The following is a 72,089-nucleotide window of genomic DNA, read 5'->3' as shown; positions in this document are numbered from 1 at the left end:
TCCATTAACACCTTAGATGGTAGAACATTCAAAACTTCCACGCTTATTTGTCCCAAATGTATACTTACCTGTTTTTAATCAACAGACATTTTTGAAAGCATTATGTTAAATTGAAATCCTAGAGTGAAAATAATGATTTAGTGTAAAGCAATTTCTTTGTGTGAAATATAATTCCTATTTACACTGTATGTTGAGAAAAAGCAGTATTCTAAAGCAGGGCACATATGGAATGGTAGCACACAGTATGTTATCTGTGATCAGAGAGCACCTCCAGCCTGCTGTGTGCTTCATTGTGCAACTTTTCTCCATAATTATATTGAAGGTATGTTATTTGTAGTCTAGTGCCTAGATAATAGTTTCTAAACATGTAGACAAGTGACATTCAGCTGAAAGTATAATAGATATTTTAGTGAGAAGAATAGTATCCCTGAAAATGATACGCCTAGGTCCAAAATTAGTATGATCTTGTTCAGAGAAAGAATGTTTGCAGGTATTAGTAGCTTCAGGGTCTTAAAATAATTCTGACAGGGTTCTCTGTACAAGCAAAGGACAGATTTAGACTTGAAACAGTGGGTATGGAAAAAACATATGAATGATAATCGATTTTAATTATACCAGCATTACCCCTAGAAACACCGAATATACTTACATCAAGAGGGCACCTGAAGCATCTGCCAAGAGGGAGTGGTCCTGCTTCTACTTTGATCTAGTTCTGTCATCCTAACTTTTGAGAGGGTTTAGATAATATTTTTATGGTGACCATAGAGACTAATACTGACATTTGGAAGAAGAGATGCAGCCAATAATTTTTAAGTAAGCAGATTCTCTGCTTTTTATTCATTTGTATTCAGGAAAAATGACAAATTGACAAAAATGACAAAAATTAAACTAGAATCTACACAATGATTTTCCTGAAGATTGCTCTTGGGTTTTTATTTTCCAGCCATGGTCATCTAGAAATGAATAGATTTCATGAAAGTTGGAAAGGTGATTTTTCAATAATATAGTCTAACACTGCTGCAGAGTGATTTAATTTAAGCATTGCAAAGTTGTAATTTATCTATTTATATATAGATGCCCCTCATTAACTACTAGTACAACTCTAATTCCTACCACATATATTTTATTAGATATTGGCTACAAATGAAAAAAAACTAGTAAAATTTTAAAAGTGATGAGTGAGGAAAAGTGAAGGCCTCAGGTGAAGGTCATCATTGCCTGACAGAAAAGCTAAAATATTCATAGGCCATAAATTGCATATGTTTTACTCTGAAGTTATAAAACAGTTCATCAAGAACTATTCCTATAGATCTTAAGACATGGTAGCTACAATCTTTTCTAAGCTCTCCCCATGATTTATCACAGTTCATATGGTAAACCATGACATAAAAAGGCATCTCACTGGCTTCAAAGTCAAGACATTCCTCTGAACAAACCCTTCTGATGCTTAGAATGACTGAGAAATCATTCTCAAACTATTAAAGAATATCAAACAAAACAAAATGAAAATATGCAGCAATGCCAGTGGTACAAAGGAACAGCTCTTTTTAAGCAGTTCATGGAGGAGATGAAGAAATGGCAGACCTAAAGAGAAACAAAAAAAATATACTTTAATCTATGAGGAGGCACATACTCTACTGGAAAGATAGAATGACAACTCAGAAACAGCTAAGAAAAATAGGCAACTTTCATGGAATATTCCTTTACACTGTGTGTAGATTTATCACTGTGATTGATTTAATAAAGAGCTAAATGTTCAATAGCTAAACAGGAGAATGTTAGGTGGGACTTCTGGGCACATAGAGGTCTCGGGAAGAGGAAAGTGGGATCACCACCCAGAAGCAAAGGAAGAACAGCATATGAGAGGAGAAATAAAAGCCATGAGCCATGTGACAGCAAGTAGATAAATAGAAATGAGTGAATTAAATTACAGAAATTAGCTAGAAACAAGTCTAAGATAATGATGATCTTTTAAAATTAATAAGTCTCTGTGTCATGATTTGGAACTGGCAGTCCAAGGAAGCCTACTATACATGGCATTTAATGTGGTGTCATATATATTCACATAAGGCATGAGGAAGCTAAACAAAATAAAATTTCAAAACATGGAGTCAAACACACCTTCTGGCAAGAGAAGTTTCTGAGTAGGATAGCATACAGAGACTACCTGCAAGCTGGAGCCATTTGTCGGCACCATTCACTAAGCTGAGCTTTGCCACAGCTGTCATGGTAGTTTAAGATTTGTCTCAGGCAGTCAGAGAACACTGCAGGTACACAGTAAAGACAGGGGCAGATAGGAAAAACACTCTAAATGGGTTACACTGGGTACAAAAATTGTACATAGGTTTAAAAATGTGGCAATGTACCACTGGCAGTGATACCATGATTTATCCATAGTGCTTGAACTGACTTTTTGAAGCCCATTCTTATGGAGGGATGAATACCTTGCCTAGCCTAAATAAGGGGGGGGGGAGGTAGGTCCTTCCTCGAAGTGAAAAAAAAGAAGAATGGATATAGACAGACACAAAAATATAGTTAATAAATAATAGTAAGATGAAGTCTCTAACAAAAATCAATTAATATAAAAAAATCCATGTAAAGATTGAAAGTAGATATAGAGTCTGGATCGTATATGTCTTGTCGACTTTGAATTTTTGGATTGCTGATGAGTGAATGACAGATAGCTTAAAGTCATGGAATTGTAAAAGGCACTGCTTTATTTAAACCAACCTAGGTACCTTGGGAATTCCTTAACGTTAAAATGGAAGTCAGAAAATGTATTATTTTGAGAAAGAGCTTATGATTTTGTTTCCATAGAAAAGAAAAGGCTATGGATTCATTCAAGTATATTAGATTTTAAGTTTGATTAGGGGAGACCTCCCTGAGAATCTTGACTACAGATGTAATTAAATAAACCTAAATACACACACACACACACACACACACACACACACACACACACACACATATATATATTTTACCTGCTCAAACATAAAACAAAATCATCATTGACCTGGCTTATATACAACACACAGTCTATACTTGCATTAATACAAATGTATGTTACCTTTGAAAGCTTGTGTGTTCTCAGAACAAGAATGGGCTTAAATGAAAATGAGTGTCCCAGAAAATCCAGTCTCTCAGAGTACAGTTAGGAAAGTTAGAGTTTCCTAATAATTCTACATCCAAATCACCTTCAAAACTACTCACTGAGATGATTCAACTCACAGACTGTTCTAAGAATGCAGATATGTCTTGTGCTTTCCCATTTTATAGAGACTAGACAACAAATGTTAAAGCTAGTTCTCCTAGGACTTGACCATTATGATAATTTTCTTAGGGTCCTCCAAAGAGTCCATTATCCTCAGACAACAGGAAGCCATCTAGAGTATACAACACCCACATTTCAAGAGGTGGGTGGTTTTTGATGTTGGATGGATTATTAATCATTTAGAGATTTAGTTACAAGTTGTTATTAGCCATGGTCAGGGCAGGGAGAATGCTAAAAAAAGGAGATTAGATTTAGGGACCTCTTTCTAAAGGGGAAAAAGGAGGATCTAGTATAGAGATAATTGGATAAAAGGATGGATTGTTATGCTTACTTTTGAACAACTACTAGTCTCAAATATTTTATATTGGTATGAATTTTGTGCTTAGGTAAAATTTTAAGTTTGTTCTTATATTGTATATATTTCTCTACTTTTGTTTAAGGTGTTATAGCTATGATTCTCATTTATTTAAATGTAATGTAAAGTTTTAGTTCTTGAAAGCTATTCAGGATATTAATGAATATAGGTTAGGTATGTTTTCAAGATCATACAATGATATATTTATATAGATAGGTGATCTTCAAACACTTTTAAAATCTAAAAATTATGCTACTTAAAATGTTTTAGTAACATAAGATTTTTCATGACCACAAGAACATTTGTTTTTAGAAAATGATAATGGACATTGAAGAACATCCATATGGAGCTTGTTTCTTTGTGGCAAAAGTTAGTTATTAGAAAAAGAGACTGCCCTTGCCTCAACCGATGACAGTATGCTGTCCAAACTGGACAAACAAGACACACAAAAAAGTGATTGCTAATCTTTGCCAAGACAGGGTAGGACAGTCCATCAGCAATTCCAGCTTCACATAAAAGTCTGTTGAATATTATAGTTCTGTAGTCTGAAAATTGATGCCCCAATATTGCAGAAGAACATTTGGCTGACTTTATAGGTAACCAGAAGTTTCTGTTGTTTCTTAATTTTAGAAGTTATCTGCTCTTTATTTCCTGTTTACTCAAGTAAAAATCTATCCTTCCTACATCTCTGATGGAGTTGAAGACAAGATAGTTATAGTTGCAGTTTTCTTTGTTACCAAATTTAGTTAAAATAATTTACAAATGGGTTGTAGAATGAATAAGTTTGAAAAACATAAAAACTTAAATTGTCTATCTGAGAAAATATTTTCAGTTCTGAAAAGATATTTTTAGACTGATAATACAAGGTATGATAAAAATGGTTTAGATATAAAACTTTGGACTCCCTAAAATATGGTATGTAATACAGTACTTTCTGAAAGTTTGCCAAATACATATCTACCAGACATTGTGAATGCATTTTTCACTTGAAAATGCTCTTATTGTATATAGTTTTACTTTATTAAAGTTAAAATCTTTACTTTGTATTTAGACAAAAAGGGGAAAATGTTATAAAATATTCCTTTGTACTGTGTGAAGATATGTTACTGTGATTCATTTAGTAAATAGCAGAATGGCCGATACCTAAGCAGGAAGAGGTTAGGTGGGTCTTCTGAGGACAGAGAGATCTTGGGGAAGAAGAAAGGTAAGGTCACCAGCCAGATGTAGAGGAAGCAGGACATTCAAGAGGAGAAATAAGAGTCATGAGTCACATGGCATCATGTATATTAATAGAAATTGTTTAATTAACTTGTAAAAGTTAGTTAGAAAAAAGCCTAAGTTAAGGCTGTGCTTTCATAATTAATAACAAGATTCTGTGTTACAATTTACAGACTGGAAGATCAAAAACATATGCTATAGGCAATAATTCTACTCATGTACAACCAAAAATACAAATGCAAACTCAGTTATAAATAGTAGTGATGAATACAACCATGGCATATTAGCTTATTAAAAATGTAATTTTAAAAAAACCAAAAATGTGTGTGTCATTTGCCTGTGTATGTGTGTGTGTGTGTGTGTGTGTGTGTGTATGTGTGTGTGTATTATTGTTTGCCTTTTTGCTTCTATGATAAATCACTCTGACCAAAAGAAATAAAAAGGTTTTTTTTTCTTTATCATTTCCAGATCTCAACCATTGAGGAAAATTAAGGCAGGAACTGAAGTGGGAACTTAAACAGAAACCGTGAAGAAATGCTGCTATATCTGGACATATGTTCATTCAGTGTTCTGATACAGCCCAGGACATCCTGACTAAGGATAACATCACCCACAGTTGGAAGGGGCCTTCTATATCAACTAGCAGTTAAAACAATGGCCCCAAAGACATGATCACAGGCCAGTATGATCAAGTCAGTTTTTCAATTGAAGGTACCTCTTTACTAGTAACTCTAGGATGTGTCAAGTTGATAATAAAACCTAGTGCTTTACATAATAATAGAAAAGAACGTGTAGATATACTTGTATATATTAAAATCCAGACACTGAATATATGAGTATGGTTCATTTTAAACTCTTCTTTGGGTTTTGACTCCAGATAATGAAAGGGTGGTGGCACGCATTCTTATTATACAAGACCGAATTCCAGCATTCATATTCACACTCTAAACCTCAGAATAGAAATACAGAAGAAAATATGCCAATAATGTCTGGTACCTAACTCCAGAGAAAATTTCTAGAAATTGGGAGATGGCATGTTTACTTCTAATATAGTTAGAACTGTTCTTTTTGTAGGATGAATGCAGTATCAGTGTAAGAAGTCATGAGCCAGTGATGGAGTCACAGCTTATCAGTTAAGAATATTTGCTGCTCTTGTACAAGACACTGGTTTTGTCCCCAACACCCATAAAAGGCAGCTCACAACCATCTAAAATTCTAGTTTTATAGCTCTATATTGGCCTCCACAGACACCTACACATATGCCATGTGTATAAATAAACAGGATACATATAAATAATAAATAAATATTTTAAGGGACTATGATACATTCAAAAATTATATTCTAAAAATCTGAAAAGTGGGCAAAAAAGCATTTCTGATAAATAAATGCCTCTTGGTATAAAAGGAAATACTGTTTCCAGTATTTACAGAACATTTACTAACTGACCATCTATTTATCAAGAAATAAAATCTTAACAGAAATAGTAGTAAAACGATATTTTCTAACTCATATTCAATAAAATTAAAGCATCAAGAGATGGGAGGCAACAGCAAAATCACTACTAATTTTCTAAGTAAGTCAAAATTTTCTTGCACTGATAAATTGATAATATCTCTGAATAGCTAAAGTAGAGCTTGAAATACATCATTGAATAAATAATGAGGGGAAAAGTAAATTGTAAATTATAAAATAAGCAGATAGCTAGAATGGCTCCATTAACATCAGAATAAATTCAAAACAAGCTTGATTTAAGCATTATTGCTATAAACATAAGCTTTATTGCTGTAAATTCCTCCTCTGCACATTTTCAGCAATATTTCACAAAATTCTACATGCTGTGAATTCAATCAAGCTTTTAACTTGAGATGTTTTCTAACTTATTCTTGATACTTCTTTATTGACCCATATTTCTTAATTTCCATTGTTTCATGATTTTCCAGCTTTTAATATTGATGTCTATAATGATTCTATTGCCATCACATTTTGCATAATTTGAAAACTTCATTTTTTAATTCTTAAAGCTCATTGCGTGGCCTTGGTTTATGTTGGTTATTACATAAGAACTATTGATCACAAAACTTGGATTACTTGACTATCTTGGTTAATATTTTTTATGGTCTATGAAAGAATGTGTGTTTGACTTCTGGTTGACATGCTATAAAAATACCTATTCAATAAATTGGGTTCATGTTTCTAAGCACCTCCACATTCTTACTGATTATTTATTATAAATTATCTTAAATATTGGAGGGACACTCTGATCTCCAGCCGTGATTGTAAATTTATCTATTTCTCCCTTATATTTTTTCTATTTTTAAAATTTAGATAAATAATATCTTTTCATAATTCCATAACATACTATATTGAGCTAATTATTAATAAATTATACTTCATTGGAGTTCAAACACTCCCCTTTACATTAATTTGCATCAGATTAAATCTTTGGAAGGAGCGTACGTGGAAGCCGTGCTTACTGGAACATAATACTGTGGTATGTGTAAAGAAACAAAAGAATAAAAGGAAGACTGGGGTCTTCCATCCCTGTCTCAGTCACTCTGCTATTACCTCTCTTAGAGATCCACGTTCTTCCAGTAGTACTGATCTAGAGTCCAAGCCTTCAATACTTGTTGACTGGAGACTCATCAAAGTCATGACACTTTGTAAAGTAGACTCAATTGTGGGAAGGAGATGACAATTAACATCAATTATAAATAAATAAATAATAAGTTTACAGATCACTGAAAGCAATGAAGAAAGAAACCTAGTTAATCAACAAACAAAATATTTGTGTGATCACTAAATCTATTGCAAATAAACAGAAGAAAGAATATTCAATAGACATAGTCATTGGGGAATAAAATTTAAGCCACAGTGAGGTATAATTTTAGAGAGCTCTCATGCTTCTGACTGCCCAATGCCGTAGTAGTCTTAGATCCTCTGTTCCTAAGAGAGAAGAATGCAAGTCAGCAAGCTAATATAGCAAGCAGCTAAACTTTATTGTATCAGGTGATAAAGCAAATGTTCATTATTGTTAGCAAGAGTTGACAGGGTGTAGCAGAAAAAGACTTCTCTCCTATGGGACCCAAGTGCACGTATTTTCTTCCTCTGCTTTTCCTCCCTTTGTCCACCATAGGAGGAGCCTGGGGACTTCCTTCTCCTGGAATGGTGAACAGACTTCTTCATATTCCCCTTTACGGAAAATTCACTTTGTTATCATTAGGTGTTTGAGGTGCAAAAATATGCATACAGGTTTAAGTATCCAAGATTCTTTGGCCAAAGACAAAGATTAGTTAACATGCTTTGTGAATAAGGGGCATTTCTAAACCAATGAAAATGATTGGTTTCCCGCTTCTTTTGTCTGCTTAGAGCTACTAGGTAACCTTAATGACTGGAACTTCAGCGGAAAGATCCACTTCTCTTTACAATTATTTTTTGTTCTATGTTCTTGTAGCCCACAGACTCCATCTCTGCATGCTAACCATATAGCCACAAGTGTATTAGAATGGCCAGAAATTACAAAACCAAAAGCTTAAAGTGTCCAAAGCAAGTTGAATTGTCATGTATCGCTGTAGAAATCAGACCCTCAGGAGAACAGTTTTCTAGTTTAATTTTTATCTACTTAAACATTTGCCCTGAATCCCCTGTAGTCAAAATCCTAGGCAGTCAACTTTCATGACTGAAAATTCAACTTTGTACAAAGACCTCTAGATAAACATTAATAGTAGTCCTATTCAAAACAGGCACAAACTGTAAAATGGAAATAAACCAATATTACCTCAATGGATGAATGGATTGACAATAGTAAGATACCAAAATTACAAATACTTTTCAGTGGAGGGGAAGGAAAAGATTATTAATACATGCAGTAACTAGGATAAGTTACAAAGGTATTGTGCAAGGCTACACATTTTATATTGAATATAGATGACATTTTTTAAAGTCTGCAGTACCTTTTGGATCAGTAGTAGCTAGAAATTGGGATGAGGAATAGGCATGGCTGTAAAGAAACACAATGGGGGATTATATGTGATAAGAAAATTTGAAGATGCTTTCTTTTAATCAATAAAAGGAGTTTATTCTTCATCTTGATAGCAATGTTTTACATGCAAAATATGAGTACAGTATAATTCATGTTACTTTCCACCTATACAAACTAGGTTTTCTATAAAAAAAACAGTGTGTGTGAGTGTGTGTGTGTGTGTACATAGTAAAGCATAGAGGAGAAAGCTACACACAAAAAAATTAATTTTAATTTCTATTTGGGAGAAGAGATTAAATATATGTTTTCTTATATGTCCATTTTTATTATTCCTACTAATAGCATACTTGTGTATTTCTGTCCTCATTTCTAGCATATAGATAGATAAATAGGTAGATCTGCCTTTCTATTTTTGCTTTGTAAATGTATAGATAGAAAGGTTTTATCTATATAAAACCTTTATATATATATATATATAGATAGATAGATAGATAGAGAGAGAGAGAGAGAGAGAGAGAGAGAGAGATGACAGATAGATACATAGATGATAGAAAGATAGATAGATACATAGTTCATTAAAATCAAAAAAGATAAAATTATTTAAGACTATTGGGTTTATAAATACTACAAAACAATGCAGAAATCCACAGACAATTTCATCTAGCTATTGGAAACTCACTTGCTGAATCTCCTTTCAGGTTTTAGCACACATTTAAGTGCTAATAAAATGATGAGGAAAACATTCAGCCTGAGCAAAACACTTTGAAAATGCACATTATCATTGACAAGTGGAAGCAGTTGTCCTGCACTGCAGACGGTCAAGTTGAGAACTTAAGGAGTATTTGTGAAATAAGAAAATCAATATTGTGTACTTAACGTCTTTTTTGCAAGCAAAGCCATGAAGGAACAAGGACACCACTTCACGTGTGATATTCCACAGCCAGCTGATAAATCCTGCCGAATAAACTGACTTAAAGGCACATGTGTGTGAGCCTGTGAGGTGGCAATTTAATAGTAGGTAATAAATCATTCCATTTGACCGAAAACCTATAGGGTTGTAACAAAATGGTATAGAGGCTACACTCTCTTGGCATGCAAATTTTACATAGGTGACTGATGCTGTTTTCATTCCTTCTCTATAGAATGCATCAAACATAATCTTTCATATATGGAAATCTTATATGCAGTATTTACAGTCCAACTATGTAGAAAATTCTAAATGTCAACAAGCTTTTAATTTCTTCACACATCATGTTCTCATTTGTTAACAACAAAGAGACAGGTGTAGTGGTGCATGCCTTTAATCTAAGTCAACGATATGTAGATCTTTGAGTTCATGGCCAGTCTGTTCCATACAGTGAGTAACAAGTTGGTTAAGGATAGATGGTAAGACCTTGTCTCTAAACAAATAAACAAACAAAAAACCTAATAACAAAGTATTTAAAGTAAAATTATCTAGCATACTAGTGCAACATATATGTATATTCATCCAGAAATTATTTTCTTTCTTATTTCTTAGTATAAATATTAAGTATTTCTGCAAATAATAATAATTTACAAATTCTTATATGCTTTCACTTCAAAATATAGCTCGCAGGTCTGATGTTCTTCATATTCCAACCCTTACTATTCTATTCCAGACCTGGGTAATATGTTTTAGTCACTAAATGGACAGGTCACCATAAAGATAAATTCCTGCATTTAATGAACCTTTAATGTTTACTTTCTTTTCGATACTATTGAAGTTTTTTTGCAAAATCTTAATAAAGGACTAATCAAAGCAACTGATCCATTCTTATTTCAGACAATTAATTGAACTTGGCATGTTATAATGTTAAACAGTATGCTGAAAAATGTGCCCAACTAAGCCATTCTCATTTGAGACACCCAATTGAACTTGGCATGCTATAATGTTAAACAGCATGCCCCAAAGCAAGTGTGCCTATCTGCCATCTTCCATTATTTTTTTGATCATGAGATCAACAAAATTTGGGTAAAGATAAAATGTGCCTGCCTTATTTCATTCATGCAATGTTCCCCTCCTAACAGGGGTAGCCTATATGGCTCCATTCTCTTATCTTCTGGTCACCCTCAGTGTCTGTACATTCATTAAGGGGATAACATAGTGTATCCATTCACATATGTCCTTATTCTGGCCATAGCATTCCCAAGTGGATATTTACAGGTTATTCTGTCCAATCTGTTGTGAAACACACTAAGTGTCAAACACTGTCATGGTCAATTTACATTATTTGTTTTTCAATATTATAACATATTATTAATTATCACAGTGACCCACAGGCAGCAAAACGTATCTTGGAATCTTTGCTTAAACCTCTCCTAAAAACACTTTTACAATAAATCTGGCCCCACAGACTTACCATTACTTTAGCAGATTAATTTATGAGAGCATGATTTTGCTAGACTTCTCATCTCCATGTGTATAGATGATTCTGATTTCTAAGAAAATGCTTGGTATATCATCCTCCATGAAGTTACTGATGATTTCAGTGACATAGAAGACCTGCGAGACTTTTGAACTTTGTATTCATCATACAAGTTTTGTCAAATATGCCACAGAATGCAACTGTTGTCCTTTCTGTATCTTCCTTAGCAATGGAAAAGAGCAGAGCATAGCCACCTTTGCAGATGCTATAGAAGAATTGGTCCATATAAGATATATAGGAACTAATCAGTATGTGGTGAGGGGAGGGGGCTATGAGTGAGGAAATAAAACTCTGATTTATGGTGCATGTTGTTGTAGAATATTACTTTAACTAATCAAAGATATCTTACACTTGTTGATGCTGCAGAGTATTACTTAAATTGTTTAAAGTTGTGTTACTTTTGTTTATGTTGCTTTTGTTTAATTATGAAAAGTTGTGTTGCATCTATTTCATCTTACCTACCTAAGGTACATGGTTGGTCTAAAAAGTTGATTGGGCAATGGCTGGGCAGAGAAAAGGATAGGCAGGAATTCCAAGCAGGAAGAATAAATATTAGACGAAATCTAGGCTTGGTTAGAAAGAAGAGGAAGAATGAGAAAAGAAGGAGGCAAGAATGAGGAAGATGCCCAAAATAATAAGCCAGGCAAGTATCACCTGTCAGACAGGCTAAGCAGTAAAGTAATACAAGCCCCGAGACAAAAGATAGATGAAGAGAAACAGGTTAATTTAAGTTAAAAGAGCTAGCCAGAAAAGAGCTAAGCTAAAACTGAGCATTCAAAACTAATGATAAGTCTTCATGTCGTGACGTGAGAGGTGATTGGTGGCTTCAAAGGGAAAGCCTGGTACAGTGAGTACATTGCTGTTTCTCCAGCACTGAGAAGCCTTCCATGAGACACTGACAGCTTTAGACAGTTTTCTTCTTGTTTACACACAGACATTCAAAGTACAGATATAACAAGGAGGAATAAAGATAAGTAACTTCTCCATATTTTGTGCATGACAAAGTCTAGTCTTTTGAAATGAACTGAAGTTCTCCTAATGGTAGAAACAGTTTCTCCTCCTTGCCCAGCCTTAACACATGGGGAGGTGCTTAGTCTTCCTGTAACTTGATATGCTACCTTTTGTTGATACTCATGAGAGACCTGTCCTTTCCTAAACAAAAAAGGAAGAGGAGTGGATTGGGAGATGGAAAGAGTGTGGGGAGGGCCTGGGAGGAGAGGAAGGAGGGCCAACTGTTGCAGGGATGGTAAGTAAATGAATTAAAAATAAACAAATTAATAATCTTGATTTTTTTGTAATATAAGTAAGTATATTTTTATTAAAAATATCACTTTTATATGACAATATACATAAATAAAAACTTGAATTTCTTTTTAAATTTCATTTTACATTCCAACCATAGTTCTCCCTCCCTCCTTCCCCTACCCCAGACTCCTCCATAGTCCACTTCCAATCTACTCCTCCCAAAGGGTAAGACCTCCCGTGGAGAGTCAACAAAACCTGGCATATTAAATTGAAGCAGGACCAAACACCTTCCCCTGTATCAAAGCTGAGTATGGCATCCAATCATAGGGAATGGGCTCCAAAAGCTATCTCATACACCAGGAATAATTCCTGGTCCCACCTTCAGGGGCCTCTCAGACAAAGTTGCACAAATGTCTCCCCCATGCGGAGGGCCTGGATGGGTCCCATATAGGCTCCACAACTGTCAGTAAGTTAGTTCTCACAAGCTTGATTCAGCTGTGTCTGTAGATTTCCCAGTCATGATTTTGACATCCCTTGATCAAATAATCTCAGCTTCCTCTCTTTGACTGGGTTCCTGGGAATCAGACTGGTGCTTCACTGAGGATATCTGCATCTGGTTCCAACAGTTACTGTATGAAGGTTCTATGTTGATAGTTGATTTACGGCCAAACCACCCTGAATGTGCCCGATCTTGTACTATTTCAGAATAACCTTGTTTTATACAATGCTTCTGCTCAAAGCACTTTATGCAATCGAATTATTAACATGGAGCTCATGGCTAAGATCACTGTTTACTCATGCTTGACCAAAACTTATTTCATACATGTTTATGTTCTTTTTGAAACTTTACAGGCTTTTTGCACTTAGGAAATCTAGACCATACATTAGCATTATTCTCAGGAGCCTTTTCAAACAGCAAAGACTCAAATAAAGAGAACGAGGGGAAAAACACAACACTAAATAGAGTGTAAAAAGGGCCATTGTTTTTGGCATGAGAGCTGCAACTGGTAGCCATTAGCTTTTTCTCAAATCTCAGGCAGGGGTGGACATTTGAGGATATTTAGTTTATTATAGTTCTTCACACATATGCCATGGACCATGAAATGTGCTGCTTATGGATTTGGGGCTTATCGATAAATTTTAGCAGCTAGAAAACACACATAAAATCATTAAGTATTGAGAACCAGCTGTAATGACACATGATGATAAGTGTGAGAAATGCTGTGAAAAAAAATACTTCGAAGCAGAATGTGGAAGGAGTGGTCAGGGAAGCCCACTCTATAAAATAACCATTTAGAAAGCTAAATGAGAGCTATATAAAATCTGTGAGAAAGGGCACCTCTGGTAAAGTGAACACCAAATACCAAATCTTGGAAAGAAATTGTGCAGGGAGTGGGAGAAATTACACAGAAAGGAAATGATATGATAAAATTGGAGATGGGGAGGCAAACTATAAAGAGTCTTGGAATGCTTTCTTGAGGCAGGGAGTTTTGAGGGTCAGAATTGCTGGGGCATTTGAGCACAAGGCTAGCAGTACCTGCCATTTACACACAGAAGATTTAAACCAAAGTGAATGCAAAAGTCAGCAGCAGAGGTTAAGAGACTGATGGGAAAAGAGCGCAACATTCCAGAGCAGTAAGTGTGGTGATTTATTCAAGAGCAATGGTACACGTCAGGGAAATGTGGATATGTTTCACAATTACCATTAATAGAAATGTGTTGCAGATTGGATATAATGGGAGGAGAAGAGGAGAAGGACAGGGAGTGGGGATGAGGAGAGAGAGAGAGAGAGAGAGAGAGAGAGAGAGAGAGAGAGAGAGAGAGAGAGAGAGAGACAAGGAGAGATACACAGAGAAGGTAATTCTAAAAGGTTTAAAAAGTTTGATTAAAATGAAACTAGTATTTTATGCAATAAAGAAGAGAAACAACAAATTTTTAGGGAATGGGTGATGGAGAAAGAATGCAGAGCTGTTTGTGGTGGTGGTTGAGTTGACTGTCTCAGCGTTATGCCAAAACATATAGCATAGAAAACTTGAAGAAGTAAGGAAGCTTAGAATATAGTATTGTAGCATTCATTGCATCAGCTCTAAGCCTCATGTGCTGGAGCAGAACACCAGGGAAGCATAAGTGTACAGCCAGGGCTCTACTTACAATTCCCAAAGGAAAAGGGTAAAGAAAAATGTAGATAGAGTGAGGGTAATGGATTAGACTACCTGCCAGGAACAGAACTCTCGTGACATCTCTCTAACAGGACTGTTCCTTTTACCTTCCACTATCTCTCAATACTGCCATCATGCCTTGCATCCATCTAGGGATTAAATCCATTCCTTATCTCAGAATTTTCATGAGTTACTCTTCTCTGAGAATGAACTCACAGAAGTACACAGAGGGATGCTTTACGAACCTCCTAGGCATCTCATATCCTAATCAATCATAAACAAAACTCCTATGGCAGCAATCTGAATTGCCAAGAAATTACTCTGATGGCAATGGCATCAGAATTTGAACACGGAATCTGAAATCCAATAGAGGGGTCAAAATCAAAGTTACTTTAGGAGTTGCTGTATATATGTGATATTCCATCACAAGCTGGATATTATGTGCTAGTGAGTAAATAGAAGCAAGTCGTGGAGCCTGGAGAGGAATGACATATAAGGACCATATCTGTTTCACTGATCCTAATAAACCTGGCATCATCTTCAATGCATTCACAAGAGGATCTCAGTAAATCTTTCTGAATTCATTTGATAATAGAGTTAAATTTTATACTGATAAATGTCATGAGATACACAATTTCCCTGCTTCCTGAATGAAGCATTAACTATGTTTTTCTTGTATGTATCTAAGCAGCCAGGATGACTTTTTTTTCAGTAGCTAAGCATTTTTGGACTGGGTTTTATTTTTGACCTTTATTTAATTTTGGTTAAACAGAAATTTTCTTTCTGGGATATGTTTCCAACTTTGAAGTTCCTTCACATCTAAGCTGATGATTAGAGTGAAGAATTGTTCCCAAAATATCAGTCAAGCAGAGGAGCCTTATTCTTGGTCTTGACTTTGCACATGCACCCTGAGACCAACACTTTTCTGAAATATCATTGATAATTAGTGTTGTTGTTGTTGTCTGTGTTATGAGATGACACAGAGCCATTTTTTAATGTTAATTTCTATACTGGCTCATCAGCTTCGTCTCTCTTTCAAAGGTTCCTGTTTCCCCTAATTGAGCAGCCCTCTCAGGATAAGGAGCCCATTGGATTCTTCGTGCGACTGCAGTCTCAGAGACATCAAAAGGAAGAAGAAGCAAGGCAGCACAAAGACTCTGCTGTGGGCTTCTCCCTGTAGCCCTCATTGTATGTGCACATCAGAGACCTACGTTTTCAAAAATTAAAGTGTGTGTTGCCATCAAGATTTTGTGCCTAAATTGAAATTCTAAACCCTCTGTCTCAAACTCTGAAATTGTTAGGGCATCTGGGGACTCCAGAGAGCAACCTATTCTGACACTTCACTCAGTGTCACTATTGCACACTCAGATTTACCGAAGTCAATCAATTTTCTGAACTCACAATTGTTTTAAATTTTTACTTAGTGTGTGAGAGTGTGTGTGTGTGTATGTGTGTGTGTGTGCGTGCACATGCGTGCATGTCTGTGTGTATGAGAGAGAGACAGAGAGAGAGAGAAAGAGAGAGAGAGAATTAGAAGGAGTTACTTTTTCCATTCTTAGTGTGGGTCTTGGGGTTTGAATTCAGCTCATCAAGCTTGATGGCAGGCTCCTCTAATCACTGAGACATCTTGACAGTCCCAGTTCACTTCCTTTGAAGAAGAGAAGCCTGTGCTCCATGTTAGAAATTTAGTCAAAGGTTTAATAGTTTCTATGTGGCAGTAAAAAGGCATGCCCTCTTTACTTTTAGCTATGTGTTTATTCCTATAATGTATTAATTTTATCCAGTAATAATCCTTTAAAATGACACATTTTTTTAAATATATTTATTTATTGTACATTTTGACTGTATTTACTCTCCCTCCTCTCCTTCCAGGTTCTCCTCTCTACCTCTCCTCTGTCCCCTTCAATCCTTCCTCCTACATTTCTATTCATAGAAGGTCAAGCCAACGATGGACATCAACAAAGCATGGCTTATCAAGTTTCAGTAAGACTAAGCACCTCCTCTTTATTAAGTCTGGGCAACACAACCCAGGACGAAGAATAGGTCCCAAAAGCCAGCCATAGTGTCAGAGATAACCTCTGGAGCTAAAGCTACTAGTCCCACAGGAAAACCAACTATACAACTGTCACATTTATGCAGAGGGCCTAGCTCAGTCCTATGAAAGCTCCCTGGTTGCCAGGGAAAACCCCTGATTTTGTGGGTTTTCCTGTGATGTCCTTCCTTGACCTCTCTGGCTTCTACACTCCTTTCTCTCCCTCTCCAGCAGGGTTCTCCGAGCTCCACCTAATGTTTAGTTGTAGGCTCTGCACCTGTTTCCATAGGTTGCTGAATGAAGCCTCTCTGATGACAACTGAGGTAGACACCAATATTCAGTGTAGCTGAATATTGTTTGGTGTTATTGCATTGATATTTTTTTCTCCAGTCATGTTTAGTTTTATCCTAGGTCTCTGGATCATCTAGCCTCTGGGTCCTGGTCCTCCAGGAAGTGTCAGGCATGGGCACACTATTTTGGCATGGGTCTCAGGCTGGACCACTCATCGGTTGGATATACCAGCAAACTCTGTGTCATCCCTGTGTCAACAGATCTCATAGACCAGACAATCTGTAGGTCGAAGGTTATGTGACTGAGTTCACGCCCTAGTCCCTCTACTTAAAATCTTGCCTGGTCACAGGAGATGAACAGTTCAGGATACATAGCCCCTGTTGCTGGGAGTCTTAGCTGAGATCATCCTTGCAGATTCCTTGTAGATTTTCTTGTACCAGGATCCTCCCTGACTCTTTCATGCTTACACTTTATAAGTAAATTAATGGCAAAGCAAGTTCAAAATGCATGCATCTTCCAACCACACATAGGGTGAGTCTCTCTTACTAGAAATTCTTAGGACCTGAAAACTGTTAGATTTCAGAGGTTTTAGATTTTTGAGAGATTTGCATAGTCTTTACCATATGAGAATCCAGAGTAAGAAAATTGGAAATCCAGAAAGGAAGTTGGGCTTAGGGCAAGTGCCAGCAATCAAGAAGGGGGGATTCTTACCCCTACTTGGCTGGTAGTTACAAATTTGTTTTCCCTCCCCTAGACATGCTGATCAGAATACAAGAAGAGAGTGAATTATATCTAAAAAGAATGCTGGGAAATTTTTAAGATCATTAAAATTTTGAATACAGTTCAGCAATTGCATCTCTGCCAATTTCTCTTCCTGCTTAGACTTTCACCATAGATTTTCTTGGGTCAAGTTCTATAGATTCAAAGTTTTCTTTACAAAAGTAGATTTAATTTTCTCACACAAGTGTTTTCAATGGTTTTTGCTGCTGCTGGTTTCTATGATTCTAAGATTCCATTTTACCCCCCCCCCAGATAATTGTATTTATATAGCTCTTTACCAAGCCAATCTCCAGATATATTTTGACAGTCAATTGAGTATCAACTCCCTGGTACAATTTCTTATTCTCTGGCCCACTCTAATCTAAATTAGGTTTCCGTCCTCTATGTGTCTAGAACATTCTATTTTTGAACTGAGGCATCATGGTAGAATTTCTACTTATATCTGTTTTCTAAACCAAAAGTCTTACAAATCAGACTTTGCATTGTCATTCACATTTTTTGGCATACTGACTATGGCTTTGAATGTGATAAGTGTTCAATAAATGTTGCACTGAAGAAACATGTATACATAATTAGATGTATTAAAATATGGTTGCAGGGTCATTGAATATAGCAATTCTGATCATGCAATTTCGCTGACATGTAAGGACACAGATGGACTTATCAGGGAAGTAGTTTATGTCACCTGAACTACAGAACCTCATGGACAAGAAACTTTATAATTACCTTGCTACCACATCTAGTTTCCAAAATAACTAATGGGACAGGCAAACCTATTCATCTTGTTTTGATTCTTAGGTAACAAATGTCTTCAATGTTTTATCAAAAATGGTGGGTAACAAGCTTTTCCACTAATTGAGTCTTATGTTTCTCATGCAATGTATAATGTATAGACTTGGAAAAAATTAATAACTTAAAAATAGAAACATAAAAATAGAGAAAAAGGCTTGTAATTATTCCTATTTCTTTGGCCACTTGTGCTTTTGGGTTGTTGAGATGTCTTGACAAAAAAATTGTATACATTTCCCGCTAAGGTGAAATAGGTAACATGCTCATGTGTATAACTGGAGGGGTAGATTATATGTAAAATATTTTATATATAATAATACATTATGTGCTATAAAATTACATGTAATTATGTATTTAGTATAAACTCCAATAAAAATATACATGAAAAACAGAGCCTTTCTCCTAGATTGTTTTCCCATGGCCTAAGGTTAGATGTGCTACAATAGTTGGTTTGCAACAGACAGCAAGTGCTTCAGCTTCTTTCCAAAGAGTGGCCTTTGAGTCACCAGCTCAGACTCTAATGAGCCTCAGTCCAGTTGTTTTTCCACAAATCACCAATTATAGGTAGCCTCTCTTTGGTCCAGTGGTAACAACAACAACAACAAAATCAGACTTTCCAGCACTGTCATGTAGAAAGTGGGATATCTACCATCTCTCTGTCCCCTTGATCAAACCCATAAATAAAAGGGCTAATACAAGAATAGTGATGCAAATTTGACACCTAAGGACTGCCCTTTAAAGACTTCTAGTTTCCTATTCTCATTTAATGCTGTACCACGCATACACTCACACACACACACACACACACACACACACACACACACCTAGAACCTAATTTAAGAACTTTCCAAATGCACAAAGAGAAACTGATATTGCTACAATTTTGCTAAATAGCAAGAACCGAAGGCTTTAACGAATTTTTTGCTGAATGATCTAGTTTGATGAACTAGATTTAAAGCTCATAATATTAATTCTAAAACATACCACTCCCCTCTGGGATTCCTGCTGAAACTGCATCTTTTACTTAAGCATGAAATGAGATTACAGTATACCGTGAGAGGAAAGGTTCACATACGGGGTCAGGAAACCTCATGTGAGCTGAAACTTTCAGCAGTACACAGAAACCGTTGTCTAATCTCGATCCAGTGCAGTAAGATGAAAGAGGCTGCTTCTGCATAATTGTGGGATGTGAAAGGAGATAATATAGCATTCATTGTGTATATGATCACATCATGCAAAGTATGATTAACTATGTTTCTAAATGGGGCCAGCTAAGCAACACAGACAGCATGGCTCATATCCCAATGTCTTGTCCTTCCATCATCTCTCCTTATTTTGATTAATCCAAAGATTGCATGACAAGCCTTAGGATATTTGCTCTATCAACAATTTATGGTTTTTGAGAATCTCTCCGTCAGGCAAAAGATCATCTTTCATATATTATACCATTCAATCTTTTCAACTGGTGAGATAGCAATTATTTTCATACTTTCTTATTTTTTCATTTGATTGAATTTAATCTTAATAGAAAATCTATGTACACAAGGTGAAAATGTAAAGAATAAAGAATAAAATTGGATAATTTTACTCATTTTTATCCTCTCATATTGAACATTCTACTTTATTGACACATAAGTTTCCAATAGAGGATTTTAGTGAAATCATAGATTTTATCTACCACATTTCATTTAATCAGTTGCATCCTTATGGATGTCAAACAAAATGAAAAGAATAGAAACAAACTAAGTATCTTGCATATGCATTGGTTTAATCCTCAAGGTATTATGATGCAGATGATGTTAATTTCATTTAATGGAAATACAACAGTGTTACAAGGGTTTAGCGATTTCCAGACGCCTCAGACCTACTGCAGAACAACTGTGGAGTTCATCCATCTTTTATTTTTTGTTTGCTTTTCTCAAGCTATCCTTTCTATCATCTTAATTCTTACTTATTACACACAGTTCCTGTTATTTTCCTTCAGTATTCTCAATATGTCAAGTCACAGATAAAGCTATTTTTATCATTTGAGACTATGGTATCATGTTATTCAGAATGTATGTCCTGACCAGGCACACACCCAATGTCATGTTGGATGCTTTCTTCGGTATGTGATTAAAGAACTTCTCACTGTTTTCTGACCAGACTGGGTGGGTATCTGTTGAAGGAGAAGGCCGCTTGTTTGTCCCGGCCAACCAGAACCACAATAAACACATAGAAACTATATTAATTAAATCACTGCTTGGTCCATTAGCTCTAGCTTATTATTGGCTAACCCTTATATCTTAATTTAACCCATTTCTATTAATCTGTATATTACCATGAAGTCACAACGTACAAGCAAAGTTTCAGCACATTTATCCCCAGTGGCAGATCTAGGGCATCTAGCCTCTGCCTTCTTTCTCCCAGCATTCAGTTCAGTTTTCTCTAGCTACCTAAGTTCTGCCCTATTTATTATTTAATGAATAAAGCCAGTTTCTTTATTCATTAGCCAATAAAAGCAACACATAGACAAAAGGACCTCCCACACCAGGTGTCTATCATCTTGTCTACATTTTATATTCAAGCATAAGAATCGTGAGGGCTGAGATTATTTGAGTACCTGAGGACCAAGTATCCTATACCTAGAAGGAGGTTGATTATCAATAAATCTTATAAAGTGTAGTATGACACTTCTATATAGCTCCTATTGACCAAATCTGATGTGAGATTCCCCTCTATATGCTGTGAATACCATTGATTAAAAAACTGCTTTGACTTGTGATAGGACCAAAGAGTAGGGGTAGGTGGGGAAAACTAAACAATACTGGGAGAAAGAAGGCAGAGTGAGGGAGAAGCCATGTAGCCCCATCAGAGACAGATACTGGGAACTTTACCCAGTAAGCAACAGCCACGTGGCAATACACAGATTAATAGAAATGGGTTAAATTAATATGTAAAAGTTAGTAAATAAGAATCAAGACCCAAAAAGAGGAACACGGTATGTATTCACTCATAAGTGGATTCTAACCATAATTAAAGGTCTTTGAGCCTATTATTCGTGATCCTAGAGAAGCTAAATAAGAAGACGAACCTGATGAAGATTATTTACCTATCCGCCAGGAGGTAGGAAATAGTCAAGAGTCCCAGGTAACCTTGGGTGCATGGGGGGGGTGGGAGGGTTGATGGAAGGGGAGAGGGTTAGAGAGAAGGGAGTAGGGGAGGAATGGAGAAAGCTCGGTTGACCGGGATGGGGGGAAGGGAGGAAGGATGAATGTGGGATCAGGGAAGAATATATTTCAACTAAGGGAGTCATATTAGAGTTTACAGGAAACTTGATTATATATGGGATCCCAGGTCCAAGGAGAGATCCCCAGATTGTTCTCTGGACAGAGGAGGGGGTGCCTGAACCGGCCTTGGCCCGTGACCATACTGATGAATATTTTGCTTATCACCATAGATCCCTCATCTGGCGTTGGATGACGATACAGATGGAGGCCCGCGTTGGAGCACCGAACTGAGCCCCCCAAGATCCAAACGAGGAGCAAAAGGAGGAAGAAAATGACGAAGGACTGCGAGGGATACTATCACCCACTGATACAAGGGGTCGGATCTAATGAGAGTTTACCAAGGCCAGATGGACCGTGACTGAAGGAGCATGTGATCCAACCAGATTCTCTGAATGTGGCCGGATTTTCTGAATGTGGCTGGCCTGCAGTCTTTCCGAGAAGCCATTGACAATGACACTGGGACTGGTTTCCTCTGCATATACTGGATTTTTGGGATCCAGTCTGTTTGGATGCTCACCTTCCTGGACCTGGAGTGAGGGGGGAGGAACTTGGACTTCCCACAGGGCAGGAGACCCTGACTTCCCTAGGGGACAAAGAGGGAGGAGGAGAGGGAGGGGGGGAGTGGGAGGGCGTTGGGAGGAGGGGCATAAATGGAAACTTTTTATAATTTAATAAAATTACAAAAAAAAAAAAGAATCAAGAGCTAATGGGCCAAGCAGTATTTAAATAATAAAGTTTCTGTATGATTATTTCTTGTCTGAGCTGCCAGGTGGGTGGGAAACAAACAAGTAGCCTCCTTACAAAACAAATCCTCCCTTCTGTATCTTTTAATTGATTTGATGGACTGAGAATATAGCTTAGCGGTAGAGTACTTCTCTAATATAAAAGAGACTTTGGGTTAAATAACCTAACTTTGAAATGGTTACATGCATATATATGGCACACATACACAGTTACACACATATATCACATAGCATATATATGAAATTGTACATATATATATATATGGATCAAAAAGACAGGAAGATTATTAATACTGATAATAGCAAAGACATCTTTAACAACAGAAAAGCAATGGGAAGATGCTTATGTCAGTCATTGTCAAACATCCCTATGTACAAAATTCAGTCTTTAGCAGGTCTAAAGTAGACAAAGAAATAAGATATTTTAATAGACACAAAGAATGGTTCTTATGAACATTAAAATCTGAGAACAATTGTTCTAGGTCTTACAATAGAATCAATAACAGAGAAATGTAACAAAAATAAGAGTGATTTTTTTCTTCATTGTATTGCAAGATATAAAACTATAATTTAAAACAGTGACGACTCACTTCATACCCATGTTTCTGTCATTACATCTTTACTTCTCTTTGATCAGAGCCTAGTTAAGATGTTTCTCCAACCTGTAACAACACAGCCACCTCACAGAGTCTGAGTCTAATATTTAATTGTGAATTATGAGGATGTGACTGAGAAATGAATCCCAGGCCATTTTATTTTTATTTTTGAATTATGTGTGTTTGTGTGTATGTGTTAGTTTACTCACATATGTCCATATTCACACCTAACATCCAGAAGTTGTATCCCCTGGGGCTAGTGTTGCAGGAGGTTGTGAGTCTCTTACCATGGTGCTGATAGCCATACACTGGACTCTACAACAATAGGCACTCTTACCTGCTAAGCCATCTCTTCAGCCCCATGAGATTACTTTATCGAGACCATTTAGGAGACAGATTTATAGCTTGAGTCATGGAGTGTATTGAACCTCAGGTAATTTCCCATTCCTGCAGTGTTTCATCAAAGTACCTTCCTTGAACATGACACCAGTTACTATTTTTTAAGTGCGAGCTTTATTAATGAAAAAGTCCTGAGGTTCAAGCTGGCAGAACACTGTTTCAGATAACAACATAGACAGGAAACCTGACCTTGAGTTTGCCAAACAGCCTGTTTCCATCTTGTTACTTAAAGAGTGTGAAAATAATTTCATTAATCCCCTGAATGACAGCTATATCCCATAACATGGTGTGGTATGAGGAGTGTCTGCCACAAGGACTGCCACTTCACCATGATTAAGTCATCTCATGATATGAATGCAATGGTAAGTGTTCACTCCCAGTAACTGACATTAACTGAGAAGAATTTCACAACTGTAGAGTTTAGAGACATTAAGATCTGTGGCAACATAGTACATATCCAGAGTACATAATACTTTGAGAAGATGTTCATAATAAAATGAATAATATTTCAGAAAAGGATAATGTCTCTATAAAAGATCATGCCCTGTCCGATGCTCCAATGTGGGTCTCCGTCTGTATCGCCATCCATTGTCGGATGAAGGATCTATGCTTATAGGCAAAATCTTCATCAGTACGGTTATAGGCCAAGGCCGGTTCAGGCACCCTCTCCTCTGTCCAGAGAACAATCTGGGGATCTCTCCTTGGACCTGGGATCCCATTTATAGTCAAGTCTCTTGTAAACCCTAAAATGACTCCCTTAGTTGAAATATATTCTTCCCTGATCCCATATCCATCCTTCCTCCCTCCCCCATCTCAGTCCCCCGAGTTTTCCCCATTCCTCCTCTACTCCCTTCTCTCTAACCCTCTCCCCTTCCAACAACCCTCCCACCCACCCCGCCATGCACCCGAGGTTACCTGGGACTTTTGTCTATTTCCAGTCTCCAGAAGGATAAGTACATGATTTTCTTCAGGTTCACCTTCTTATTTAGCTTCTCTAGGATCACAAATAATAGGCTCAAAGACCTTTAGTTATGCCTAGAATCCACTTATGAGTGAATACATACCATATTCCTCTTTTTGGGTCTGGCTTACCTCTCTCAGTAAAGCGTTTCCTATGTCCATCCATTTGCATGCAAAATTCAAGATGTCATTGTTTTTTACCGCTGAGTAAAACTCTAGTGTACATTTGTTCCACACTTTCTTTAACCATTCTTCTATTGAGGGACACCTAGGTTGTTTCCAGGTTCTGGCTATTACAAATAGTGCTGCTATGAACATAGTTGAACAAATGCTTTTGTAGTATGATAGGGCATCTCTTGGGTATATTCCCAAGAGTGGAATTGCTGGGTCTTGAGGGAGGTTGAGCCCCCCATGGTCCAAATGAGGAGCAGAAGGAGGAAGAACATGAAAAAAAAACTCAGGAGTGCGAGGGGTGTGATCACCCACTGATATAAGGGGACTGATCTAATGAGAGTTCACCAAGGCCAGTTGGACTGGGACTGAACGAGCATGTGATCCAACCAGATTCTCTGAATGTGGCTGGCCCGGAGCCTTTCTGAAAAGCCATTGACAATGACACTGGGACTTGTTTCCTCTGCATATACTGGATTTTTGGGATCCAGTCTGTTTGGATACTCACCTTCCTGGACCTGGAGGGAGGGGGGAGGAACTTGAACTTCCCACAGGGCTGGAAGCCCTGACTGCTCTTAGGGATAGAGAGGGAGGAGGAGGGGTAGGGGATGAGTGGGAGGGTGTTGGGAGGAGGGGCGGAAATGGAAACTTTCATAATTTAATAAACTTTGAAAAAAAAAGAAAAAAAAAGAAAACTTTGCAATGACAACTTTGCAATGACTTGAATTGCAAACCTGACAGAATATATTAAAACAATGAATAGCATCTCCTCAAAAGTCACAGTATCTTTCGGGAAAAATAAAACCATATAATTTCTTTTTATTTTTGTATTAATTAAATTTATCCAGCTAATAAACAGAGGATTTTTTTGTCCTGAAAAAGAAAAAAAAAAGATTATGCCCTGATGAAAGATTCAAGTTTATTTAAAGAACATGTTGCATCTTTATTGTAAGCTTTCATGACTTTAAGAACTTCTCTAATCTCTAGCACAGGAAGTTGGTTCCTTTTCCTCTCTTGAGGTAGCTTATTTATCTCTTGATATAAAAAGCTGAAGAGCCCTCCAGAAAGGATTGCAGATTCCTGTGCACTAAGACTGAGCTGTCTTCAAGCTTGTGAAGACATGTGCCCACTTGATGGGAGAACTAAAACGGTAACACCTATTAGAAAAATAAAGAAAAGAAAGAAACTGTAAGCTGACTATAACAAACAAAGAGTGCTTGTAATAATAAACGGTCACCTAGTCACACAAAGCAAGTACTTTCTTTGGTATGCACGGACTCTCTTACCCTTAATAAAAAACCTCAGGCTATGAAAATTTCACCAGGCTTTGTGCCTGGAGACTCAAAGAATTCAGTTGCCTGCTGAATGCTATACTTCTAGCAGTAGTATAATAGGAACTGAGGCCAGGCTTTCCAGCACTAAAGACCAAATGGCCTCCACCCACCAACCCCACACACACTGCCTGTTACCTCTGATGCGGGCACCTCCTCTTTTTCTCCCTTATGGTGAAAGCATCAAAGGACAAAGTTGAGCTCCCTAGTGATGAGGATTACAGAGAAGTGCCACTGATTATGAAAACCTTGAAGAGGGTAGACTTAGGAACGGTAGGGAAGGCCTTCCCTTCTACCAGGGCTACTGAAGCAATTTTCAGCTTTGAACTTACTTTCACTTAGAATTCTCCCTTTACTTCCCAAGTTCCCGAGCACTCGATATAACTCAGAGTTTTGTCAAAAGCTGGTGAGCCAGACACTTTGGTAGCAGCTGTTCCTGAGACTGCCTGGAGCCATGAGGCTCTGCGCGTAACCCGTGACGGGTTTCTAAGAAACGCTGTTTGAAATCAGCAGGGACAGTTTGTATCCGTGACATACAGGTGCATTGCACAGGTTCAAAGTCTGTGTCTTAAAGCATTCAGTTCAGCCTCACCAAAGGTAAATAGCAATTAACAAAATTTAAAATACAGGAAAGAGTAGATATTTTTGCCATTGCCCAGAGATGCAAAGCTTACTTCTCCAGAGATTACTATATCCTGTTTGCGAGAAACCTTCTGTTTCAAGTACTCAGTAACTTGCTGAACAATGGAAGCCCAAATAGCAAAAAAAAAAAAACAAAACCAAAAAACCTGAATTTTAATGATCCCATAAAACTTGTGATAAAGCCACCTTATCTCTGTGTTTCTCTTCCATCTTGTGCTGTTTTTCCTGAAATCCAGTTAAAAACATTCTAGAACATTCTAGATGATATGGGCTATAAACCAAAACTGTTGAATAGAGGTAGCAGAATTCTGGATGATTGTCAGATGCAAAATGTATTAGACCAAATTGAAAACCTGCCTTAGCACAAATCAAATGCGCTCCACTTCTTCCTGAAATGCAGCAGCACCTTCACACACAGGCACAAACACACAGACATGTACAAATAAGCACATACATATATACATTCTATAACTCACAGATAGACATGTGCACATGAACACAAAGACATACCATATATATCATCTCTTTTTATCCCCATCCCTCTCTGTCACACACACACACACACACACACACATATAAACAACACACAATAAACAAACCTGTGAACACAGATATGAACATACATACATACACACAAATACATGGATACCATACACAAATGCACATACATACATACATACATGCAAATGTACATACCTTATCCCATATACATACCTTATGTATATGTAAACTGCACATCATACCACACATGCATATCCACTTATATACAAATACATACATATAAACAGTACACCCCATGCTACATGTATACCACATGCACATTTGCATATCATATACTTACACTACATGTATAAATACACACATGCTACACGTACACATTATACATACCACACACATCTTGCACAAACTATACACATACATACACATCTGTGTATGTATACTACATATACATCATACATACCCCACTCCCACAATACAAACATACCCGTACACAGCATACTACTGCACATACTCAAACACAGACACTGTACACAGACATATGCACACAGCATACAAACACACACATATTGCATATACACAGACACACCTAGATAAACCATACACAAACACATCTACACCACACATGTTTTACTTCTTTACTTTTCTTCCATACCAACAAATTAGCATACTTTAAAAGAAAAGAAATTAACATTTATGTTTGGAACCCCCAATATAAATTAATTTTAATCAGACTTTTTCATCAGAACCACCTCCTCAATAGAGACACAGAGACTTCTTATTGTGAAAGATTGACTGATAGAGCATGCTTTTTTCTAACAAGCTCTTATACTTAACTTAACCCATTTCTATTAATTTGCTTTATTACTAGAACGTAATAGTAATGGCGTTCTTACCTCACCTCTGTAGTGCCCATCTGCATGCTCTGCATTTCCTGGTGTCCCCACCTTCTTCCCAGCATCCTAAATCCTGCCTAACCCTTGACAATTCAGATTTTTATCAAACCAATCACAGTGACACAACTTCACTACCCGTCTCCAACAGCACAGAGACACAACTTAACTACTGATGTAGTGAGAACCATTCCCCAACAGCACAGAGACACACCTTCACTACTGCTGCAGTGAGGACCACCCTCCAACAGCACAGAGACACACCTTCACTACTGCTGCAGTGAGGACCACCCTCCAACAGCACAGAGCTCAAAGGGATCCATGGAGTGGGTATGCTAAGACTTTTTTTCTGAGGGGTAAGAAAAAAGACACAAGCACTCTCTTGGTTGTTTCCTTCTTCTTCTCAATTTATTTTTTCTCTACACCTTATATACCCCAACAAACTCTTTCAGGCACTGTAGAAATTACATTGTACTTACATTTCAAGTTTCAAGAGAATTATTATAACAAAGACAAGTAAAAACCATGGTTTTCATTTCCCTCACGTGATTAAAGCAAAGTCGTCCCAAGAACCCACATAAATTTACATTCAAGTAACTAGTTATAGATTAACAGAGTGTAAGCAAGCAGGGTATTCTCAGCCAGCTCATTTACTGGCAGGCTACATATTGTGGTTATAAAGAAATTATCAATTACTTTATTCCTCATTTGGAAAGTTAATCTTACAAGGAATCTTAAAAGTATCACAAATAAAAATTTTTATATATTTGAAACAATAAAAGTATCACAAATACATTTTTTTTATATATTGGAAACAATCAGTCAACTCTATTTTAAGTCTTTGGGGTACATACCCACTCATCAACAGTTTTTTGGGGTTTTTTTATTATTTTAACACCAGGACGTTGAGGGCAGAAATGGGTCAAAGGAATTAATCATCATCTTTTATCACCAACCAGTCTAGCAAGGAAGGTACATCAGCTAATAATAATTGGGCTGTTTTATTTTTGATCCCTAACCTTAATGAATCTATTACTCAGCTAGATGTCATTGTGAACTTTAGATTGTTTTCTAAGATATTTTTTAACTCAAAGCTATTATCAAAGTGTCTTAATATAACCCAGAGTCATTTTAAGCTTTGTTTCAGATAATGATGCATGCCCAAACCTGTAAATGCATCTTTCACCATCAAGGTTAAAAGAATTTGAACCAAGCTGGATACTGGGACTCAATTGTTTGCCCTAATCATTAACCTAAACTACAATCCCTGCGGCTCCTTAAGTGAAGCTCATAGGCCCTAACTGTGTGACATTTCCTTATATTAATTAGTCAATCATCAAACCTCTATTTAAACTAACATTATTATTATTAATTATAAGGTACAGCTTAGGAACAAATCATCTTTATAAAATCCACAGGTATAAATGCCCAGTAGAACGGGATATTTTCATGAAATACATGAAAACTACATTACAAACAGTGGGGATCTCACCATGCCAGATACCAGAGAAAGATGATCATAGCAACCATATGTAGGCACAGCAGAAGCAAACAACATCCTGGAGTCTGTTGTCTTGGGGCCTTGCCTGTCCAAGATTCACCCATCATGGTTTTGTCTCCTGGTGGGCTGCCATCCCAAACTTCAATTGTCACCCACTGTTCCTCTGAAACAGCCTCTGGCACTTACAATGCATTAAAAAGATTATTCCACAACAATGACCAGTATCATTTTTTTTAAGTTGTTGAAGGAAAACTGTTGCTCCAACTGTTCCTCAGACAACAACTAGGAATGGGTCCTTGTGATGGGCACCCTGAGGTCATCACCACAACATAGTGTGTTTGTTTGTTCTTTCTTTTCAAAAGATAATTATTACATGGTTCCTGTTTTAGAGTTTCCAGCATTAACTGATGGAAGATGGCAATGTCCACGTGGTTTTCCATTTATGTCATGGCCAAGGACACTGTCACTGTGGGGCCCTCAGGAAACCTAAAAAGTTTCTCAGGAATCTACTAGGTCTTCTGTCACTCAGCTTAACCAGTAATTATATCACAACTTCTTCAACTTGCATCAAAATTTTATATCATTTTGTATAAATTTCTAATTTGGGCTGCTTGTTTATACAGTTTAAAATAATCTTGAAAAAGATTAATCTTGTTTGTGTGAGCATGTTTTTGTCTCTGCTTTAAATTAAGTCTTTCTAAATATTTGAACAATTCATGTAAAGATCCCTTGTTTCCGGTTTTAAACAATGCAGCGAACCAGTTGAAAACACACAAGTCTATTGTTTTTCCCTAACAACTATGTATCTTGTGGATTTATCCTGCTTTGGTCTCTGTACTGAGATCTCTGTGCCTAGAATCTTCCATGTTTGAAAGTGCTCATATTCAAAGTTCTTCTTGGTTGAATTCCTGATTGTTTAAGAGGTGTCAGCAACTTATCATACTGCACTTTAGTCTGCAAGCAATTATTTTCTGTAAACTTCACTGTAGGAATTATGCTGAGAGACCAAATGTTATCATTTAGTAACAGGACTAATTTCCTATGCTTTTGAATTTGCTGAAATACAAAGTAATCCATAGCTACTGTTAACACATTCTTATATCCCGGACTCATGTTCTTTCTTAAGTCTTTTTGCTCACCTAAGGACTCATATTATTTTCTTTCAGAGACTACAAAGGCAGATAAATTCTCTGAACATTTTGACTGAGTAACATACAATATAACTCAAAATGTACAGGCAAATGGAGCTGGAGAGATCGGAGATTGCTCAAGTTAAGAGCACTGACTGCACTTCCAGAAATCCCATGTATAAATCTAAGCAGTTGTACTTCTGAATCTCCAACCCCAGTAGGGCCAAGGCATTCTGGATTGTTGAGGTACCAGTCATGCATGCCTGTCCTGCGCTACCTTCTCGCCAGCAAGAACGACGCGGGGCACTTAGGATACTTCTGCAGTAAAGCTTTAATGCGTCTTGAGAGGGAGAGCATCAGCTTCCAAAGCGGAGACCCAGAATGAGGGGAACCCAGCCCTTATAAAGGAAACAGTCCTCGCTTCTGACGTGTCATTCTTGGATTGGTCCGCTGCCCATTATCCCAAGTGATGTCTCGGAAGTAGGCAGGGACGCAGCGGTAGAGAATTACCAAGCATATACGCTGGGATTAAAGGCGTGTACTACATCACCTTAAACTCATAGAGATCTGCCTGTCTCTGCCTCCCAGGCATCAGGACTAAAGGCATGTACCGCCATATCTTGAGGTCACAGAGGTCATAGAGGTCAATCTGCCTCTGCCGCCCAGGCATCAAGACTAAAGGCATGTACCGCCACACCTTGAGGTCATAGAGGTCAATCTCTACCTTTGTCTCTTGAAGCAATGGAGAATATGGTTATGGCCCTCCACACATGCCAAGAATAGAGATATGCATGTGGGCAAAATACACAGATACATAAAAGTAAAATATAAGTTAAAATGTGGTGACACAGTCCTAAGAAATTTCAGAATAAGTCAAGGCTTAACCTGTTTGTTATCTCAGCATCATCAAGGGCAACAGCTTACACTGACAAAGTTCTCCAGGGACAAAGACCTCAAATGACCTGTGATCCAGTAACAGAATGATATACTTTAAGAGATTGGTTTATGTGATTTCACAGACTAGGAAATAAGATAGTCTACCAACTCCAAGCTGGATGCCTAGGAAAACCAGTAGTTTTAACTCCAGTTTTAGCTCAATAGAATTAGGAATTCCAAAGTTCAAAGCAACTGGAAAGATGAAGGATGCAGCTGGGCTCATAATGAAGTAGGTTTTCCCTTCTGACATTTCCTGGGTGTAGCCCCTGTAATGATTCGAATGATAATGGACCCCCGTAGGCTCATATATTTGAATGCTTATTTCTAGTTGGCAGGAAAGTTTGAGAAGAATTTGGAGGTGTGGCCTTGTTGGAAGAGGTGGGTGCTAGGACCCAAATGAACAAAATCACAACTGAAATTAATAAATCTGCCAATTTTTAGAAATTCATAGGATAAATTTCTCTGTTTGAACTGGTGGAAGATCAGGCAATCTAAGGAAGGTAAAGGATGTAATTAACTTTAGATCTGACTGGACTGTAGTCAATAGTGTTTTAATGCTGCAGCTAATAAAACCTGGACAAAAATGCCAACTGCCTAAAATGGTTAGATAATAGATAAATCAGAATGAGAGATTAATGTCAGTCACATTTCAAAGAACACTGAAAATATTTTTCGGAGAAAATGCTGACCATCATAGGCTCAATATTTCTAATAAAATGTAAATATGGTATTTATGAATGTAAGTGGTATCATGCTAAAAAAATTACTCATCCTTTCTTTTATATCTCCCTAAAATTTTCCTGTCTTCTGATTCTAAATTTTTAATAAATGTTCAATATAATATTAATTCTATACTGGAAGACATAGGGAAAATGTGGTATTTATAAATGTACTAGAAGTACATAAAAGCATTTACAGAGCAGACTCATGGTTTATCAGTTTATCAGAAGTGCAAGATTCATGAAGAAAAATTTAAAACAAACACAAATATGACTATCATTGTATGAAAATATTCACCAACTGCATTTTACACGTCACAAAAATGTCTTTTCCTCTTCCTACTTTTTCAGGATACAACAAAGGGAGTCTAGAAAAATAAAGTATTGCAAAAATACAGTCTGTTCTTAATCTAATCTTTAATTTATTAAAAAGAAAAGAAAATTATCTGATAGCCAGTTTTACTAAGGATGCATTTCACAGCCACCATTTCCTTCTGTTCTCTGACTTATCAAAAAGGAATTTATAAAGGCTTTGTGAGATAACTGAGCAACTAGGTGTGGGAATTCAAATTATGTTTAAGTTAGAGTATGAAAAGTAGGACACTTTTATAAACCAGATGATCTAGGTAGACCATATGTAAAAACAGGTTAAAGTGAATTGAGTTCATGTTTAAATCTGTCTAAGAAAATGAGCCAAGTATCTTTGGTAAGGCTCATAGGTGACCAGGCAAAAACCATGCTCAGTTTCTGGTATTCACCATTCCCAATGCTGGAGTCATCACGGCACTTTTTTACTTCTAATTTCATTAATATCATAAGTGTTATTGATATTCTCATTATTTGTTTAACTACATCTGTTACATCTTTCTGATTCTAGGCCAGGAGACAATTCTGGGTACTGACCCATATTCTAAAAGGATTCCCTAATCCTAACTCTTCTAAAGTGAAAATTTCAGTTCAGTTTCTACAGCATAGATGACCTAGTGATTCATATAATTTTTATTATTTTGGCAAAATAAGAGGCATTTACCTTATATGTGTGTATTACTTGTGTTTATGGACGGATTGATCTCACTATGTAGATGAGGTTTTGCTAAATTTTTGACCCCTATATGTTGACTGATGTTTCTGTCCCATCATGTCCCACAGCCATTTAGTCCCAAATAAACACACAGACATCTACATTAAATATAATCTGATTGGCCCAGTAGCTCAGGCTTCTTATTAACTCTTATAACTTATATTAGCACATAATTCTTGTCTGTGTTAGTCACGTGGCTTGGTACCTTTTTCGGCAAGGATGTAACATCTTGCTATCTTGCTTCCTCTGCAGCTGAGTCACAATTGACTACTGAAACTTTCCTCTTCCCAAAATTCTTGTTGCCACACCTCTACTTCCTGTCTGATCATTGTTACCCTACCTATACTTCCTGCATGACTATTGGTCAACCAGCATTTTATTAAAAATAATAGAAGTGACAGGATAAAAGACCATTGTCCCACAGCAATTGATAGTAAGAGATATTAATGACCAGTGATTGTTAATTCCTGCTAACTTTTGGTGGTAGTGTTTGTGTGTTTCTCTTCTTTGGGGTTTGCTGATGTGAGGTTATATGTTACATGTATTTTTATGGATGCAGTTAGCTTCCTTGGGTTGGAGTTTTTCTTCTAGTACTTTCTATAAGGCTGGATTTGTGAATAGGTATTGTTTAGATTTTGATTTGTAATCATGGAATATCTTGTTTTTTCCATCGGTGGTTACTGAAAGCTTTGCTGGGTATAGTTGTCTGGGCTTGCATTCATGGTCTCTTAGTGTTTGCAGCACATTTGCTCAGACCTTCTGTCTTTCATGGTTTCCACTGAGAAATCAGGTATAATTCTGATTTGTCTACCTTTATATGTTACTTGGTTTTTTTTCCTTGCAGCTCTTAATATTTTTTCTTAATTTTGATTGTTTTTTATTTTGATTATAATGTGGAGAGGGGACTTTTTTTGGTTCAATCTATTTGGTATTCTGTAAGCTTCTTGTGTTTTCATAGGCATGTCTTTCTTTAGGTTGGGAAAGTTTTCTTCTATGATTTTGTTGAATATATTTTCTGTGCCTTTGAGCTGGAGTTCCTCTCCTTTATTTCTATTATTCTTAGGCTTGGTCTTTTCATGATGTCCCAGATTTCCTGGATATTTTGTGTTAAGAATTTATTGGATGTAACACTTCTTTGATCACTGAATCAATTTCCTCTATAGTATTTTCAACATTTGGGATTCTCTCTTCCATCTCTTGTATTCTGTTTGTTATCCTTGCATTGGTAACTCCTGTTTGTTTGCCCAGATTTTCCACTTCCCAAATTCCCTAGGTATGTGCTTTCTTTTTTCCTCTATTTCAGTTTTCACGTCTTGAACTATTTCCCTCACCTGTTTGCTTGCTTTTTCTTAGTTTTCTTGACTTTCTTTAAGATTTTTTTTCCAATTGTTTCAGTTTTTTCTCCATTTCTTTAAGGAAATTTTTCATATCCTCTTTAAGGGTCTCTATCATCTTCATAAAGTTATATTTAAGATCATTTTTTTCTGCTTCTTCTGGTTAGGATGATCAGGTCTTTCTGTTTTATGAGCACTAGGTTCTGGCATTATCATGTTGCTTTTTAGGTTGTTGAATAAATTTTTGCATTGGTGCCTCCCCATCTCTTTCTTCAATGCTGGTTGTGTCATTGCCTCTTGGTCCAATCCTTGCAGTTGCTGTCTGTGTCTTAGTCTTCTCTGTAGTCACTCTCTGTGTCTTAGGGAAGCACCTAGGTCTCTCTTGGTCTACACTCTTGGTCCACTGTGTGCAGTTGCAGCCTGTAGTTCAGAGCTCCTATAGGTTCACAGGGGTTGGGTAGGTTTGGGGTGGATTGGGCCTTGTACCTTACAAGGTTCAATCAATGTGTGGGTAGGTGTTGGAGTAGCCTACCTGCAGGAAGCTTGCCTGCTGCCTGGCTAGTGAAGCTGAGACAGATTGCAGAGGGTCCTTTGGTTTTGCCCCATTACTAAGGTCCTAGAGAGAGGGGAGTCCAGTTGCCTGGCTTATCACTCACCCGTTTGTCCTCCATGTGCAACTGCAGCTGTGGTTAGGAGTTCCTCTGAGGGTGCAGGGAATGGGTGGGTTTGGGGACAGAGTGGGACACGTAGCTTACAGGGTAGGATTGATGGGGCTGTTGGAAGCTTGCCTGCTGGCTGGGTAGTGAAGCTGGGGCAGATAAGGGAGGGTCCTGGGGGTTTTCCCAGGTACTGAGGGCCTAGAGAGTGGGGTGCCCAGCTGACTGACTGATCACTCACCTCTTAGACCTCTGTGTGCAGTTTCAGTCTATGGTTCACAGCTCCTCTGAGGTCTCAGGGCATGGGTGGGCTTGGGGGCAGAATAGGTTTTGTATTTTACAGGCTCAGATCGATAGAGGGATCTTGGAGTAGACTAACTGCAGGGAGCTTGCCTACTGGCTGGCTAAAAAATGTTCAGGCAGGCAGGGTAGGAGCCCAGGGTTTTACCTGTACCCAGGGCCTAGAGAGTAGGATGTCTGGGTGGCTGGCTGATCACTTGCCACTTGGTCCACTGTGTGTCATTGAAGCCTGTGGTTCAGAGTTCCTCGGAGGTCTTATCCCTGATTTTAGTGGCTCAGTTTTCTCTCCATTTAATTTGATGTCAAAAGCTTTTTCAGATTCCAGTGAGAGGATCATGTGGTTTTCCTTTCAATTTGTTTATGTGGTGGACTACATTGACAGATTTTCATAAGTTGTACCTTCCCTGCATCTCTGGGATGAAGACTACATAATCATGGTAAATGATCTTTTGGATGTGTACTTGGATTTAGTTTGTGAGTATATTATTGGGAATATTCCTTCTGTTCCTATTTTGTAGAAAAATTTGTTAAGTACTGGTATTAGCTCTTCTTTAAAAGTCAGGTAGAATTCTGTGCTAAAATCATCTGGCCTTGGCTTTTTTTTCAGTTGGTAATGTGGGTGTCCCTCTGTATATGTCTTACTTTTATTGGTTGGGCTAATGGCTTTGCAGAATAAAGCCAGGTAGAAAATCTAAACTGACATATATAGAGAGAGTAGGCAGAGTCAAGGAAACACAATGTAGCTGCCAACGAAGAGAGATGCTGGAACCAGAACTTTACTCAGTAAGCCACAGCTTCATGGCAATACACAGATTAATAGAAGTTGGTTAATTTAAGGTGTAAAAGTTAATTAATAAGAAGTCTAAGCTAATAGGCCAAGAAGTGTTGTAATTGATATAGTTTCTGTGTGATTATTTGGGTGTAGGCAGCCAGGAAATGTACAAGCAGTCTTCAGTTACAGGTTTGGAGACTTTTAATGACTGTTTCTATTTTCTTAGGAGTTATAGGTCTATTTAGGTTGTTTATATGGTCTTTATTTAACTTTGGAAAATGGTTATTTATAGAGAAAATTTTCACTTGTTTTAGATTTTTTAATTTTGTGGAGTATAGGTTTTGAAGGATGACCTAATGATTCTTTGGATCTCCTCAATGTCTATTGTTATTGTTCCTTTCTTTTCTGATTTTGTTAATTTGAGTATTTTTTTCTCTGCCTTTTATTTAGCTTGAATATCATGTTTATTTTTCTCAAAGAACCCATTCTTTGTTTCATTGATTCTTTGTATTGTTCTTTGTTTCTATTTTGTTGATTTTACCTCTCAGTTTGATTATTTCCTGAAATCTACTACTTTCAGGTGTGTATGCATCTTTTCGTTCTAGAGCTTTCAGATGTGCTATTAGGTCTCTAGTATATGATCTATCTAGTTTCATTATGAAGACACTTAGTGCTATGAAATTGGGTATTCTGTGCATACATTTTCATTAAATTCTTGGAATTCTTGAATTTATTATTTATTTCAGTGTTGATTCAGAAGTAAGGTATTCAGTTTCCATGATTTTGTAGGGCTTTCTGGTGTTTCTGTTTTTGAAAATCCAGCTTAAATCCATAGTAATATGATAAAATACAGGGGGCTATTTCAGTTTTCTTGTATTGGTTGAGACCTGCTTTATGACTAAGTATATGGTCAGTTTGGGAGAATGTTTCATGAGGTATTGTGATGTGGGATTCCCTTCTGTATGCTGTGATTACCATTGGTTAATAAAGGAACTGCTTTGGGCCTATAGCAGAGCTAGAAGGGAACAGAGTTAGGCAGGGAAAACTAAGCTGAATGTTAAGCAAAAGAAGGGTGGAGTCAGAGAGAAGCCATGGAGCCACCACTGGAGACAAAAGTGCTAAAACGTTGCTGGTAAGCCACGACCTTGTGATGATGCATGGATTAATGGAGATGGGATAAATTAATATGTAAGAGTTAGCCAATAAGAAGCTACAGCTAGTGGGCCAAGCAGTGATTTAAATAATACAGTTTCCATGTGATTATTTTGGTTCTGGGCAGCAGAAACCAACAAGTGGCTTTCTTCTCCTACAGTACTTAGAATAAAGTATATTTTTTTATGATTGGATGAAATGTTCTGTAGATATCTGTTAGGTCCATTTGAGTTATAACTTATATTAGCTCCATTATTTCTCCATTTAGTCTTTGTCTGGATGGCCTGTCCATTGGTGTGAGTGGGATATTGATTTCTCCCGCAATTAATGTGTAAGCTTTGATATGTGATTTAAGCCTCAGTAATGTGTCTTTTTACATGTGGGTGTCCTTGCATTGGGGGCATAGATTTTAAAAATTTCAATGTACTTTTATGAATTTTCCCCTTGATGAGTATGAAATACCCTTCTCCCATCGCTTTTAAGTAATTTTTATTGAAAGTCTATTTTGTTAGTTATTAGGATAGCTACACCAGTTTGCTTCTTTGGTCTGTTTAATTGGAAAATTTTTCCAATCTTTTATTCTGAAGTAATGTCTACCTTTGTTTTTAGGTGTGTTTCTTGTTTGCTGGAGAAGGATGGAACATGTTTTGATATCCATTCTGTAAGCCTATATTTTTTAATCAGGGAATTGAGTCCATTGATGTTAAGATTATCAATGACCAATCATTGTTAATTTCTGTTATTTTGTTGTTGGTGGTGGTGGCAGTTGGTAGTCTCTCTCTCTCTCCCTCTCTCTCTCTCTCTCTCCCTCCCTCTCTCTCTCTCTCTCTCTCTCTCTCTCTCTCTCTCTCTCTCTCTGTGTGTGTGTGTGTGTGTGTGTGTGGTTTGTTTTTCTGTTTTGAGCTTATATATTGCCTATGCTTTGGGTTGGAGTTTTCCTTCTAGTGTCTTTCATAGAGCTGAATTTGTGGATAGGCATTGTTTAAATTTGACTTTGTCATGGAATTTCTTGTTTTCTCCACCTATGGTGATGGAAATTTTTACTGGATATAGTAGTCTGGGCTGGCATCCATGGTCTCTTAAGAGTTTACAAGACATCTACCTGTCAGGTCTTCTGGTTTTAGAGTCTCCATTGAGAAGTCTGGTGTAATTCTAGTAATTTTGCTTTTATATGTTACTTGACATTTGAAGCATGAGTTATAAAAATGTAGAGAAATAAATTGTGCAGTCAAATGCTCTACTATTGAGCTATACCCCCATAGAGATGGCTCAGCAGTTAAGAGCATTGCCTACTCTTCCAAAGGTCCTGAGTTCAATTCCCAACAACCACATGATGGCTCTCAACCATCTGTAATGAGGTTTGGTGCCCTCTTCTGGCCTTCAGGCAGCATACAGAGAGACTATTGTATACATAATAAATAAATGAAGAGATTTTTTTAAAAAAGAAAAAAATTGGAGTTCAACCTGAAGATCCAACAAACAAAATAGTCAGTCACTAACACTTACCTTGACCTCAGTTGGAAATGGTGATGCTATCTCCAGGAATCTCAGAATGAGATTATATTTGAGAGCTGTTTCATCCCAGTTTATAATCCTCTCTAGGGCTAGGATTAAAGGTGTGCACAAGTGGGATTAAAGACACACATTGCCCAGTTTCTATGGCAATAGTGTGGCCACTGGGATTGAAGATGCATATCATTGTGGATACTGGGATTAAAGGTGTGTATTACCATTGCCTAGTTTGTAGGGCTGACCAGTAAGGCTATTTCACTCTTCAGTCATCAGGCAAGCTTTATTTATTAAAATACAACTGAAATGCCACTACAGGCCTTTTTCCTTTGCAGGTTTTAAGAGTCTTCCTTTGTTCTGCATATTTAGTGTTTTGATTAATATGTGATGCAGGCAATATTTTTCCTGGTCTAATCTATTTTGATGTTCTGTAAGCTTGTAGTTCTTGTGCCTTTAAAGGCAGCTCCTTCTTTGGGTTAGTAAAATTTTCTTCTATGATTTTCTGGGACTTTGAGTTGGGAACCTTCTCCTTCTTCTATTCTTATTATTCTTGGATTTGATCTTTACATACTGTCCCAGATTTTCTGGACGTTTTATGTTGGGAGTTTTTTTATATTTAACATTTTATTTGACCCCTGAATGTATTTCTTCTTTTGTATATTCAGCACCTGAGATTTTTCTCGTCCATCTCTTGTATTCTGGTGGTCATAGTTACTTCTGTAACTTACCTGGATTTTCCATTTCCAGAATTTCCTCTGTGTTTTTTAAAAATATCTTATATTTGCATTTCAGGTTTTGAACAGTGTCCTTTACCTGTTTGCTTTTATGTTGGTTTGTTTGTTTTTTTTTTTCCTTAACTTTCTTGGCATTCTTTAAATTATTTATTTATTTCCTCAAGTATTTTGTTTTTCTTTTCCTCAGTTTCTTTAAAGGTTCTTTTTTTAAAAAAAAAAAAGGAAAGAAGAAACTATCATCTTCATAAAGTTGATTTTAAGATCATTTTGGGCTTTGTTTGCTTTGGGTTGTGCATATCTTGCTATTGTAGGGTAGCTGGGGTCTTGTGGTATCTTATTGCCCTTTCTGTTGTTGATTGTGCTGTTACACTGACATTTAGGCACCTGGGTTGGGGAGGATTATAGGTTGACATGTTTATTCTTGAATTTGTCTCTGATGGGTGATTATTTTGTTCTTTGGTTTTGTTTCCTCTCTGCTCTTCTGGCCTGAGTTGTTAGGGGTTCTGGTGACTATCAAGTCTTCAACTACAGTAAGATGTCTCCAGTGGGGTTTTGCTACCTGTAAGACTTCTGGAATTTTGGGTGATAATGCTGCCTGTATGGTTCCAGGTACCTGGGTATCCTCTGGGGTTCTGGGTACCTTCTTTGTCTTTGGGATTCCTAGTATGGTGTGGCCTTCAGTACAGCACAAGTTTTCTGCTGAAGCTATGGGCTAGGATATAAAACTCAGAGGAGAAGGTGCAATTGGAGGCTATGAGCCAGCTTTAGGGGATGTTAGCTGGCTGTGGGCCATGTTTTATCTTGGTCCATAGATCTGGCCTGGCTTCTAATAAAGCAGTTGAAGATGTGGGCTGGCATATAGACTCAGGGATCGAGTTGCTGTTGTGGGTGTTGGACTGGCTTTAAGCTGTGTTAGTAGGCTGTGGGTGGTGTCTTGTCTTGGGTCCCTAGATCCATCATGACCTCCAGTAAAGTAGAAGTCTTCTGCTAAACATGTTTGATGGAATATGGAGCCCTAAGGTGGAAGTCTGGAGCTGTGGCATGAACTTTAAGGGATATTAGTGAGTGGTTGGCTAAGTCTTACCTAGGGCCCTAATGACCAGTCATTCCCCCAAGAAAGAATTCAGAGATTTGTTGGGGATATGGAATCCAGAGAAAGGATGCTGCTGGGTGATGTTGGACAAAATTTAAGGAGACTTACTGGGGGTGGGCTGTGTCTTAGCTTAGGTTTCTAGATCCAGCCTGGCCTCCAGTGAAGCAGAAATATTTTACTGAAGATGTTTGCTGGGATATAGAGCCCAGAGAAGGGGATGCAGTCTGAAGCTCTTGGATGGGATTTAAGGGTGTTAACAGACAGTGGGTGACATCTTTCCTGGAGTCCCTATAAGCAGCCTTTCCTCCGGTAAAGAAGCCAGAGGTGTGGGTTATTTTAATTTTTTTATTTTCTGTACATGTAGCAGATTGTAAGTACGTTTAACAGTTCATGCAGCATCACCAGCAGTCAGAAAAACCCTTGGATTTCTTGTAAGTGGAAGTATAGTGTTGGAGGAAGGCGGCTTGTCCTTGTGGGCCATCCATATAGCTTAGACCTGAAATAATCACACAGAAACTATATTAATTAAAGCACTGCTTTGTCCATTAGCTCTACCTTCTTATTGACTAATTCTTACATATTAATTTAACCCATTTTTATTAATATGTATATCCCCACGAGATCATGACCTACCAACAAAATTCCAGCATGTCTATCTCTGGACGCGGCTCCATGGCGACTCTATTACTCCACCTTCCTTCTCCCAACATTCAGTCCAGTTTTCCCTGCCTACTTAAGTTCTGCCCTATCAACAGGCCAAGGCAATTTCTTTATTCATTAACCAATAAAAGCAACACATAGACAGAAGGACTTACCCCACCAGTATAGACAGTTGTGAACCACCTAATGCATAGTCCTTTGTAAGAACAACTAGTTCTCTTAGTCAGTGTCCTAGCCAGTGTTCTCTTGCTGGGAAGAGACACGATGACCACAGCAACTCTTAGGAAACATTCAGTTGTACCTTACTTACAGTTGTAGAGTTTTAGCTCATTTCCACCATAGTAGAGAGCATGCAAGCAGACACAGTGCTAGAGAATTACCAAGCATTCAAATATATGAACCTATGAGGACCATTGTTATTCAAACTATGACAGCCACTCCTCTTCCATTTCCCTTCAGAAAAGAGCAGGCCTCCAAGGGATATCAACTGAACATGGTATAAAAAGTTATGATAGAACTAGAGACAAGTTCTCATATCAGTATTGGGTGAGGCAATTCTATAGGAGGAAAAGGGGTCTCAAGAGCAGGCAAAAGAGGGAGAAAGATCCAGCTCCCTTTGTTAGGAGTTCCACAACAACACAAAGCTAACAACTATAACATACTCGCAGAGAACCTAGTGCAGACCCATGCAGGTTCTGCTTCTTCCTTCTCTGTGATCCCCTGTGAGGCTTAACTGGTTCTGCGGACTGTGTTATCCTGGTGTCCTCTACACCTCTGGCTCCTACAATTCTTCCTACCCTTCTTCCACTGCATTCTCAGAGCTCCTAGGAGAGTGACCAAATGGAGATCTCCAGTTTGAGCTCGTTCTCTGCCTAATATCTGACTGTGGATCTCAACAACAGCTGCCAGAGGATCCTCTCTGATGACGATTGGGTTAGGCACCAATCTATGAGTATAGCAAAATATAATTAGGAATCATTTCATTGATATTTTTATCCTAGGTCTCTGGGCTATCTAGCCTCCAGTTTCAGGTAATATTTTAAAAACTGTATCATAGTATGAATTTTATCATTATATTTTCTAATTTAAAAAATATGGGAAATTTGTAGTTATGAATATTCATTTTAAGTTGATAAGTTTAATGAAGTATCATTTTGTTTTATTTGGTCTACTTAATTATGACTCTTAAAATGCATTCAATTTATTCTACTGCATCTGAAAACATAATTAAATAATATGTCTTATTGCAAATAAATACCTGTTTTATATTTTTAAAATGCTGAAGTAAAATAAAATCAAAATTAATTTCTACTTTCCAGGAAGAGGTAAACATAAAATGTATTTTCATCATTAATTAAACTACTTATTTTATTATATGTATTTGAAGTATATTTATTTGGTTCCTTTTTCTTTAATGCCATTATGAAATTTTAGAATTGTAAAGCATTACAAAGATGCCTTCTTCTATTTAATTAGCATTTTAATTAGTCATTTTCCCATACTACTTAAGTATTATTTTAAGTGTTATTACAATGTGTAGATATACCACCATAATGGATATACAGTTGTTCGTCAACTTAAAACAAGGTTACATTTGTAAACCAGTGTTAAAAATATGGCAAAATTGAAATTTTCTTGTAATTGCTGTAAAAGTTCTTTTCCTTTTGCTGTAATAATATACACCAACAAAAATAATTTCCGGAAGGGTTCAGTCTGTCATGGCAACAATTCATCGTTGCAAGAGTTTGACCCTGACAGTGGCTCACATTGCATCTCAGTGAAAAAAGCAGGGGACAGAGAATTAGCCCTTTCTGCCAGGATTCTCCTTTCTATGCAGTCTAGGACACAACCCCAGGGTACAGTGCCACTTTGTTTTCAGGTGGGTCTTCCCACTTCAGTTGAGATGATCAGAATAATCCCTCACAGACACACACACACACACATACACACACACACACACACAGCCTTGCTGATTGTGTGATTCTAGCTAGATCCTGTTGATAAAGTTGATAAAAATATTAACTAGTAGATTAAAGTCCCTAGCCAAGAGAGAACAAGCCCCTTTGGGGAAATCAAAACTATATGTTCTGCATGTTCCAGGAATCCAACCCAAGACCATAGCATCCAATTACTACAGGATCCTCTTAGCTCCCACAGCATCCTGTTCTGACCAGAGGTACCCTCAGAAAAACCAAAATTCCTTGTAGGACTGTTTCTTTGCAGCAATCTCCTTCTTCCTCAGTGCTCTACTGATACTACTCCATCCTATGAAAACCATCCTACAAAACTTCCTTTCAGTGGGGTGCTCTCCTTTCTCTATCCACACATCAATAAAGCTTCATTCTTTGGCCTCACTGTGGCTCCAGTGGTCTCGTTCTCCCATAACTCTACATTAATCACTGCAAAAGAAAAGTGTCCTACCAAATAGCACAACTTGGCAACACAGCACAGTGGAGAGTACCAGGCACGTATTGGAGAGTGTTGGGCTCTCTTCCCATGTTCTCTTTCTTCAAAGAGCTGTGATCGCCTGTCACCACCCAGCCTCAAAGCAGAGTACACAGGCCATCATTTCTGAGAAATGGTCAAAACTTTGTATTTGACATGTACTTTCTGTTGGATAAGTACAGATGCCTTCCCAAAGTAAAAACTCACTTCAAAGTTGAACTGTTATGTTGGCTACTGAATAGAGTATATAGTAGTTCACCTCCAAAAAAATGGTTCACTGCCACATTATAAGACCATAACTCAATATTTAAACCCTGTGTGAATGCTACCTTATTTGGAAAAGACCTGTGCATGTGTAATTAATTTCGATAGTTTGTGAGAATGAGCCCATAGCAGACTCACCCTCTCAGTCAAAGGGTTTTGTCAGAGGCATCCACAGCAGATAAAGGACAGAGGCAGTGCCTCTGCTAAGAGAGATGGGGAGTCTCAATGATTCCCGGAAGCTGAAAGGCAATGATCAAAGTCTCTTCTACAACATACAGCGGGGTAGAGGCTTTATTCACACCTAGATTATAAAATGCCTATTGAGTGTGTTTCAAGACACTAAATTAATGACAATTTGTTATTAACACCCTTAGAAAGTAATGCAGCAGTCAATGTAATGTTGTTAACATCGGGAAAAAACTCTCACTTAAAAACAAAGTCTTTCACTATGTTGCCCTAATTGACCTGGAACTAATTTGTAGCCTAGGCTAGCCTCGAACTCATAGAGATCCGCCTGCCTCTGCCTCCTGAGTGCTGGGATTAAAGGAGCACCATCACAGGAGGTGTTTTTAAAACTTTTGCACATCTTATTTTGCTGGCATTTGTTTGACTTCCATTTACCACTTTGGTAAAGATAACTTCTGTATAGCCATGTCAAATATTATATTTTCCATTTTTATTCATATATATATCTATTTTTATCACTTTTTAAAACTAAGTGGATATTGCTATCATAGGTATCTAGGCATTAAAACTGAGAATGAAACATGACATCCAAGTAGTTTAATGGGCCGGAAAATATGCATTTAATCATAAGTATTGATGGACTGAAAATAAGGGAGGAAGCTTACAAAGATAAGAAAGATCAATTAAGAAAGTATGGTTTTGATTTTCATCCCCGCCAGATGGTCCAAATCTCTGAACTCTGTGAAAGAAGTAGCTGCAATTAACAGTTGAATACTCAAGTTTATTTATGCTTTTTCTTGAGAAACATAGACAAGGTAGATAACAGAGATTTTCTTTCTTTGTAACCTCTAGTACCATGAAAGGCAGCGAGCAGTCGAGTGTTGCTGTGGGACAGCTATGTAGACAGGTATATTAGTGCTCCGACAGAAGCCTGTGAGCAGGCAGTACAGCTGTGCTGTGCTTCATGGGCTTCTATGTGATCAGCCAACATTGTGGAAACGGAATAGTGACATAGAGAGAAAGGTAAGGTTGGAACAGAATCCTGGCTTGGGAATGCATGTGCACTCGAGTGTCACTCAAACCCAGAGAGATGAAGTTTGGAAGAGGATATAGCTCCTATACTGACAGAGATGGACAGAATCTGCTAAAGTTTGAATTACTATTTCTCCATTCAAAATCCTAGGCCAGTAACTCTTGAAATCTCAGCCACCATGAGCACCATCTGTGTATTGTGACCTCTTAAGCTCCACTGCGCTGGGCATTGCCCTCCAATCTTCACCAAATCAACTAAGTGAATTTCTGAAATCTAATTCCTCTAATCAAAAAACAAAATCTGTCACGAAAAATCTAAATATGTGAAGGTGAGATCCTGATACAAATGATTTCGCAGAGAAATTGGTGTTCTATTGATTACTACTCTAATTGATGGCATGAACCTGGGGGAGGGGATTTCTAAATGAGAAAAAGTAAAATCTCATGCAATAGCCAATTTCATCCAGAGCACCAGGCAATTTATACTCTGATGATTAAGGAGAATCACACAAGTAATGTGTTCAATCACAAGGACAAGCCATATATAGCAAAAATATGTTTTTTTCCATAGAGACATAGGAATAACAACAGCTGAAGTCAACTTACTTCTATTTGCTACATCTGAGAGAAGCACAAAAACATTTTCCAAGAAAAATTTGCATTTTGAAGAAACTGAGGGATCACAAAACTCTTGTCTTATTTCTTGGAGTTTTCCAACAGCACTCAGAATTCTCACAGGACTCCATCCTTGGAGTTCCAATATAAGAATCTATAGGATATGGAGACAGATAATACCAGATTTTTATCAAAATAATATCATCTAGGCATGCATATTTAGATATATGAAATAAACTTACAGGTATTGTGTGTGTGTGTGTGTGTGTGTTAAGAACACAAAGGTTCTTGTGTCCATAGATCACCATGGAAAACCTGTTTTTCCATCCAGACGGCTAGGAATTAGAGGTGATTAACAGCCTGATAATATGTGTTGTCTAAAGGGCCAGGTCATATAAAGCTCCCACAACCAGGACATGAGGTGGCTAGTAGTCTGAAGGACCATTACATTGTCAGTATAGCTAGAGACTTTCACAAGCATTCACAACCCGAACCAGATGGGGCTAATACCCAAAATGACATCTAAGCTATCCGTATGACTGACCATGTCAGATTTTTCCATAAACCCTTAAGATAAAAAATGTAGCCTATCTCCAGGACACATCTTCTTGAAAGAAATGACATGTACTCTGAGTTTTGATATAGTTATGCCTCTTTGTGCACTAGGGGTTATGTTATATCTGGAAACTTTTTCCCAAAATATACTGTGTTTAAATATGCTGACAATAAACTGCCTGACATCAGAATCTCTACAAGTTTGATTCAGCCTGATGAAGTCAACCTGAATCAAATTATCATTCTGACCTCTGTGCAGATCCTTTCACTGCCAGAATGATGTCTGCAGGGACAACCACACAATTGCATTCAAAGAGATACCAATTAGAGTCTGTGTGTGTTTCCCAAAGCACTCCAGCATCTTGTTTAGCCTGTCTTAATCTTTTAAGAGTTAATAAACTAAAATATGTGCCTGCCTCATAGCAATGAAAGTATTCAGCTTTATATAACTTGAAAAAAGAATTGTGTACTTTCTCTTAAAAACATATCTTTCATGTAATGGAAAAAGAATGTAAGAATTTCTCCTTTTGGATGATTAATACTGCAAACAGGTTCTAGACTCATCTGGGAGATATACCATTGAGCATACCTGTAAGAGATTTTCTAGTTTTTGTTATTTCATATGGGAAGACATATACTAAGTATGGATGGTACCATTCCATTGGCTGTGCTTTCTGCAAATAAAAAAGAATGAAAGGGTTGGACATGGTGATGCTTATCTTTAATATCAGCACTAAAGAGAAAGAGCCAGGTAGATTTCTATTAATTTGACATTAGCCTTGTCCAGATAGATAGATAGATAGATAGATAGATAGATAGATAGATAGATAGATGATAGATGAAGAGAGAGGGAGAGAGAGAGAGAGAGAGAGAGAGAGAGAGAGAGAGAGAGAGAAATGAGCCAGGCGGTGGTGGCATACACCTTTAATCCCAGCACTCGGGAGGCAGAGGCAGGATGATCTCTGTGAGTTCGAGGCCAGCCTGGTCTACAAGAGCTAGTTCCAGGACAGGCTCCAAAGCTACAGAGAAACATTGTCTACAAAATCCATAAAAAAAGAGAAAAAGATAGATGATAGATTGATAGATATGGAAGATATATAGGTAGATAATTGATAGAGAGATGATAAACATAGATGAATAGATATATAGATAGATGATTGATATATATATATATAGATGATAGATAGATAGATGATAGATAGATAGATAGATTATAGATAGATAGATAGATAGATAGATAGATAGATAGATAGATAGATGATTGATATATATAGATAGATGATAGATAGATAGATATAGATTATAGATAGATAGATAGATAGATAGATAGATAGATAGATAGATAGATAGATAGATGACAAAAGACAGACTGAGCATGGATATTAATCACCCTTTACTTACTGATGTTGGATACAGTGTGGTCAGCATCCTCAAACTCCAACAACCATGTACTCCCACATAGTGGTCTGTACCTTTACATTTTAGACCACAATAACTTCTTTCTTGCTTAAGTTACTTTTGTCAGACGCTCTGTCACAGCAACAGAAAGCACAGGTAGTACATGTCTTTCTTTTCTACATCAGTTGTATTTGACATTCTCCAACCTGTGGTGTCTCAGGCAATACACTGCCCTTGGAAGACTGTTCTGCCAGGGAAAAGACCATTGCCTCCTTCTTTCTTTAAGGCATCTGAAGAAATGCTGTTCAGAGTAATCTTCACCTTGAAGTAACTAAAAACCCAAGAAAGTAAATGAATTTTTTTGTCCTGAAAAAAATGTAAGTGTAGATATTTGTGTCTCCGTGTTTTTGGTCCACTTCTAATGCTTGTCACAGACATAACATAACGGTCAGTAGAATTCCCCACTTCAGATTATTTTATTCTCACTTACGTTATTGCAGTGTCTACTTTTTCAGTTGCTTTCATTCTGTATTTTCTTCATGAGGTCCTGCTGTATTTGTGTTTACAAGATGCATACACCTCTTAGTTGGGCTCTCAATGTCCCATCTTCCCTTTCCATATCCCATGTCTGGTCTCTGATTACACTTCCTTCCATTTCTCAGACTTTGACATTTATCTCGGTGCAGAGAGCGGCCATACATGCATCAGTAGCTCAGATAACCCACTTCCACGTGCTTGATGGACAATTCCATTCTGAAACTATGTGAATGAGTTTTGACCTCTACTCACTCATTTTATTTTCTATTTCAGTTAATAAGACTGCATTTTAATCACTGACACTTGAGATCACAGTGTGACCTGATTTCCTCCCTTAATTTCCATTCTAATTACTCAGGAGTCATGGGCTTTTCAATTTGACCATAGGAGTCTTTCTTGGATGTCTCCTATTCCTCCCCCCAAGAATATTAAACTGTTTGTAATCATCACAGGCTATGACAATACCTATCTCTTCTTCCTAAACCTTTCCCACAAACTAAACAGAATGGTGGTGCTTGGTTATCCCTTAACCCTATAACATTGGTTTCATGACTGGTTATACCGTGTAGTTCTTTATAGTTTTTTTTTTCTTTTTTAAACCCAAATACACGTGACAAGGCCTACTTTTGTTTGTTTTTCAAGACAGGGTTTCTCTGTGTGTCTTTGAAGCCTGTCCTGGAACTCACTGTGTAGATTAGGATAGCATCAAACTCACGGAGATCTGCCTGCCTCTGCCTTCTGAGTGCTGGAATTAAATGTGTGCACCACCGCCGACCTACTGCCTAGGCTTGTTTCATTCAAACACGACAAATCTCTGTATGTTCTACTATCCATCCAAGATGAGGTGAGAACTCTTTAGGAAATTGGAGGGAGGTAGAAGTGGATGCAGGATTAATGTACATTACATAAATGTATATGACTTTCAAAGAATAAAAATTATTTAAAAAAATAAAAAAGAGGTCTCTTCTCTCCTACTTTATTTTTCAAGTCTAACCAAGGTCCTGATGAGAAAATCCTTTGTGATGGAATTAAAAGTTGCCATCACATGCTTAAGCTAGGTGTGTTGTCTTGAGTTATCTGCAGGGTAGAGGCCTTAAGAGCAGAATGGGGAGTGGAAGAATTTATCACAGAGACAGGGAAGAAAAAAGAAGGAAGGAAAGACTTGCATAAAACAGCCTCAACCCGCTAACCCAACCATCATGACAGAGCAGCAATGTGCAACACCCAAGACAAAAACAACAGCCAAACAGCAGGCAGTGCTGAGGGAATCCAGCAGAGAAAGAGGGATTGTGGTCTTCAGCTAGAAGGAACTAAATCTGGCCCATACTCAGTCAGAGTGAATCTGGTCATAGACAGACCTGGATGAGCCCGAAGATCAGGTTGTTTTTTTTTTTTTTTTTCAAGCATCTGTAATGTCCTTGTTGGACTCCACCTGAATTGCCTAAAAGACTCATGCTGCACCCGGTTTCCAATGTACACAGTCCTGGAGCGAAGGTGTTGACTCACAACATTTCTGGCTAATCCTTGGGGCAGTAATGGCTATTGAATGTGCCAGACCCACCAATTTCTAAGATGGGAGCTCTCTTTCTCCTCCTTGCTCCTTCAGAGTCTGGCGGGGCTCAATCTAACTGTTAGTGTTCCATCTTGGGTCTAGGCAGAAGACGATACCATAGGCTCCCTGCTAAATGTACAGAAACTGAAGAGGTTAACCCAACTTTCCCAGGTAGTCCTCATGACAGAATGTTTAAAATGTCTCCATCCAGTATGAACAGGTGTTTATTACATTTTCTTCCCTATGTGTGTGCTCAGAGTAGAACTGACTACTGTTCCCATCTCACATCAGATTGAAGTCTGTTCTTCCTTTTAGTAATCCAAACATTTATTCCCTTTCCATCCACACACATGCATCTGCCTCATGTGCTCAACATAGGCCTTGATTCATTTGTGATTAAAAAAGAAAATCAAATTGTGGATGTTTTGCCTCTTTAGCCACAGATTCCTAAAGGACAATCTTCATTTAATTCTGCTCCCACACAATATCTACCTAAGAACTGAATGAAGGAAATGCATGACAAAAAACGGGTGACTGCAATTTCCCATTAAAAAATGAGAGGTTCTCCTCTGTAGGAATTTCAAAAGTCTGTCGCCTGTCTCAATGTATAGAAAATATCAATGGTGCTCATCTCCTAGTAAGCCTGCGTACCAACGTAAGCTGTACTTTATTTAAAGGTGAGTAATGACACATAAAAGCACCCAGAGCGCTTTGAGAGGCTGTTGTGTGACACTTGCTGTCAATCTGGGTTTGTTCTGTCACGGTAACTGACAGGACTCCTTAAATTCCTGCTGATAGAGCACACACCTGTGCTGCTGAGGGAATTAAAATAATCCTTCACAATGGCACTGAGTTGTGGCTGCTAAAAGCTAATGCTGCTGTTTGTTTGCTTCCTGGACACTGATGTCAAGTTTTTAAGAGACTAGGAGGCAGGAAGGATGCTCGAAAGTCTAAGGGAGCTCCTGCTCCATTTCATTACATTGTGAAGATAAAATTGAGGGCAAGGAAAGTCTCCCATGACATCGTTCTGGCTGCAAGGCTATGTTGTCCCTTTGACTTCATTACTATGCATAGATATGCCTGTGACAGGTTAATAAACCTTTGCAAAAGGCTTTGGCATTATAGGTCATGCTATTAAGAGAAACCATGACACTAGAAATTAGATGGAAGAGGTTTCTTAAGGATCTCCTGCCGGTTTTATCCCACACCAGTAGCAATAACAGGTGCCTCCTAGGCATGCTTTGGCTTTATTACAAAATCACTTGATACCAGAGTCACTGGCAAAATAATCACTTTGGAACACTTTCAAAAAAACAAATGGCTGTCCATAAACAAGAGAGGCAGAATCATAGGAGTCAAATTCTCTCAGGATTACATCAAATGAACTTGACTTGATTCAAATATGTAATATTATATGATTATAGCATTGAACAACTACTATGAAGACATTGGCATTGATGAGAATAGAATTACGTTTAGCAAGATGCTAGGAAAAGCATGGATGAGCACATGGTAAGCTATCATTATATACCAGTCACTTTATTTAACTCATAAAGATGTGAAGGCTATTTCATTCATAGTAGTAACTAATTCTACCTGTACTCTTGGCCTCTCTGGGAAGAATCATCTTGTCAAGTATTCCTGTAATTTGGGAAAAAATGAATATAGATATTGTAGGTTAAATTTTTAACAGGATAGGCAGCCTGCATGAATTTACAAGAGGAATTACTTAATTTTTGTTATCTTTGAGTAATTATGTGACAATGATAAAAATAATGGCACCCAGCAGGATGTATTATCTGACATTGGAAGTATTCTATGGTGTACCATTATGTGTAATCCTCTTAAAAACAATCTGTTCTGTGTGCTTTTCCCAAGGGAACAGTCTCAGATAAAGATTTTATTTTGGAGACTATAAAACACACAAATAACAGAGCCAGTGTTCCAAGCAGAAAGTCTATATTCAGGGATCTCTGTTAGTATTCAGGCATCTATACTGGCCTGACCTTGGGGTATACATCCCCAGCTGTAGCCACTAAGAGCACCACCTGTGCATAGTTACTACATTCCTTCTTAAAAGTGCCCTCCCCATCTCCCATCTCTCCCTCCTCTCTGTCTCTGTCTGTCTGTCTCCCTGTCTTGCTCTTCTCTCTTCTCTTCTTCCATGCCTGTCCCCAGAGGCCAGTTTCCCCTCTCCCATCACTTCCCCCCCCCCCCCCCCCCGAATAAAAACTCCTCTGCCTGAACTCTGCTGCATGGCATCTTTCTCTCTTGTGCCTCTGACTTCTAATTTACAACAATGGTTCCCTGACTGGGAAAGGCTTTCCTTGCACTTCCACCAGCCCTCAGGCAGTTTAAGGCACGCCTGGATCCTAGAACATGGTACACGTATGACAGCCTTGCTTTCTTCAGATTGCTGGGTCCCTCCATCCAAAACCAGCACAATTGGTGAGTCCCTCCCTTTTCACACGTCTGGCTATTTCCAGAGTGAGGACTCATTTCTTCTCCTAAGCATGGTTTCTTGTCCTGTTGCTTTGTTAAGTCCTGGTATCAAGCAACCATGGTTCTCTCGGGCTCAGAGTCCTCAGCCGCGGAGCCCTCAGTCCCCACCCTTTGTGTGATGACTCACTGGTGGCTTGTGCTTTCCTTGGATCCTTGGTTCCTTTGGGCTTTGCTCTATGGTCCCCACTCCTTGAATAATGACTCACTGGATGGCTTGTGACTTTCTCATTTGGTTATCACTTGATAAAACACTGTTGGATATTGTTCTGCCTCACTCATGGGGAATAAGCTTACCAAAAATCTGCTTGATGGTACTCTGTAACCTGACATTTTTCAGGACCTTTGCAACATCTGCCAGCAATCCTGATAGATGGAAAGAGGTATCATCCTTTCACTTTTCTGCTTTCTCCTTTCCCCAACAAACCTCTTGTATTAACTCTATTGCATGCAGCATGTTTGCTTAGTGGTAGACTTCACTGGAAGGTTTAACATCACTCTGGAACCCTACCCACCTGCTCTACCCTCAACAAATCTGTTGTCTTTCACCTCCAACAAATCTGTTTTCTTGTTCACTGGTGGACTCTCCTTCAATTAAGTATTGGTAACTGGGTCTCTGGTGGGGCTACCCACATCTGACCATTCCCCTGGATGTGATTCATTTCTTGAGCACAATCCTTTCCTTGTCATCTGGCTTTTCTAGAAGTCCTGGTACGAGGTGACTATGTCTCTCTTGGGATCAGAGCCCTTGTCCCCCACCCTTTCCATGACAACCCACTGGACAGCCTGTGCCTTCTCAAAATTGATCCTCTCTGAATTCCTGGGACACTAGGAATTGCAGACACTTAGGTTTCACTTCTCTGACTCGCTCATGGGAATTGTGCCATTGGTTATACCTCCTTGTTGCCATTGGGATGTTTTTTGGAGATGTTTTTGATTATTCCTAATCATCTGTTGTTGCAGGACTACCAGCTGTTGGCCACAATGCTGGAGGCACAAGACTACCAGACATGTCCAGGTGGTACTGTGGTGATGGGAAAGGATCAGGGCTTTAAGTCCTAAAAAGTCGACTTGAATCCACCTCGAATACTTGATCCTCCTGCCTCATCCCCCTGAGTGCTGGGATTAGAGGTAAGCATTGCTATATAGGGCTCTCATGTCTCTTTAGGAGCTTAGCATGATTTTTGCCAGATACAAAGTTACAATGACACATAACAATAAAAAACTTTTTACTGTATAAAAGAACTTTTACACTGGGCAAAGAGAAGTGAGAGGCTACTGCAACTAATGAAGCACCATCCATTGCACTGGAGACCAAGGTCTTGCTTCAAGATCTGGCGGTGTTTTCTAGGCTAAGCAAACAGTAACGCTTTCTTTCAGACAGGAGTTAGCAAGGTTAGAAAAACCCAGGTGTGCGAAAGTACAGAGAAAGGGTGGCTTAGTGGACAGTGGAACAGAGAATGCTCTGCCCTGAGGCTGTTACATTCTGCAAGGACTATAAGGAGGAAGTTTTCATTGCCTAGGGCTAAGGATTGGTCAATTCAGAAGCCTGAGGGAAGGAGAAAATTTAAGTAAAATTTGTTTAACAAGTATTTGCTTCAAATTGATCTGTAGAGACTGCCAGCAACCCAACTAATCACTGAATTAGAAACAAAAGGCATTTGGATAATCTATATCTTTTCTGTCATGGGTAACAAAGAGAGCTTGGTCGTGAATCATGTCTAATCCTATGATGAAGGGTGGTTCTTTGTAGTGAAATGCTTGCTTCCAGAATGGAAGTGAGTTGGATAATTTCTTTAATTTCAGAAGTGTGATGAATGAAAGGAGAGGGTGAGGAAGGAAGGAAGAGAAACCTGCTAAAATTCTGCCCAGATAATGAAAGCTGAAAAGAACAAACTCACACTGAGGTCATACAAACAAAACAAAATAAAACAATAACAATAACAACAACATACACGCCAAGTCGAGTGGCTTTCCACATGGCTGCTCTGCATGTGTTTTACTGGTTGCTTGTGAAATCTTCAGGAATATTTGACCATCTCTCTAAGACATTACAGAAGAAAAAGAACATGCTAACATCTGCCTTGCATGTTCCCACAGTACCAAAGCTGCACCCACATGGTATATCTTACAGGTTCAGGAGCCTTAGCTCCCAGAACAAGAAAGCAAGAGGATTTGAAGTGTGAGATGCATTGGCAATACAATATTTCTCTCATGATTTCGTTTCCCGGTCTCTGCTGCCAGTCCTGGTACAAGAGTTACTGTAAATCTCTCGGGAACGATTCAGAAGATGAGAGTGCCAGGTCATCCCTGAGTATCTGATGGGCACACTTTGCTCTAGAAACAAAGTTACTTAACACGCTCCTTCCCTTGAAATAGAAAGTACTATGGCTGTAGCAATTTCCTTTAAAGGAATAAGAGTACATTATTCTCATCTCTACTCAGTTGATGACCACTGTGGATTTTCTTATACAATTCTGTCTCCAGAGAGACAACCATGTAGAGGAATCAGAAGCCAAACACTGTAAAAATGAGGAAAATAACCACATTCAATTTGAAATTTCGATAAACTCCTCATTAAGATAGCCAAAACACCTTACAATTTCCCATCAGTCTCTAGGACAGGACTCGATGCTTTCTGGACTGTAATTGGTCATCACCTCTTTATGTGTTTTCTGGAGCCCCGCTGTGAAGAGCAATCCACTTTCCTTAACAGTGTGCCCTTTATCAAGAGCTCCATTTCCATACACCTGATCTGCGACTGCGTGTTAAATCCAACTAAATCAATTTTAACAAGTGTCGTCTTCAATCGTGAAGAAGCAATTAGCACCCAGTGATGTCACCCAAATTCCCATAATTGCAAAGAAACCGGGGTCTACCGTCTTTGCATACAGGTTTTAAAATTCTGACAGTTTGGTATTGTTACTGATTCGTGTGCAAATGGAGTTTGATTTGTCTTTTAAAAGGTATTGTTTTCTCCAGGTTGTCTGTGTTTTGTAAGAACGAAAAATACCCTGACCTGCAGGAGTGTCTGTGAAAAGCCTGAAGCTCTGCCCTTACCATTGATAGTCTCTGTGATGCTGTGGCTGATTGCCTGAGAACACTGCACCTACTGTATCCACCTCTCTTTCATGTTCTACCCGGATTCATGCTAGTGGTTGTACAGTCTGTTAACCAGCTTCTTTCTGGGTTTTTGGTTATTTAATTCTGGTCTTACTACATTAAGCTAATGGTTGACTTTCTGAACACATTGCCTCCTAAACCACACACTGAAACAATCAAAATCCCTCTGTTTCACAGCTGTGGATCTTTTATCTCTTTTGAAGCTTGGTTCTTCCTGGATCATTTGAGGAGGCAGATCTTCCAAAGGACTGACAATCTACCTTCTCATCTCAGATTTTCTCTCCTATCCCAAACAAAAGAAGAATGTCAGGCACTTGCTTGATAATTTGATGTCTTTGGTTGTTTAAGAAGACAAATTCACAAGGTTTTCTTTATTTTGAAAAAGACACAAAGTTGGTTCTGAGTTTTAAATAGATTTGAAGTTGTCGGGAAAGGGAGCTTATAATATAGTAGGCTCCTATTTGTATATAATTTTCTTGGACACTTCCTTTTTATGAAAGGTTAAAGGTCACTATACAATGACTTTGGCTTTATATTTTCAGAAGGAAGAAAATGAATGTCCTGTTTCTTATGACAAAAATAATAAAAATTGTTTTGACTATTTAAAGAAACAAAGACAAGAAGATGTACTGCACATTTAAGGATTGTTGGATGCTTACCACACTTCAGATAGAAACTGTAAGATTAGGGGAAGTGGAAAGGAAAACAGTGTCCGACATTTAGTGGCACAAATAATCTATTTAGTAGAAAAGAAAAAGTATCATAGTATTATTCTTTTGAAAACCTTGGAACTTGGAGAATCTTGCCAGAGAAAGGCTAGTCTATTTGTTTATGAGTAAATTAAACCTTATAAAATCTTTTGATTTTACTTCCTGTATTTGTTTGCTTAGTATCAAAACATTTGAAATTATTTTCTGTAATATGCTATAACTTAAATAAAAATATTTTAATAGAAGAACTTATATAACTCTTTTCATTCTATCATTAGTTCTTTTTTATTTCAAACCTTTTCTCTTTATAAACCCATTGTGTTGAATATTTGCTGCAGTAACAAACAGCTAACACAAGCATTTACTACAGTAACAGACAACTAGCCCAAGTATTTGCTACAGTAACAGACAACAGCTAACACAGCATTTGCTACAGTAACAGATAAGAGAAAACACATGCAGTCATGTTCCTCTGTCTCTCTGAATTGAAAGTGTAACTCAGAAGTAGCCAAACAGTCTTCAGTTTAAGGACAAAATGGCTCATGGCAGACTTCACTCCATATTGCCTTAGAATAAGGGAAGATGATAAAATAGAGGGTGTGTAGTACTAAACTTGGAGACTTTGAAAAACTTCAAAGTAAACATAAATGTCCCCCCCTTTTTTGAGAGCTGCTGGCAGAGTAACTGAGTCCTCAGTAACTGCCCTGCTCTCCCCCTCTTTTTTTAAGTGTTTTTTTTAAATTTATTTATTTATTAAAAATTTCCATCTCCTCCCCACCTCCCTTTTTCCTCCCCCTCCATCATACCATCATTAGTTCTGAGTTTCAAATATATCACTCTGTTTACATTTCTTTAACAAATAGGTAAGACCAGAAGAGTCAAGGGTGTGGATAAAGAAAGAGAGACCTATTGTGAGGCGTAGAGAAACTAAACTAGGCAGAAGTTAAGAAAGTTGATGGCGAGGCATCATGGAAGAAGAACTTAAGGCAGATATGAGATGCATTTGCTCATATGTGGAATCTAGATTTGACTATATAAGCACATGTGCATGATCAATAAGTAGCACGGGAATAAAAAAAGAAGAGCTATTTAAGGAGAAGTTGACCAGTAAGGCGTAGAGAAGGGGAAGCAACAAGGAATGACAATGAGGGGCCATGTACAGGCCTTGAAATATCACAAGGAAGCATACTCTGCCGCACAATGAATATATTATAAAAATATGGGGGGCGCTCCCGCCTGCCATCCCGGCTTCCATCCAGAGGGCCATCGAAGGGGTGAGTTTGCTTCTGGCCCACGGCAAGGGCCTGGTGAGGAGGAGCTCTGACTTTCCCCGACCCCATAGACTCCCAGGTCACCCTGCAGTGCTGGCTCCACCCTGCTAAGCTCTCCCACCGGCCATCCCAGCTTCCATCCAGGTACAAATTCCTATATTTCTCCCTTCCCCCTGGGGCCATAAAATTTCCCCAGCTCAGCTGCCTTGCATGCTGGGACTGGGCTGTAGGCGCATCCCGGAAAGAGGGGGTACCTGTGCTTCAATAGCCTGCCTGAGGAAAGGTGGGCATTCTGTCGGTGAAGTCCCTGCCCACCAAGGGAACCTGAACTGGTACCAGAAGTTCCAATAGAGAGCATTTGAAGGAAGAGATGGGCAGACACCAAGGCAAGACCTCATCCAATAATCAGAAAAACAACATGAAAACACCAGATCCCAACGACCCTACAATAGAAGGACTTGAACACCTTAACCCAGAAGAAGTGGAAAAAAAGTGCCATTATGAAAGCAATAGAGTCCCTTAAACAGGATATGAATAACTCCCTTAAAGAATTGGATGAGAAGTATAACAAAAAGTTTGAAGAAATGAGTATAGAAATGGATGAGAAATATAGCAAGAAGTTTGAAGAAATAAGTAAATCCGTGAATGATACCCTGAGAAACCAAGAAAAAACAATCAAACAGGTAAAGGAAACAGTTCAAGAATTGAAAACTGAAATGGAGGCAATGAAGAAAACACAAACCGAGAACCGGCTGGATATGGAAAACCTAGGTAAACGAACGGAGACTACAGAATCAAGCATAACCAATAGAATACAAGAGATAGAAGAACGAATCTCTGATTCTGAAGATACCATAGAGAAAATAAATGCTCTGGTCAAAGAAAACGGCAAATTCAACAAATTCTCTTCACAAAACATTCAGGAAATCTGGGACAAAATAATAAAATCAAATCTAAGAATAATAGGGATTGAAGAAGGAGAAGAACTGCAAATCAAAGGCCCAGAAAATATATTCAACAAAATTATAGAAGAAAACTTTCCCAATCTAAAGAACAATATTCCTATGAAGGTTCAAGAAGCATACAGAACACCGAATAGACTGGATCAAAAAAAAAAAAAACAACCCCTCGCCATATAATAATCAAAACACAAAACATACAGACTAAAGAAAGAATAATAAGAGCTGCAAAGGAAAAAGGTCAAGTGACTTATAAAGATAAACCTATCAGGCTTACACCAGACTTCTCTATGGAAACCATGAAAGCCACAAGATCCTAGATAGAGGTACTGCAGAAACTAAGAGACCATGGATGCAAGCCCAGACTACTATACCCAGCCAAGCTATCATTCACTATCAACAGAGAAAACAAAATATTCCAGGATAAAAATAAATTTAAACAATTCGTAGCCACAAATCCAGCTTTACAGAAAGTAATAGAAGGAAAATTGCAACCCAAAGAATCCAACATTGCCATCACTACCTACAATAACCCAGACATTTAGCGACCCTTCACAACCACAACTCAAAGAAGAGAAACACACAAAGTCTACTACACACACACACACATACACACACACACACACAAATAATAACCGGAGTCAACAACCACTGGTCATTAATATCACTTAATACTAATGGACTCAACTCACCTATAAAAAGGCACAGACTAAGAGATTGGATATGAAAACAGGATCCAACATTCCGCTGTTTACAAGAAACACACCTCAACCACAAAGATAGACATCTACTCAGAGTAAAGGGTTGGGAAAAGGTTTTCCAAGCAAACGGACCTAAGAAACAAGCGGGTGTGGCCATTCTAATATCTAACAAAATTGACTTCAAACTAAAATCAATCAGAAGAGATGGAGATGGACATTTTATACTCATAACAGGAACAATTAATCAGGAGGAAGTCTCAATCCTGAATATCTATGCCCCTAATATAAAAGCACCCACTTATGTAAAAGAAAAACTTTTAGAACTCAAGGCAGTCATCAAACCACACACACTAATAGTAGGAGACTTCAACACACCTCTCTCACCATTGGACAGGTCAATCAAACAGAAACTCAACAGAGAAATAAGAGAATTACTAGAGATAATGAATCAAATGGACTTATCAGATATCTATAGAATATTCCACCCAAAAAGGAAAGAATATACCTTCTTCTCTGCAGCTCATGGAACCTTCTCGAAAATTGACCACATACTCGGTAACAAAGCAAACTTCTACAGATACAAAAAAATATTAGTAACCACCTGTGTCTTGTCCGATCACCACGGAATAAAGTTAGAATTCAATAACAATTCGAATACCAGAAAGCCTACAAACACGTGGAAGTTGAACAGTCAACTACTGAATCATCCCTGGGTCATGGAAGAAATAAAGAAAGAAATTAAAGTCTTCCTTGAATTTAATGAAAATAAAGACACAACATACTCAAACCTATGGGACACAATGAAAGCAGTGCTAAGAGGAAAGTTCATAGCACTAAGTGCCCAATTAAAGAAAACGGAGAAAGCACATATTGGAGACTTAACAGCATACCTGAAAGCTCTGGAAAAAAAAGAAGCAGACTCTCCCAGGAGGAGTAGAAGATTGGAAATAATCAAACTGAGGGCTGAAATCAACAAAATAGAAACAGAGAAAACAATTCAAAAAATCAATGAAACAAAAAGTTGTGTCTTGGAGAAAATCAACAAGATTGGCAAACCCCTCTCCAAACTAATCAAACGGCAGAGAGAGAACACTCAAATTAATAAGATCAGAAATGAAAAGGGGAACATAACAACAGACACAGAGGAAATTCAGAGAATCATTAGATCTTACTACGAAAGTTTATATGCCACAAAGTTGTAAAATGTAAGAGAAACGGACATTTTTATAGATAAATACCATATACCAAAGTTGAACCAAGATCAGGTGAGCAATCTAATAGACCTGTTAGTCATGAAGAATTAGAAGCTGTTATCAAAAACCTCCCGACCAAAAAAAGCCCAGGGCCAGAATGTTTTAATGCAGAATTCTACCAGAACTTCCAAGAAGAGCTGATACCTATACTCCTTAAGGTATTTCACGATATAGAAACAGAAGAGTCATTGCCAAACTCTTTTTATGAAGCTACAGTTACCCTGATACCAAAACTACATAAAGACACAACCAAGAAAGAGAATTACAGGCCAATCTCACTCATGAACATCGACGCAAAAATTCTCAACAAAATTCTGGCAAACCGATTCCAAGAACACATTAGAAAAATTATCCACTATGATCAAGTAGGCTTCATTCCAGAGATGCAGGGCTGGTTCAACATACGCAAATCCATCAATGTAATCCATCATATAAATAAACTGAAAGAAAAAAAACCATATGATCATCTCATTAGATGCAGAAAAAGCATTTGACAAAATCCAACATCCCTTTATGATAAAGGTGTTGAAGAGATTGGGGATACAAGGATCATACCTAAATATAATAAAAGCTATTTACAGCAAGCCGACAGCTAACATCAAACTGGACGGAGAGAAACTCAAAACCATTCCATTGAAATCAGGAACAAGACAAGGCTGTCCACTCTCCCTATAGCTCTTCAACATAGTGCTTGAAGTTCTAGCAATAGCAATAAGACAACATAAGGGGATCAAGGGGATTCAAATTGGAAAGAAAGAAGTTAAACTCTCGTTATTTGCAGACGATATGATAGTATACATGAGCGACCCCAAAAACTCTACCAAGGAACTCCTACAGCTGATAAACACCTTTAGTAATGTGGCAGGATACAAGATCAACTGCAAAAAATCAGTTGCCCTCCTATACACAAAGGATAAAGAAGCAGGGAGGGAAATCAGAGAAACTTCACCTTTCACGATAGCCACAAATAGCATAAAATATCTTGGGATAACTCTGACCAAGGAAGTGAAAGACCTATTTGACAAGAACTTTAAGTCTTTGAAGAAAGAAATTGAGGAGGATACCAGAAAATGGAAAGATCTCCCTTGCTCTTGGATTGGGAGGATCAACATAGTAAAAATGGCAATTCTACCAAGAACAATCTATAGATTCAATGCAATCCCCATCAAAATCCCATCAAACTTCTTCACAGACCTTGAGAAAATAATAATTAATTTTATATGGAGAAACAAAAAACCCAGGATAGCCAAAACAATCTTATATAATAAAGGAAAGTCTGGAGGTATAACCATCCCTGACTTCAAACTCTATTACACAGCTACAGTATTGAAAACAGCTTGGTACTGGCATAAGAACAGAGAAGTCGACCTATGGAATCGAATAGAAGACCCAGATATTAACCCACAAACCTATGAACACTTGATTTTCGACAAGGGGGCTAAAGGTATGCAATGGAAGAAGGAAAGCATCTTTAACAAATGGTGCTGGCATAACTGGATGTCAACCTGTTGAAGAATGAGAGTAGATCCATATCTATCACCATGCACAAAAATCAAGTCCAAATGGATTAAAGACCTCAACATTAATCTGACCACTTTGAACCAGATAGAAAAAAAATTGGGAAGTAGTCTACAAGACATAGGCACAGGAGACCACTTTCTAGTTAGAACCCCAGAAGCACAGACAATAAGAGAATCAATGAATAAATGGGACCTCCTGAAACTGAGAAGCTTCTGTAAAGCAAAGGACACCGTCAGTAAGAGAAAAAGGCTACCTTCTGACTGGGAGAAGATCTTCACCAACCCCTCATCAGACAAAGGTCTGATCTCCAAAATATACAAAGAACTCAAGAAACTAGACACTAAAACTCTAATTAACCCAATTTAAAAATGGGGTGCTAATCTGAACAGAGAATTCTCAACAGAAGAACTTCGAATGGCCAAAAGACATTTAAGGTCATGTTCAACATCCTTAGCGATCAGGGAAATGCAAATCAAAACAACTATGAGATACCATTTTACACTGGTCAGATTAGCTAAAGTAAAAAAACACCAATGATAGCCTATGCTATAACTGGGAGTCAACCTCCCTCAAGACTCAGCAATTCCACTCTAGGGAATATTCCCAAGAGATGCCCTAACATACCACAAAAGCATTTGTTCAACTATGTTCATAGCTATAACTGGGAGTCAACCTCCCTCAAGACCCAGCAATTCCACTCTAGAGAATATTCCCAAGAGATGCCCTAACATACCACAAAAGCATTTGTTCAACTATGTTCATAGCTGCATTATTTGTAATAGCCAGAACCTGGAAACAACCTAGGTGCCCCTCAATAGAAGAATGGTTAAAGAAGGTGTGGAACATATATACATTAGAGTTTTACTCAGCGGTAAAAAACAATGACATCTTGAATTTTGCATGCAAATGGATGGACATAGAAAACGCTTTACTGAGTGAAGTAAGACAGACCCAAAAAGAGGAATATGGTATGTATTCACTCATTAGTGGATTCTAGCCATATTTAAAGGGCTTGGAGCCTATTATTCGTGATCCTAGAGAAGCTAAATAAGAAGGTGAACCTGAAAAAAACCATGTAGTTATTCTCCTGGAGATTGGAAATAGATATAGGAGTCCCAGGTAACCTCGGGTGCATGGGGGGGGGGTTGTTGGAAGAGGAGAGGTTTAGAGAGATGGGAGTAGAGGAGAAATGGGGAAAGCTCGGGGGATTGGGATGGGGGGAGGGAGGAAGGAATGATATGGGAACAAGGAAGTATATATCTCAACTAAGGGAGTCATTTTAGGGTTTACAAGAGACTTGATTATAAATGGGATCCCAAGTCCAAGGAGAGATCCCCAGATTGTTCTCTGGACAGAGGAGAGGGTGCCTGAAGCCGCCTTGGCCCATAACCATACTGATGAATATTTTGCTTATCACCATAGAACCTTCTCTGGCGATGGATGGAGATTGAGACAGAGACTCACATTGGAACACAGGACTTAACTCCCTAGGTCCAAACGAGAAGCAGAAGGAAAGAGAACGTGAGCAAAGAAGGCAAGACCAGAGGGAACCTTCATCCGATGATGGATGGCAATACAGACGGAGACCCACATTGGAGCACCGGACTGAGCCCCCCATGGTCCAAATGAGGAGCAGAAGGAGGAAGAACATGAAAAAGGAAATCAGGACCGTGAGGGGTGCGATCACCCACTGATACAAGGGGACTCATCTAATGAGAGTTCACTAAGGCCAGTTGGACTGGGTCCGAACGAGCACGTGATCCAACTAGATTCTCTGAATGTAGCCGGATTCTCTGAACATGGTTGGCCCGGAGTCTTTCTGAAAAGCCATTGACAATGACACTGGGACTTGTTTCCTCTGCATATACTGGATTTTTGGGATCCAGTCTGTTTGGATATTCACCTTCCTGGACCTGGAGGGAGGGGGGGAGGAACTTGAACTTCCCACAGGGCTGGAAGTCCTGACTGCTCTTAGGGATGGAGAGGGAGGAGGAGGGGGAGTGGGGGGAGTGGGAGGGTGTTGGGTAGAGGGGCGGAAATGGAAACTTTTATAATTTAATAAACTTTGAAAAAATATGGGGGGCAAAGTGTAAACGATGAGAGGAGTGCTGGGACAAGAGCTCAGAACCAATCTCGTTTAGCATCATCTGTGTCAAGTGGAAGACCAAGAGTGCTTCATCCTTCCTGTGACAACCACTTCCTTTACAGTACTGGGGTTTTCACCTTCCTTCTCTGTAGGCCCTCAGGCTTTCTTTGTTTTCCTTTCTCCTTACCTCTTTTGAATTTGTGATTTAAAGGTTTCACCAACAAAACAGTATCCCAAGTATTGAGAGCTTTGTGATTTAAATCTGTTCAGAATCTTAACTTGGTGAAGAAATTATCAGTCAGAGAACAGTGCATGAAGAATTTTCCATAACCAAACTACACATATGAGAAGAAAAATAATGTAAATTGGGTGCAGAACCTTTAAAAACTGGACCACGTGTTACATTTCTGGTTATATTGATGCTGGCTGTATGATCCCTCAAACAAAGATCATTCTGGGTCATACCTGCTGAGAGTCTTAACACCTATGACAAACATATTGAGAAACTATAGAAACACAAGATAAAATACAGGTTTTCTTTCCCAAAACATCAGCTCTTCTCTGTGATAGTGGTGACAGTAGCCACTTGGAAGTTATTGTTGGTGGAGGAGGCTTGTTGGTCCCAGCTACCCTGCTAGTTTATACCCGAAATACTCACACAGAAACTGTAGTAATTAAATCACTACTTGGTTCATTAGCTCTAGTTTCTTCTTGGCTAACTCTTATATCTTAATTTAACCCATCTCCATTAATCTGGGCATCACCATGAGGTCATGGCCTACCAGCAAAGTTTCAGCACATCTATCTCTGGCAGCAGCTCCCTGGGGTCTCTGCTCTTCCGCCTTTCTCCCAGCATTCCATTTAGATTTCCCTGAATACAAAAGTTCTGCCTTGCTATAGGTCCAAAGCAGTTTCTTTATACATTAATAGTAATCACAGCACACAGAGAGGACTCTCACATCAAGTTATCACATTTCTATCACTGTACCATGTTCCCTTTCATTGAATTTGCTTCAAACCCATCCAAAATGTTTTCTGTTTTTCAAAACAGAAAAATTAATTTTTTTAATTAAAATTACAAAAGACTACTTTAATGTATTAAGTATTCCAAACTGAGGGGTTTTTTTTTACATAAATAATGTAGCCCTAAAACCTGGTCCCAGGTATACAAATTGACTTTTATTTTTGAAGAAATGATAGATTGAGTATACAAGAGTTTTTCCATTCTGAAGATGATTTCTATAAAAGCAGAAGCCTTTTAAACATTTTATATGTGACCATTCCTTTTCGTTCTCTACAGCAACTTCAAGTAAAGGTGTTCGCCATGCCGCATAAATGAGGACCTTGAGACACAAACACAGCCAGTAAATAATACAAACAGATTTAAACATTAACAGTCTAGTTTCAGAGACCAAATCCTGCACGGCACCATTTAATAACATTCAGGAGCTACTGGGAAGGCTAAATGTATGTCAGCATCATCTCAGATTACTGTAGCAGAATATTTTGGAGAAAGCTAAAACTCAAATGAAAAGTTAGTGCTAAAGCCCCTTAATTAGCAATTTAGAGTTCTGAAACACAAATTGGATTATAATAGATCTCAATGGGAGGTCTTACTTTCATGCATGAAAGACAGTAATCATAGTTACCAGTAAGTGGATGTGGCATCTACAAGCACAAGAGCAGAGGCACAGATATATATTGGTCAGTAAATGATCTGGTGGTGTTATATGCCACCTAGTTATGGAGACACAGAATTAGTCTTGGCTATAAACCTTTTACCTGGGTGATATTTTAAAATCCACATCACTAATTTCCAATTCACTGTGTGAGAACATTCTGGAAACTAAACTTTTACTGAACCTCTACTATGTAAATGATCCCTTCCTGATATCTTATAGATTTAATATTACCTCCAATACACAAGATGAGAGCCTGAGACTCGAAGACTTTAAATAGTGAAACCTCAGCTATCAAATAGGATGGAAAGAATTTGAAACTAATTCCAAGTACTTTCAAAAACTCTTTTTTTTTTCAGCCAGACACATCATATTAGCTTATAAAGTTAATAAACTAGAGTGATTTCAATGATTTGGGGTTGTTAATGAAGAGCCACATGAAAAGTAATATTATATAAAAATGATAAGGAGTCAATGGTAGCTATACAAGCACATCACAACATGACTTTTGAAAATGTAATCCAAATTTGACGTATTGAAATTTAAAGCAGAGACTTGGTATCATAGTTAACTAAAGTATCTGTTTGCCAAATGAAAATATAGTTAATAGATCTCAATATATATTTCTCAATATCCATTTTAATTTGGTCTTTTATACATCCTATCATTTACTAAATTCTAAAGCAGACATGGTGCAATCATATTCATATAACCTTCAATTCACATTCCATTTTAAAACAATAAGATTTCAATTTATCACATAATCTCCCCCTTCTCTTTCTCTCTGTGTCTCTCTGCCTGCCCCATCTCTCCCTCTCTTCCTCTCTCTATCCTCATGTACTTAACATTTCTAGTGTCAAGATCAGAGTCCACATAAAGACTAATAGCAACTGATACATAATTATTGACCTCTAGTTGGGACAATTCTGAGGCTGTATTCTCCTCTTTTGCAGACGTGTTAAGCAGTTGTTTTTGGTTACTGTGACCAAACCTTAACATAAACATTAACTTCCCAAGCAAAGAAATGTTTACTTTGATTAATGTTGTAGAGATTTTAGTTCAAGGTCCATGGCTCCATTGACTCTGGGTCATTGAAGAGACAACCCATTAAAGTGTAGTGAAATATAAGGGAAGCAGGTTACTCACCTCAAAAAATAGAGGACTTAAACAGAAACAAAGAGCCCAAGAATCATATAGAATACCCTGAATGACCTACTTGCCCCAGCTAGGTTCCACCTGTGAAAATTTCCATTACCTTCCAAAGGAGTACCTCCAGCTACTAACCAAATCAAATATGTAGCAGAACTCTGTGGGAAATGTGACTTAGTCATAAGTTTTCGGTCTTAAATTAATTTTGGCATTTTCTAGTCTACCAGTAGCACCAGAGTTTCACAGCTGAAGGAAACTCTTATTGACCATACTGGAAAGTGGCTTGATAAATGACCTTGCTTTAATCTTTATTAATAACTCCCCTCATTTTTCCTCTAAGCTAATTGCATTCCCTTAAGAAAGCAGGCTCATAAGTTCTAAATAAAATATCTGCAAGTGAAATTTAGGATCATATTAAAAGTATCACACACTATGATCAAATTGCTTTCAACTATTTTAATTGATTTTATTGAGCTATATATTTTTCTAAACTCCCCTCCTTTTCAAGCCTCTCCCAAGGTCTCCATGCTCCCAATTTACTCAGGAGATCTTGTCTTTCTCTACTTCTCACGTAGAATAGACCCATGTATGTCTCTCTTAGTGTTCTCATTGTTGTCTAGGTTCTGTGGGATTGTGAATTGTAGGCTGGTTTTCTTTGCTTTATGTCTAAAAGATACTTATGAGTGAGTACATATAATATTTGTCTTTATGGGTATGGGCTACCTCACTCAATATGATGTTTTCTAGATCCATCCATTTGCCTGAAAATTTCAAGATGTCATTATATTTGTTTGCTGTGTAGTACTCCATTGGTAGTATTCCATTGTGCAAATATCCCACATTTTCCTTATCTATTCTTTGGTTGAGGGTTGTTTACAGGTTCTGGCTATGACAAATAATGCTTATGAACATAGTTAAGCACATGTCCTTGTGGTATGATTGAGCATCCTTTAGGTATATACCCAAAAGTGATATTTCTGAGTCTTGAAATTAGGAAGGTTGTTTCCTAATTTTCTGAGAAATATCCATATTGATATCCAAAGGGGCTTTACCAACTTGCACCCCTACTAGCAATAAAAGATAGTTCCCTTTTCCCCACAACCTCTCTAGCATAAGTTGTCATCAGTGTTTTTGATATTGGCCATTCTTACAGGTGTAAGATGGAATCTCAGAGTTTTTTTGATTTGCATTTCTCTGATGGCTAAGGATTGCTTTCATCTTAATAATGGTTCAACCTATTAAAATAAGTAAGTATAAAACAGCACATAAATATCCTTAAGGACTGGTATCACATGATCATCACAACAAATAACAGGAGGCCTTCAACAAAGATTAGTGTAGTACGATTAGTAAAAACCCAGAGACAGATATTAGGGTTCAACCTGAAGATCAGAAAAGCAAAGCAGTCAAGTCACTAGAAAGCTCTTACCTCTGTGAAATCCTCAGACTAAAAGAAGAATGAGTTCCTGTCTCATCCCAGTTATTAGTGCTTGGATTAAAAAGGTGACCCACCACTGTCCCGCGCTACTGTCTCGCCAGCAAGAATGACGCAGGGCACGTAGGATCCTTCTGCAGAACAGCTTGTTAATGCATCTTGAGAGCGAGAGCATAAGCCGACATGGCGGAGACCCAGAGTGAGGCGAACCCAGCCCTTATATAGGAAACAGTCCCCGCCTCGGACGTGTCACTCTCAGATAGGTCAGCTGCCCATCATCCCAGATGACGCCTCGGGAGAGGCAGGGACTACAGCGTTGGAAATTTGCCAACACATGCGCGTTATCCTGTTTACCAGGCGGTGGAATCGGATGTCAGCGCCATCTTGGAATGGCGAATGTGGTTACGGTCCTCTACATCTCCCCCCCTTTTTTTTTTACTTCTTTGCAGAAAGGCAATTCCCTCAGAAGGCAAAGATAGAGGTCACACTTCCCAAAGTGGAAACATTATAATGGGCTTGCATGGAATCTGCCCCTAGGTTCATGACACCTGGAACTTATCCGGCCTGCCCTCTGCCATTTTTCTGGGAAAGGGAATATACGGCAGGAAACCCTTATGCAGGGCAACATATCTCTCAGAGAGGGCCATTCTCTGTGTGATGCTCTTTAGCTCGACAACCTTCAGGGCTAGCTATGCCAAGCACTCCACCCTGTGCAATGGACAGAGGTGTCCTAGGGGTGCAGGAGCTGGTTGGCATAAACCTTACTGCTTCAGCATAGATAACCACATCAGTAGAGGTTCCCTGTTCCAGGGCAGCCAGCGCTTGTGCAATAACCACACTTTGTCCCTACGACTTTGGGATTTGAGTCAGCAGACCATCCAGAGGAGAAACACTGATCCACAGCATAGGGCTGTTCCAAACATTCCCGCCCCCACCCAATCTTAAAGTAGGAGATGAAGGACACAACCTAGGACTGGAGTCCTTCGGCTAAGCTTATAAATAGAAGGTAGGGGAGCCCCAGAGTCTTATTGGTTGTAAAATAAAAAAAAACGAGGAAACACTGCCACTCTATGGCTGACTGGTGTCGGCTTCAGGAAGGCTGAGAGTATCCCCCATCGCTGCTCCTTCGTAACCATTGTCATCCATCCGCAAAATGGTAGGAGGAACAGAAGCCAAATCTTCAGGCGAGTCCGCGTGTTGTGGGTCACCCCTCACCGTTCGGGTCAGTCTTTCTGGCACCCAGAATGGATTTTCCTGGTCCTGTGGGAACACACAAACAGCTCCCCTGGATCTCAATAGAATGGGATCCGGGCCTTTCCATTCATTAGAAAACACATCTTTCCATATAACCAAATCCTTGGGCCACTGCGGATCTGAACTATGTCGTGTTGCAGCATTCTGGCCATTATCATCCAGATTTAAAAAATTTATAGTGAACAGAGCCATGGCAATGGCTACTCTTGGTGTCGGGGGTAATTCCTTCAATATTCCCCCTTTTTGTTTAAGTAGATAAGATTTGAGTGTGCGATGTGCTCGCTCTACAATACCTTGCCCCTGGGGGTTATAAGGCAGGCCTGTAATGTGTGTGACTTGCATCTGTGCACAAAATTGTTTAAACTTCTGAGAAGTATAGGCAGGCCCATTATCCATCTTTAAAGATGTGGGCTTGCCCCAAGCACTCCATGCCTCAAGACAATGTTGAATGACATAAGAGGTTTTTTCTCCTGTAAGTGGTGTGGCATGAATAACGCCAGAGCATGTGTCAATTGACACATGCACATACTGAAGTTTTCCAAAGGCAGTGATATGAGTCACATCCATCTGCCATATTTGCAAAGGCGCAATCCCTCTGGGGTTTACGCCAGTGTGTCTGACAGGGAGAAACTGGCAACAATTGTGACATTGGGTCACAATATCACGAGCCTCCTTTTTGGTAAGAGAAAAACGTTTACGCAGGGTTTCAGCTGTAACATGAAAATTATCATGAAAGGTTTTAGCGGTCTGTAACGGGGAGGCAAGAGCTACCGCAGCAAGCTGCGTAGCATGATCAGCCAGATCATTACCTAAACTCATGGGGCCCGGGAGCCCCGAATGTGCTCTTATGTGTGTGATAAAAAATGGAGCTCTCCTATTTAGTAAACAGTCCTGTATCCTCTGGAAAAGAGCTGCCACTGTACTAGTAGGTTTTATAATTCCAGTGGTCTCTAATAATTTTACAGCATTAACCACATAGGCAGAATCAGAAACAATATTAAGAGGACAATGAAATTTTTGAAGAACCTCTAAAACCACCATACATTCCACCACCTGGGGTGAGGTGGCAGAAAAGTTCTTTGTATATATTTTAGAATCCACAACATAGGCTCCCACACCATTTTTGGAGCCATCTGTATACACCATCACCCCGTCTTTTAGCGGGGCAGAAGACGTAACTCGGGGAAACACAATGGGATGACATGCAGCAAACTGCAGCAGAGGGTGTTTGGGATAATGATTATCAATTTTTCCTGAAAAGGTGATAACCAAAATTGCCCAATCGTCAGAGGTGGTGGCCAAAGTTTGTATCTGAAAGGAGGTATAGGGAACTATCATAACTGCTGGATGCTTACCAAAATGACTAACAGACATTGTAAGGCCTTTAAGGGCAATTTGAGCTATAGCAGCTGGATACCAATCAATACTTTTGTTAGGAGAAGCATGCGGATGGATCCACAGTAACGGTCCATCCTGCCATAACACAGCAGTGGGTAGCTTTCTTATTTTAAACACACATAGAACAAATGGTTGAGTTTCATCAATACGGCACAGCTGTGCCTCCTTAATGGATTCCTCCACTAGTAATAAGGCTGCCTCTGCTGCCGGCGTCAAGGCCCGAGGGGAGGTAATATGAGTATCCCCTTCCAAGATATCAAACAATGGCTTCAAATCAGCAGAGGGGATTTTTAAAAACGGTCGCAGCCAATTAATATCTCCTAACAACTTTTGGAAATCATTTAACGTTCGCAAATCGTCCCTATAAATTTTTAGTTTTTGTGGTAGAATCTTTTCAGGAAGAATAACAGAACCTAAGAATTGGCCAGTGTCTGTAATCTGGACCTTCTCAGCGGCTAACTCCAAATATTGACCCATGCTGACAAGCGACGCTTTTGCAACTGTCTCCCAATCTGCCGGAGTCATGGCACTCAAGGCTAATCTGTCCAATTGGGCTAATGTGAAATTAGCGGTCACTCCATATTTTCTAACTGACTCTGCTAATTCTTTTATTTGGTTGTACTCCACAGGCGCATACACCTGTCCATTTTCCCCTTCGTAAACGGGGAAGGCCAGGTGCAGCTTTCTCTTGACCTTGTCAGGGATAAATGAAAAAGTCTTTGGCCCAAGGTGTTCCTCATAAGGAGGCGCCGAAGGGGCAGTCGGGCGAGGGCGCAGCTCGTAAGGCGGCGGATGGGCCCTTTGGGATGACCTCATGGCCC

The sequence above is a fragment of the Myodes glareolus genome, chromosome 7 (genome assembly GCF_982192425.1).
Source record: "Myodes glareolus chromosome 7, mMyoGla1.1, whole genome shotgun sequence".
In the NCBI taxonomy this organism is placed as follows: domain Eukaryota; kingdom Metazoa; phylum Chordata; class Mammalia; order Rodentia; family Cricetidae; genus Myodes; species Myodes glareolus.
The sequence above is the reverse complement of the archived record's forward strand: the minus strand, read 5'-3'. Positions refer to the sequence as shown.